Here is a 72,089-nt window from a genome sequence, read left to right as displayed (position 1 = left end):
TTTTTTAAATGATTTTCATTTCTTAGTTTTTTTTCTTCTACATGATAGTTATAACCACCCACTCACTATAGGGCCTAACTTCGTTTTCATTAACAAAAATTATTACAAATTAGTATAATTTATAATTTACACTAATTGAACCCACACATCTTTTAACTTCAACTTACATTATTTCTACTTTCAAAATGGAATGCTTATCCTTCATAACTGGAAAAAATGGTTACCCTTCATACTTTCTCACTCGATTCATAAAACTATAATATGCAGAAATAGAGAATAACGATGGAGCATGGCAACAACCTTATATGTAAAAAATGAGATTAGTATATGTGGTACATGAGGCAGGGCTGCGATAGCTGCACAGATTCGGTGTTGGAATGTTGGGTTTTCACCTTCAAAGATAGAGAGATGAGAAAAAGGGGAAAGGTAGTGGTGTCCTTTGCCGCCTTTGAAAAGAAGCGGTGTGGTGCATTGGCCATGGAGAAGTCATTGTGAGCACAACGAGTTATCACATAGGTGACGGTGCCACCATGACGACGGTATAGGGATTTCTTCAATTTTTTTTCCTTTCTTCTATTATTCTTATTCACTTTTTTATATGCTCATTTATCCCGTTATTTGTTGATTTTTGTTACAGCCTGTTATTCTTCATCAAAAAGAAATCCTCTCATACCAATTTTGTTTGTCACTTATTTCTTTTAGATAGTTGAAAATTTTAAGAGAATGTGAAAATAATAGGAAAAAAGACTGGCCTATAAGTGATGAGATGAAGATGTAAACGATCAAGTATTATAACACAATTTGGTACGGTGCCAAAAGTATGATTAACATTACTACAACATAAGTGTTATTAATCCAAATATGGGTTTTTCTTTGATTTTTTTTTTTTTTGACGAGCACAATTATTTTTAATGTTGATTGATCATAGCTCGGTAGTGTATTTGTATGGAAAGTGGACATATATCATCTTACCTTCTTTATCAAGATGGATTATTTATATCAAGTACATGTATGATCTTTTTATTAATCTATAACTATTAATAAAGTGGGCATAATTTTTTCTTTCCATTTTCCTTTTCAAAATTATTAAATGATGTCCATTTCTTCTTACTCTAGATTGGACAATCGACTATTTGTACGGATTGTAAAATCATTGGTGAATGTTATATATTTAATCTATTTTTCAATTTTAAATTTGAATGTCCAACTTAAGTTTCAGTTATGGATTGTGGGCTAATACCATCAGGGCAGTGAGACACAATAACTAAAGTACTTCTCTGTTAAGTTTCCTTTCAAACTTTCAGATCATACAAAGAAAACTCTGTATATGTATGAGTATGAACACCGATGGTGGAGAACATTCTTCAATGATACTTTTTTTTGTGTGCTTCTCTTTCCAATGTAAGTAATGATTTATTAATTGTATCATTTAATGATTCGTTTGCCATATCCATTATGATATTCACAACAATAGTCACTGATTTCAAATTAACAAATTATTGGCTAACTTTTTTTTAAGGGTGTTATTGGCTAACCTTTGAAAAAGCGGACAGACGGGCACGTGAGTGCCCGTCTGGACGCTAGTATAATATAATCCTAATATATATATATATATATATATATATATATATATATATATATATATATATATATATATATATATACACACTATTCTATACTATATACATAAAAAAACCTACACCTTTCACCGCACTTTGATATCATCTTAGAAATCATAGTTGAGTCTAACACAACCCCACAAAATGGCTTGTGAGGTGAGGATTTTCCTCACTTATAAACACATTGTCAGACCATCTCCTATCCGATATAGGACTCTTAACATTTTTAATTTCTATCAGAATTTCTCGAGTACTCTATATTAATATAATCCTAAAATATATATATATATATATATATATATATATATATATATATATATATATATATATACACACTATTCTATACTATATACATAAAAAAACCTACACCTTTCACCGCACTTTGATATCATCTTAGAAATCATAGTTGAGTCTAACACAACCCCACAAAATGGCTTGTGAGGTGAGGATTTTCCTCACTTATAAACACATTGTCAGACCATCTCCTATCCGATATAGGACTCTTAACATTTTTAATTTCTATCAGAATTTCTCGAGTACTCTATATTAATATAATCCTAAAATATATATATATATATATATATATATATATATATATATATATATATATATATATACACACTATTCTATACTATATACATAAAAAAACCTACACCTTTCACCGCACTTTGATATCATCTTAGAAATCATAGTTGAGTCTAACACAACCCCACAAAATGGCTTGTGAGGTGAGGATTTTCCTCACTTATAAACACATTGTCAGACCATCTCCTATCCGATATAGGACTCTTAACATTTTTAATTTCTATCAGAATTTCTCGAGTACTCTATATTTTAGGATATTACAATTGAACTAATCAAACTACTTTTAAATGTCATTTTGAGGTTGTTCGTGGTATTGCTTAAGTCTCCATTGTCACCGCTCATAGTATGCTAGTTTCACTTTCACCATTGCACCATCGCATTATTGATTCTAAGCCGCCATGTTTGACAATTTTCATTTTTACAGTATGGTATTTCCTTTTATGTACCAGTGCTACTATTTCAAGTGTAATGTTTGACATAAGGCCGTATCTGAGGCAGGGCGAGAAGGGCGACCGTCCTAGGCTCCAAAATATAAAATTTAAGGGTTCATTAATTAGAAAAATATTAGAGAATGTTAAAACCATATTCATTTTAATTGAAAAATGGCATATTAGGGAATTGTATATCACATTTCCTAACATTAAAATATCATCTTCAAGAAAAAAAATTTCACACTTTAGGAATTCAATTTTTTTTATATACTTATTAGGTTGGGCCTAAATTGTAAGTTCGTCCGTAGGCCACCCAAACCTCAAAAACGGCCTTGATTATCATTCATGTTTGATGTAAAATTGGGTGCATCTCTTTCACATATCAGTGTGAATTCTCTCTAGAGTCTTTGAAGTAAGTTCTTACTTGTTACAGTAAATTCCTAATTCGTAAAGCTGGTAGGGAGCAATCATTTCAGACAATAAGTTTATAGTTGTATATAGTTTTTAACTAATAAAATTATATCATCACGTCTGTTAAGAAGTCGGGTGCACATTCACTTCACTACTTGTCCAACAAACAACTACTTGCAAGTTTAGAAGTCCCTTTGATTTTTTCTTCAACTCAATATATATATGCTTTTGTAGAGTTAATTAAAATTATGCAGGTCAATGGCTGAATTTTGTTGTTGACAAATCGTGTTAATGCCTGATAAATGGTCTAAAGTACCTTTCAAAAAAAAATAAAAATGGTCTAAAGTAATTTATTTTTATTAAGGTTCTTTTCATGTTACTGGATTGCGCGTATTAGTCTAGTTCTTATATTAATTAATGATATTAATATTAATTACACCCTCATAGGCATATCTCTAAGGAGCCTTAGGGTCATCTAATTCTTTAGAATATATTTAGTCAAAGAAAAACCTAGCTATATATAAAGTAATAAAAAAACCTACATATAAATAGAATATTAAGTTTTTATGTAGTTTTTTTTTTGTTGCTATTTTACCCTTCGTTTAAATATTATTATTCACATTTTGATCTTTCTTTACCAAATCAAATTATTGAATTTAATCATAATTTCAAATTTGAATAAAGTCAAATTTGATCTTAGCATAATAATTTAAATTTTAAATAAAATGTAACACAATCATTAAATTAAACTTAACAATCAAATCTAAAGTAATCCTAATTCAAATATAAAATAAAAATATCGTAACCTTATCACAAATAGTGACAAAGGTGAAGAAATTAATTAGCATAAGTTACATTATGGTGTAATTGCAAAGATTAACATCAAGGCTAATTGAAGAATTTAAGAGACCTAAAGCAAAATTTTTAGTGAGATATCCGCAATGCTATAGCACCGTAGCTGCTATTTGACAACACTGCAAGAGAAAAAAAGAAATGATTGTTTGAGAGAGTAATCAACTAAATTGGATTAGACTAGCTTGGAAAATTGAACAGCTAATAATTATTCATCCTTGATAGCTAACCAAACCCGAATTTTGAAAACAATCGATGCAGTTATTCGTATCAGATCACATTTTAATATTATGCTGCGCTTTTATTCATCTTCCAACATGAAATCACAAACACTGCATAACCTCTTCAAAAGTTTTGCAATCTGCCTTTTACATCTATAATACTTTTCAAGGCAGGATGAAGAATAACACAATCGACGGAAATACGAAAGATGAAGGAGAACTTGTGAAGGAGATAAAGAAATCAAGAAATAGAATAAAAATGCTAAGCAATAATCATCCTGTTTTCTAAACTTAAACAAATGATAATATAATACGTCAGCCCCATAACCACTGATCAATCTGAAACCTAATTCTTCCAAAATTCACAGCTAGAGCTAGCCAACCCAAAATCTGTGATATAGCATAAATATGGGAATGGGGAGTAAAAACTTTAGAATCTAGCATCAGGTACTTCAGAAATACTTTAAAAGCCTAAATCCAGAAAAATCTAGTGACATAAGAGATGTCATATTGTTAAAGCTGTCAGGTATTCTGAAGAATCTAAGCTTTTTCAAGATACTTAAACATGAACATATATTTCAAGTAGAAAAAAATGAAATACAAACAATTGAAATAAAAACCACATCAATTTTCAAATAGAAAGACAGTACAAATACTTTCAATATAAAATTGTCAAAGCTGCAACATTCATAATTACAAGATGGTTTATTAATTTATCATATGCTTCGTAATCATAAATATGATAATGGGTGATTGACAAACCACTTTTTATTATTCAAGATAAAATGATCCTAATAATTGAGAACAAAAATTAACTAATGATTTATTCCTCCATTTTTCTTATAGATTATTATTTCGGAATATGCTTTTTCCACACCGCCAAGTTCCTCAATCATCTGTGTTCTTAAATCAAAGACTAGTTTTCCATCTCCTGCTTTGAAGAATATATCACCATTACTCCCTGCTCCAATTGGATACGTAAAAAGGTCGGACAAAGGTCCAATAATAAAGAGTTTAGTCCATGATTCACTCACACCAAGTTCACCTAAAACTGATATGTGAAAGGTGGTCGTGTCTTCATACCAAGAGATCAAAGCAATGGAACCATTTAACATCACCAATTGTTTACTCACATACTCAAAATCAAAATTGGGATCTATGTCTGTCGGTATTTCTAAGGGCGTGAATGTTGTAAAAAACACATGATTGCTCAAGTCAAATGACACCATGTAATGTTGAGCATTATTTCTAGACAACCAATGACATATTCCATCTGTGTACAATAAACTTTGAAAACAATATGGAGGTATATCGACATGAAGTTCTTCCCAAGTGTTACATCTTAGACTATAAATCTCCCATACACGAGCGTAAGATATTTCATCTCGTTGCACATCTTCCTTCGACAGGTTGAGACGAAAAAGATCTTCGTCTTCTAGTGGAAAAAAATGTATACACCTAATAATCTTATAGTCATCTCTAACATGGTCATAACCAAATCCATGAAGAGTAATGTAAGGATCCCGATAAGGTGGCATAGAGACCATAGAACTGGAAGGAACGACATTCAATTCATTGGTACTTGGATTCCACAATACAAGTTCATCGGGTGCTCCGTAGAGACAAAGAGTTCCGTTAGCAGATCCAGACTCTAAAATATAAAGGAGAGGGTCCTCCTCCTGAAATGGATTTGGCACATGGAATTTGAGTCTATTCTCAAACCTCTCACCAGAAAGTGAATGTATATAGCATTTTAGAGGTCTCTCTACCCTCTCTTGTAGGATGAGTGTTGTATCATCATAGTAAGAGTGAGGAATAGATATGAAATTAGTGCGGAACATGGTGATGAAATAAGAGTTATCAAATAAGAGAGACCATGTTTTCTTTACACATCCAAAACGCTTTAAAGATTTTAATGGAAGTTTTGATAGAATGAATAATGCAAGATCTTCCGGTATGTGGTTACTAACCTTTTTTTCACCTGATGGTTTGGCCATCGTGCGCCCAGAAAGCAAAGCAGAAAGTAGAAGGCAGTAAGAGAAAGATATATCGATCTGACTTACCAAAACGTTGCCGTCGATATGAAGAGGATGGATGAATGAGGGTTCAATACGAGGATAGCTAATTCCGAACAGGGAGGAAAGATTACGGAAGGCACCGAAAAGGAGAAGGGAATGGGGGTTCAATATGACTTACGGAATACTGATTGTAGGGGTTCAATTGAACTATTTTTAGCTCTATAGTTTTACTCCTTATTGTTTCATGACCCCCTACGCAAATATAATTGTGTTAAATCTTTTTTTTTTTCTCCTATATCTATACTTCTTATTTTTTTTTTGAAACAAATATATATCTATACTTCTGAACTTCTATACTACATTACTGTATATAATCTATACTATATATATAGTATAAACTACATCTTTCAGCACACTTTTGGGTTTGACTTTTCTTTTCAAAAATACCCTTAATTTTAAATTTTAATTTTATTTTAAATACAAATAACACATGTAACAAATATATAACAATAAATTTAATTTAAGGAGAAAACTTACAAACAGTTCCTTATGAACTGTTCTTACTGTTAGCCAATTATAAAATAACATGTGGATTACTAATCCATGTCAAAGTAATCGTCCCCGTTAACCCTCTTTTATCTTCGCAACCACATATCAAACTCACAAAAAACTAACGCCAAAACAAAAACTCATGTTACTTTTTTATCAGCCGCTTTTATGATGTACATCTGTGTTGTTCCCCTCAATACAACTGACAAAGATTGCTAAGTATTTTCATATCCCTTACACGAAAAACAGCATTTTCATATTATTTTATTTTATTAATCCTTATTTATTAATTTTATTAGGTCTGCAGCATCTTAACCTAATAATTTCCCTCTAAAATGCTGCATTAGGTTAGCAGTAATTTAACCTAACAAATTCCATCTAAAATGCAGCTGTGTTGTTCCCCTCAATACAACTGACAAAGATTGCTAAGTATTTTCATATCCCTTACACGAAAAACAACATTTTCATATTATTTTATTTTATTAATCCTTATTTATTAATTTTATTAGGTCTGCAGCATCTTAACCTAATAATTTCCCTCTAAAAAGCTGCATTAGGTTAACAGTAATTTAACCTAACAAATTCCATCTAAAATGCAGTGCACCAATTTAACCTAACAAATTCCTTCTAAAATGTAACAATCCCTAATATTTCTCCTCACTGATGAGCTTTTCATCCCTATCATGTTGTGTCATCGTTTGTATATATCTATTGTTTCTGTAGACTTTTTTTTGACAAGTTGTTGTACGCTTATTTAATACGTTTACAAACTCGGCTACCCTAATTTTCATGCAACTCGGCTATATATAGCAAACCCTAAACAATGTTTCTCTTAAAAAAAACCTAAACCGTGGTAAATTACACAGACAGCAGAAGAATCATATATTTTGATATTTCGATTCTTGCAAATGGAAGGATGTGACCTTACAACCTTCATCTTTTATAATATTTTCTGATTTTATACATTTTCTGAGCAAAAAATATTGTTAAAGATTGAACTTTAAATCCTCTAAAAAAAAAGATTAGTAACAAATATGAGCAAAAAATAATGTTAAAGATTGGAATTTAAATCCTCTAAAAAAGGATTAGTAACAAACGTGAGCAAAATATCCTACTTACTAAAGCTTAACCCCTAAAGCTAACCCTAACCCTAATATTTTCCCCCCATTTTTCCCTTCACTTTTCTAAGCCATTGGATCTTGCACATTTAGGCGCCATTCAATTTAGCCATTGATCATATTTCATATTTATCTCTTCTATTTACCGAAACAACTATTTCATATTTATCTCTTTTATTTTTCGAAACAACTATTTCATATTTATCTCTTCTATTTTCCGAAACAACTATTTCATATTTATCTCTTCTATTTTCTGAAACAACTATTTCATATTTATCTCTACTTCCGAAACAAATTGGCTCTACAACTATTTCATATTTATCTATCTTACTTACTAAAGCTTAACCCCTAAAGCTAACCCTAACCCTAATATTTTCCCCCCATTTTTCCCTCCACTTTTCTAAGCCATTGGATCTTGCACATATAGGCGCCATTCAATTTTAGCCATTGATCATATTTCATATTTATCTCTTCTATTTACCGAAACAACTATTTCATATTTATCTCTTTTATTTTTCGAAACAACTATTTCATATTTATCTCTTCTATTTTCCGAAACAACTATTTCATATTTATCTCTTCTATTTTCTGAAACAACTATTTCATATTTATCTCTACTTCCGAAACAAATTGGCTCTACAACTATTTCATATTTATCTATAGCCCTATTTTTCCGAAACAACTATTTCATATTTATCTCTTCTGTTTTCCGAAACAACTATTTCATATTTATCTCTTCTATTTTCCGAAACAACTATTTCATATTTATCTCTTCTATATTCCGAAACAACTATTTCATATTTATCTCTACTTCCGAAACAAATTGGCCCTACAACTATTTCATATTTATCAATAGCCCTATTTTTCCGAAACAACTATTTCATATTTATCTCTTCTGTTTTCCGAAACAACTATTTCATATTTATCTCTTCTATTTTTCCCCAAGCTAACCCTAACCCTAATATTTTTCCTCCACTTTTCTAAACCATTGGATGCTCATCATTTAAGCACCATTCATTATGAACCATTGATCATCTATCTTAATGTTATTCTCTTTGCTATCACACAACTCCTCTCCCAATGCATGTTTCTAACGTGACTTTTATGTTCTCAATGCATATTCAAAATTTTATCATTTTCCAATGTTCCCTTGATGGTATCTACACACGGCTGTGTTCATCTCTATCATCTCATCTACTAAACTAAATATAAAAATAGTTGGCTGTTTTTTTTACCATTTTGCCCTTCTGGGGCATTTTGGTAATCCTGTAATTTGAGAGGAGGGCATTTTGGTAATTGTTGTCTTTCCCCTATATATATATGGTCATTTAACAGAATTTTCCCCATTTCATTCTTCATTTCTCTCTCTAAAAAAACGTGTTTTCTCCCCTTCTCCCTAAAACCGTTCTCTCCAAAAACGACCGTCGTGCATGCTTAGCTCTCACGGTTGCGGGATTCTGAGAAATTGAGAAAGGAGAAACTGAGAAACCCACCTTCTTCTTCAGTTTTTCTTCATCATCGATCAAAGGTGGGTTTTTGATTTTTGATCGGCATGCATGTTTCTTTTTTGTGATTTTTAGTTTCTTTGTTTTCCTTTTTCTTTTGTGCGATTGAGATTGTTTGGTGTTAATCGATTGAGGTTTTGATTTGTTGTTGCATGTTTTTGTTTTGGCCTGGTGTTTTGTTTTTGTTTGTGCCTAATGTTACTGGGTTTTTGTTTGTGTTAAACATTATGAAGGGCCATATTAGTTTTTGAGAATGTTCATTCACTGTTTGATGAATTGATTCAGAGAGCTTCTAATTGTGTTTCAAATCCAAGTGGTGGTTCTAATGGTTCAAATTCTAGGAAAATTGGTTATTCTAATGGTTCTTCTTCAACGGTTTCGACGAATTTTTCGAAGAATTTGGCTTCTGGTTTTGGTTCTAAAAGTGGTTTTGATAAGCAGGTTCCTTCAAGTGTTGGTTCTTCTACCTTGGTTCGTGTTGAGAAAGATGTTTCTGCCAAGGGTTCTGAATTGTTTACAAGAGATGATAGTTATGTGAGCAAGTCCAAGTCTACATTCTACCATAATGGGTTTGGATTCATCATTAAAATTCACAACTGCTACAGGTATAATATTTGACTATTGCAATTTTGTTATTTATGTTTTTGTTTGTTTGGATAGCCATATTCAAGGTTTTAAACCATGGTAGTAGTAATGATAACGATCGGTTGTGTCGCTATTCTTGATATCGTTGAGAATTGCGGTCTCTAATGTTGTTGATGTTGCCTAAATTGCTGTCGAATTAGACTTTGATGGAATGTTGTGCTGATGGGATGTTGTTTTGTAGGTCAAGATGGTGATATGTTGAGTTTGATTAAACTTGCTAGCATAATTGAGGTTTCTGCAAAGAAAGGAACTCGTGATCTCAAGCTCCAGGACAAGTTGATGGACCAAGTTGATTGGTTGCCTGATTCTATAGGGAGGTTATCTAGCCTGATTCTTGGTATAATATTTCACTATTGCAATTTTGTTATTTATATTATTTGTTCATTTCATGGTCCTTGAGTGCTAGGAATTATGGTGACAGCCACAGTTGTAAAAATTGGGCTCATGACATATTGGCTACGGCTTAATCGAAACTTGCTATATTTGTTATTTGTGAAATGTTTTCAGAAGATTAAAACATCCAGATTTATTGCACTGACTTTTTTTTTTTTGTTAATTAAGGCTGTGGCCATGGTGAAGAAGACATCTGCTTATAAAAATAAACTAAAGGCGTTGGAGCTTGAGCGCAGTGGTGGGATTACAAATAAGAAGAAGGGTCAAAAGAATAAGGACAGGTATGGTATCATTCTGATTCTATATAGTCCGTGTGTGTAATTTTCCTCCTTGCAAACTTTCATTTCGTCTGTTAAACCCGTTTCTCTTTGATTCATAAGATTTCGATTCATTGCCTGTAATTTCTTTACTTTTGATACACAATGACACAATCTGAATGACCTTTATATACAGAAAAGTGGAGGAAGACCTCAGTAAAGTGGAGGACGAACTTGATCTGCAGATAACATGAACTGAAAGGCCCTCCATATATAAGGTTTGGACTTTGGTTTTGGATAGTTCAAGATGGCAGAAACTGTAAAAGAACCAAGGTCATTGGCCTTGACTCCTACCTGGCCTGTTGTTGTCTCTTTGCTTGTGGAGCGCTCAATTAATCGTTTAAGCAATGTAAGTATTGCTTGAAATCTTATTGTTGAGCTTTGTTAGTCTTTTGTGTTAATCTATGTAGTTGCAGGGAAAATTTTCATGGTAGGAATTGGAAGTTTGTTTCATGATAGAATGCGACAGGATGCTGAAGCCCAGGTATTACGGGGTTTATCTTTCACTTGACTTTTCAAAACCTGTTGCTTCCATTTAAATTTCTCATCTACTCTTTATAATCTTTGTCTTCTCCAGTGTTTCAGTACATGTTTTATCATCAATTGCATTTACCTATATTGACTTGTAATTACTTTGTCTTTTGAACCTAGACAGACTATTGAAGTTTCTAAACGTCAGGCAAAAGTAAGAGAATTGCCAGGCAATTCTGAGATTGCTATGAAATTAGAAGCAGCAGAAGCAAAGCTGCAAGACCTGAAGTCAAACATGAACATATTGGGGAGGGAAGCAACTGCAGCATTGGCTGCTGTTGAAGCACAGCAGCAGAGGTTAACCCTTCAACGTCTTATAGCAATGGTATGCAGTTTTTTCTTATGATTCTGTAGTTCTTCAGTTTAATGAAAATTTGGATCTTAGTTAATAACAAATTGTAACTTTTAATTAATCGCGCATTTTATTTCTTCTAATGAAGGTTGAAGCGGAGCGTTCTTATCACCAAGTAGTCCTACAAATTCTTGATCAGCTTGAGGGGAAGGTAAGCACTCATCCTTTTATCATTTTGTTGTTTTATTTGTTTTTGAGAAGTACAATAAGCTGATTAATATATCTGTAATTTTCTTAAGTTATAAATGTATGATTATGTGCTATATGTATATTTATATAGATGATATCAGAAAGACAACGAATTGAAGCCCCTCCTACTCCCAGTATGGATAACAGCATGCCACCACCCCCACCATATGAAGAAGTGAATGGTGTTTATGCTTCACAGACGACACATAACGGATCGACAGACAGCATGGGTTACTTCTTAGGAGAGGTTATTAAGAGATCTTTTCTTATACACGGGGCCACACACATATTACAAATTGTTAAACAAGTGGCTGTTTTCTCCTTTGTAACTTTTATTTACTCTTTTTGCAGGTTTTATTCCCATACTCTGCTGTGTCTGAAGTGGAGCTAAATCTATCAGTTGGGGATTATATTGTCATTCGAAAGGTCTGTAGTTACATCAAAATTATCTTCTCTTAATGCAATTGCAGCCATATATATAAATCTACCTTTTTTAATTTGATGTATTGAGCTTGATTCTATCTTAATCATTTATAAGTCTTACGGGACCAAACTTTCCCTTTTGTATGGGTTTGTGAATAAACTGTTCCTTTGGTATGAATTCTGATATGTGGTTATATTTTTTTTCTGTGGTTGCGGAAAATTAATAGAAAACCTTTGCTTGAAGCTGTAGAGAAGATGAAAGAAGGTACGCACGCAAATCATTTTGGGCCGAAAATCCTTCCAAATATGAATAAGAGTTCTTTTTGATTCGTTATTTTTAGTCCTTACTGACCTCTGCATTGTATTAATTTCATGTAATGTATATCTTTTCAAGTGAACAATAAGATTAAAGTGATGGTTAGTACTGAAAATTTGTGTAGAAAATTTGTGTAGAAAACTGTCTTTTTTAATTGTATTTTTTACTGCAGGAAAGTGCTGAAAATTGATGTCCCTGTTGTAAAAAATCTGGTTTTTATCACATGCTAATTGATTAGCCTCTGATTGCATGTGTGTTAGTTGGAGCTGTTTTGATTCTATTTTGGTGTTAGATGCAAGAAAAGGAATTATGAACTAAAGTAGAAGCTTGGGGTCTGATAGCAGCTTGGAGCTTTTGAAGGGAATCAACTCAAAACATGTGAGTTCCTGTTAGTGTAATACTTCCCTTGGATTTAATTTTGTGAAATTGAGTGAGATGACGTAAAAAAATTAGGTTGTTTTGCATGATTAGAAATTCCCCCAAATGAATGCATTGATTTTTTATTGTTATTATTTGATTTTCTATGTTTCTATATGTTTTCTGTTGGACTGAAATGACAAGAATTGCTCAAAGTATAATCTGTGGGAAAGTATAACATCGTGGTTAAGAATTGGTATAAGTAGGTGTGATGGTATCTATGGATTAAATTCTTTTTATGTACAAGTGTAAATGTAATTGGTACTTTTTCTGTAAACCTTTCTCATGGCATGTCCTGTATCTTTGAGTATTTAACTTTAATAAGTGTGACTTCTGTAATTACTTTTGTTTAAACATTACGAGACTTATAGGCTAATATGAATCATTTGTACGGGATTCTCCTATGCTACATCCTGCACAGCAGTACTTGAAATTGAGATCTCTTGGTGATCCTGCGGTTCTTCTTTCATTAGCAATGCAGGGAGTTTTTCGAGGATTTAAAGACACTAAAACTCCTTTATATGCCACTGGTATGTATGCCTTGACAAACTTCAATTGTTATTTGCTATATTTTTTAGAACTAATATTTTTTATTACAGTAATTAATATTTTTTAGAACTATTAAGTTAAAAAGTTATGAATGAAAAGCTTAAATTATACATTAACCGTAATAACTAAATACCTAACTCTTTAAAAAAAAAAAAACTAAAGTACTTAACTGAACCATATAATGTGTAAAAAGCTCAATGTACCTATTATTATTTATCTTTTTTTTTTTTTTGTAAAAAGCACAATTTGATTAGCCAGAGACTTAAATAAATGTTTAGTGGTCCTGGCCTGACTCTAGATGAATGTGCTCTTTGTAGGACCTTTTAACTCCAACCTTAAAATAGTTATTTGTACAAATTCCGTTACACTATAACCGCTAATGTTCAATGATATGCGATTTAATCAAAAAGTTGTCATACCGCAGGTTAACCAGTTGCAGGTTAACCACACCAGAATGGTGGAAGTAAAGTATATACTGAAATGTTCCTTTCTCTTTTAATCTGATTCTGTAGGTAAAACAAGGCTCAAGTATGAAATGAGGTAAGCTCATCTTTACTGTAAGTAATATATCAACATTTTCCTCTCTTTTTTATCTTATATAGCTGAATCAAATATCTATTCATATTGCACTTTGATTCAGCTATATTGTGATGCATATTTTGTTCATTGATATATTCTTAATGTTTTTCTTCTTGGAGTGGGGCTAAAACTGATCATTATTCTATTATAATTTGGTAAATGCAGTTCTCCGATGGTTATCTTATCTGGACTTGATCATTACGAAGAATTGCCCGAAGTTACATTTGTTGTCAATGATGTCAGAGCTGAATAAGGGAGGACACGTGAAATCTGCGTATGTCACATACCTAAAGGTGTGATTTTCTGATATACTGTGTAATACTTTTGTAGCAGTTACATTGAGCTTTGAAAGAGTCTTGGCATTTTAAAACGAGTTTCTGTTAAGATTGTAAAATCATGGAGATCTGATTTAGTGCTAAGTTTGATAAAATCATACGCGACACTGTGATTTTGACACAATTTAGAGCTTCAGTGAAATGATAGTGTCACAGTGATTTTACTAAACTCGATTTCAATTCAAACATGCATTAAAATTGGAATTATGTGAGATTATAATTAGAGTACCTTTGCAAAGGAGGTTACTTTCCGCAAAAATGAAAATGTGAGTTTCTTCATTGTTTTATGTCAATTTGGATCATTGTTTTGTATGCAAGTAGTCTAGCTTTATTTCTTAATGTAGGATTTTATTTTTGAAGATTTCTGAGTGTTTTGTTACGTGGATGATTCTTATAGATCATTTGGGGTCAAATTCAGCACTGAACAGACAGGAGAATGTGATGAAAGATTCTTGTGGATATATTTATATGTTGGGAATTATATTATCACAAAGACTGTAAAATTTGTGAGTGTTGGTGCAAGATGAATGATATGTTGGGAACTATTTATATTCCGGTTTCAATTATATATATATATTCAGTTTATATATTTATATGTGTAAAACTATTTATATATAAAACTTTCCGTAATTGACAGGATAAGATGAATGTTGACAAGGATAGTTCCGACTCTAATGAGAGTGAGAAGGAGAGTGAGGATGAACCATCAAAAAGACCTCAGAAAAAGGTCAGCATATACTTTGTTCTGTTTGCGTAACTTTGATTTTGATTTTAGTTTGGTGTTTATTTTTAACAAAAAATTTGCTTTGGTTTTCTCTAAAACAATTTCTAATAATAGCTGTGTGTTTGGAGTAAAAAGGAATGATTACTTTACACTTTTGTCTTAACAAATTCACTGCTATTATCTTTAGGTGTGGTCATTGCAAGGACCTTGCTTATGTAAGGATGTTCTCATGTCTAAGACTACTTTTATCATAGTTTGATGAGTTTCCCCTGATTATGAATATATCAAGGTTGATCATGATACTGTTTTTACAAATTTCTTCAGATATGATGTTCATTCCTATCCCACATTTAATTTTTCCCCAAAGAACAATAAAACCGGTGAAGATTATGTTGGTGGTCGCGATTTGGACAATTTTGTAGTTTTAATTAATGCGAGATGTGGCACCAACTGTGATGAACATGGTAAGCTTACTTCTAAAGTTAGTTTAAAATATATGTTTAGCATCAAAAGAGACTAGAATAATATACTTGATAGCTGAGTGAACTAATTATTCATGCTTTAGGTCTCTAGATGGCTTGGTGAAGGAGTTTGTGAATGTTGACGACGATGAGAAGAAGGTTGTCTTTTCACGACTTGGAGAGGAAGTTAATACGCTTAAGGGTTCTGCTGCAAGGCTTGACTGATATCCCCATCTTTTCTGTCCTATCACATTGGAATTTATTTGTACTTTCTATCTCTATCTTACCTGTGTTGACCAGCAAGGATCCTTTAGCAGACAATCTTAGCCCACTCGAGAGAGCTGTAAGTTAACATCCCCGGGATAGTGCTACTTGTGCATCAATTGATGCATATGGCTCCTAACATTATTAACTTTGTGATTTTAGGCTGGAAGAGAGCTTATGGTGCTGGACACTAAGGTTAAGCTGCAGGTAGCTTCTTTGATGTTTTAAATTAAATATGTTCCCTCTGTGTGTTTGTGTTTGCGAGCTCAATTGCAAAAATGTATCTCTTTTTTTTTTCCATTTTATTTGTTCCTCTCTTTTAATATTATGGTTTTCTTGTCACACAGGATTTATGGCTGCAGCTTCTTAAATTGGGATCGACGAATGATCCTCGATTGGAACCAATGAAGATTAAACTAATTACGATGAAAGTATTGCACTTGCACAACCAAAGTAGCCTGGTTTCTTTTCAAAAGAGAGAGTTTCATGAGTATAGAGTGAGAAGGACACCTTTAGCAACAATACTATGACTAATACCTTATTGGAAGCACGAGATTAGGTTCCATTGAATTTGTACCTTTTTAGCAACAATACTATGTACAAATTCAAGTCTATTGAAGTTCTAAAAATGCAAATTACACAATTTGGACTGTTATTTAAGGTAAAGAAAAAATGACGTTGACTGCCGGGACATATAGAAAAACCTTGGTCATCATATATCTTAGTTTGTAACAGTATTTATTAGCGGATACTCGAACTATAATGTTTGCTTGAACCATAAAAAAAAAAATTTGCGTGAGAACCATAAATAGTGTTACAAAGAAACTTCTCTCCATTCCCCTTTATTTCAAGATTCAAATAAATTTAGATGTTCAAAAGTGGCTATAGTAATTATCATCCATTCTTTGACAATTTTCTTTTATTCTTGGTTTTTTCCATCTTTTATATCATTATATCATTTTTGAAAAAAAATCAAATAACCATGCGTTTAAAGACCCTTTTTTTTATTGTTATATTAGATTAAATTTTTTTTCCCTTAGATTTTGTTTTTGATCTTTTTTTTTTTTTTATGAATATGAAGTTTGCATTTTCACTCATGTTCTGCTCTTTCCATTAATTTGCTAGAATGTGAAAAATGCAGCTACTTCTTTGAAAAATACAACTATGTGCTTACCGGTCAAGAATATGATTGCCGCCTCATTACCGCTGAGCGTAACAAGGCCGAAAAATCCTTGGGAGGAGGTTGGTTCCAGTTTGTTAGGGACAATCACCTACAAGAAGACGACAAGCTGCTATTCGATTTGGAAGTTGTATGCTGGCATGTGTATTATGTATAATATTTCAATGACAATATGTTTTAAATAAGGTTTGGATTTAGTAATACAACCCTTTTTTTGTAATCAACCTTAAATTGGTTGTACACTACATACATGGCAACAACTATATTTCTGCTGCAGTACACTATGTATGTAATGGCAATGGTTGTTATGTTATCTTTTATGTTATGCCTTAGACCATGCATCACAAATATTCGGATTATGCGACTTTTGTTCTCAAATTTACAAAGAATAGCAATGTTCCGTAATTTGAACATCTTGCTCAAGCTTGAATAAGGCAATTTGTATCTTAATGTATAGGATAGGCTCTTCTATGCACTGATCTCTAATGGCAGCATCTTTCTCAGAATACAGTCGAGAAACCATCACAGCAAAGTGTGGAAGCTTGGGATGGTTGATTTTGGTCTCAAAGTCTGATGAAATTGTTATATAAATGTATCAGAGCATCACCAGCCTGAAAATTCGAAGTAAGAATAATCCGTTAAACAAGTTAGGATTGACCATATGGATAATAAGGTTAGATCATGTGAAAGGATTTATATACGTGGTACTAAATTGCAGTTAATATCTGCCTTTGCTTTGGGTGGCAAAAATACCCATACCCACGGGTACCCGTGGGTAAAATCCGTCACGGGCCTGGAGCGGGTAGCTAAACGGGTATTTGACTACCCATTATTATATGGACACAGACACGGATTTGATTGTATCCATACCTACGGGTACACATACCCAATACAAAATTAAGTAAATTACTAAAATATCTTTATATATCATATCTTATTACTTAAAGTTGTTACCTTATTGAAGAAAATTTTACCGCCCACCTAAAAATCCTCAATAATAACCTATTTTTATTTTAAATTTTTTAATTCATCTTATTAAATTCACCGTTTCCACTTTATTCACATCATAAAACATATAGATTATATAAGAATCATGAATTTTCTATGGATTATGTATGATTTATGAAATTTTGAATGGATTATGTATGGATGTTTAAAAGTTGAAGTTTTTTGGTAATTAAAAAAAGTTATTATTTGTACCAAAAATAAATAAATTCAAAACTCAATGGGTACCCATGGATACCCATGGATACATCAATACCCATGGGTACCCGTATAGTGGGCACCCACGAGGATACGGGCTGGGCACGGGTATCATATTTATCCAACGGGGCGAGGACGAGTATCATATTATCCGTACCCATGGGTATCCATTGACATCCCTAGCCTTTCCTGTAGATCATGTGAAAAGATTTATATACGTTGAAGCTAAAACACAAAATGATATAAATCATGTAGAGAGGCTTTCAGCTATCTGTTTGATGCAGAAGTTTGTTCACCTAAAAGAACTGGATACTAAATTGCAGTTAATATCTGCCTTTGTTGTAGATCATGTGAAAGGATTTATATACGTTGAAGCTGAAAGTCAAAATGATATAAATCAGGTAGCTTTGGTAATAGGGTTTTCATTGGTTTATAGATAGATATCAATTATTAATAGAAAAGTGATTCTACCGCTAACTAAATATGTTTTCATTTGTTACTCGTGATCAAGCCGTTTTGAACATTTCATTTTCTAATCCGTGATGCAGGAGTACTCTAAATATTGTGTTATAGTTTATAATTATCTGTCATTTCGCAATCTATCCTTCCGATATAATATTTTGTCAAAAAAGTAGCTAACCCCCGTGCGAAGCACGGGTTTGTAACTAGTTTTTTCTGAAAATGATATCTTTCTTCTTCTCTCATCATTCCAAATCCTCTCTCTTTCTCATGGATCCTCTCCACCCTTCCCATTCAATTGATTTTTGTCCATCACTTTTTCCTTAACCACGATATGCTTGTGAGTTCTCGCATGATCTTTTCCGAACTTCTCTCTCTTGCCATGCCAACCATCGTCGCCGTCACCGGTCACGCCTCCGCCGCAGGTTACATGAGCGAACTTGACATCGATCATGTGATTCCGGCGTGGTTTATTGCGATTGTTGATGCGAAGGTTTGTGATGCAGCGAAGAGGAGGAAGATTGTGATGCAGGCTGCGAAGGTGACGGCGAAGGAGGCGGTGAGATTGGGGATTGTTGATTCAGTGCATGATAGTGTGGAGGAGACAGTGAGATTGGGAATCCTTCATAGATGAAATTTGAGGTAACAAAGCATCATATTTTACTTTTGTGTATTATTTGTTTTGCTTATCCTATTTTCTATTTCTTTATGGCTATTGTTTCCTTCCCACAACACACAGAAGGATCATGTATATTGGGAGGGTTGGTGATTATACAACCAATTTCTTAATGAAATCAATTAGGAAACGGCAAGATCTACATGTTTGTGCTAACTTTTTCTAGGTTATTGATACCTTTGTCAGACTGAGTCCCTTTAATCTGCTCTTATTATGATATATTAATTTGTTTGGATCAGCAATTGAAAGAAAGTAATTTTAGGTTATGAATTCGTTTTCAGGTTGTTCTCGCAGCCTTTGTCGCGTTTCTATTTTGCTTTGGAGTGATCTGGGCTGGTTTGCCTCAGTTGTAGCAGCTTCATGCAATTTTGCTTCTATTGTGTGGTTTTTTTGTCGTCTGCTGCATCGGTTTGTATTATTCAAGTTTATGGTGTTCTGCTGCATTTATTTTGTGTTGTGATGCCTTGGTTTAGTGTTTTGATCGCAACGAATCTATCTGGACCGTGGTGCCAATTTTGTTTCTGAGCATGGGTGCGTGTGATTGATGATTTGGCTTTAGGCGGTGGTCTTCGGTCTGCAGATTTTGTACTATATAATTATTTTTTTGTTCTCAATGCAATTCCCTCTAAGGCTGATTGTAACATCCCAGACTGCTTACAGGATTGCCGACTAATCCCACAAACCAACACGAGTCTTTTCAGCATGCTTTGTCCTCACTCACATGCTTACCGGGAAACTTCCCGGTAGGTCACCCATCCTAGTACTACTCCAAGCCAAGCACGCTTAACCGTGGAGTTCCTATGGATTGAGCTCCCGAAAAGAAGATGCATCTTGTTGATATGGGTAGTACCTAACAATTCTTATAAGCCTTCCTTCAACCATGTAATCCCATACCTACACGGCCTCCGGATCCCTCTCATTCCGATGTGATTCGGTTCTTCCTATCAACGTGGGGTCACCCTGTAATAGCCCGGTGGTCCGACTCATCCCGCTTAAGTCCGGGGCCGGCCTGGCTCCGCCACTGTTACTGTGCCACGTTGCGGGTGTTACACTGATGGTGTTGATATTTAGTGTTATGGATATGTAGCTTATGCGGAGATTTGTTTTGTTAGTATTTAACTGTTATGTTGTCATAGCAGGTAAACAAAATGGCACATTTGAGTGAAAGATGAACATGTTCTAAAGTGGTGTTGGGCTTGCTTATTGCTCTGCGATTTTTATTGTGGTTGTTGCAGTGTGATCAATATGTTTTGGTTCAGCTATGGTGTTACCAGGGATTATATTTTTGTATTCTATTTTGGTTACAATTGGATGCATGGGCATAGCTTTTGAGGGTATTATGTGCAGCTATTTTTGGGGTCCCTTAGTGGTTGTTTTAGGGTAGTTTTTATCTGGTTTTTGAGTGCATTATCACACAATTTTTTGATTTGCTTTGGCTGTTCTTTGTTCGCATATAGTATACCCTTTGTGTGTTGTTTTTGTGCATTATCAATGAAGTTTGGCTGTTTAAAAAAACATATAGATGTTGTTATATTTTTTTCAAGTTTCTATGTAAAATAAGGTCTCCACAAAAATGTCTTTTATATTACATTGTTTGATTTAATCAATATTAAAATGAAACATACTTATTCTAAATGTTGATTTACATGAAGTCCACAAACATGATAAAGAGAATAATCATCTCTATTGTTTAAATGTACTATTGTTTTGTTTCTTTTGTACTTTTGCATCCACCATGTGTTAGATTTAATGCTTATGTGAACTTTCACCCATAACTTTGTATTTCAGCTAATGTCTTAAAAAATTGATTTTGAATATGAACTACTCATTATATCATAGCTCAATACATTGAATCATTAAGTATGGTTTTTTAAGTGACGAGTTTTGGTTTTTTGCTAAAATAGGTTTTTAACATACATATTTTGTCAAGTGCAATCTAATAGACATTCTTTTGACTGAGTAGGCTGTAGAAATATCGAAATGTTAGCATGGTTGTGGTTTCTTGGAAGAGTTGCTTCAAGTTTGTGTATGAATTATGATGGACATGGGATCCTTTCAACTGCGTGACAAGGTAATTTTGTGCGTAATTCATAGCTGTTATTTTGGAAATTTGTTGTGTTTTCTGAGGTGTTTTTGGCCTATAAACTGCTATTGAACAACAGAGTTTTCTGGTGTTACATTACTGTAGCGACATCATAGCTGTGTTTATTCTTGGGTTTTGATCCGTCTCCTCTTGATCCAGATGCAGCTGAGCAACTTTTATTCTACTATTTCCTTCTGTCTGACCTGTGTTTTAGGACAAAATACAGTTTTTTAATTTATGTTTATATATGCTGGCTGTTTGCATTGAATTCTCTTTCCGTTTGGTTCTTCTTGCATTTTGGATCTCTTGAGAAGATCTTTTGAGTAGGAGGTTTATTTCAATGGTGGTTGTAGGTATTGCAGTGACAATATAGCTTCCCATGGTTCTCACACTTCCGTTTTCAATTTTTCTTTCACAGATAAATGTAATTGTTGTATAAATAATTCATGGAGTTTGGTTTGTTTGCCAATCTAAGGTTTTTTGTATTGAGATTTTACAAATCAAAGTAATTTTTCTTTTTTTCCTGTGAAGGTTTAGTGGCTGCAAAGTAACTTTAACGCATATATGCAACTTTATGGATGTATGAGGTGCAAGCATTGAAACTGGCATGTTTCAGTTTTCATCCTTTTTAGTTGAAGGTACTTTTCTTCTTCATTATCTTTTTCTTAGATAAGAACTTCTTCAAAGAATAACTTCTTTAATATGCTACTCATAGATGCACATGTTTAGATTTGTATATCTTCATTCGTTTTTTTCAACCTCTTCTTGAAGTTTTTGATTGAGTTTATGCCTTTCAAAATTGTTTTGGAATCCACTGTTTAAAAAGAACAAACTTATGGAACTTCTATCGGAATATTTGAAGTATGATGTCTTCAATATTTAATTTTATAACCCTGTTAGTTGTTCTAATTCTGATTTATTTTGTTACGGAGGCAATAAAATACACCGCATTCTAAGGGACCATCATGCATTAAAAATGGATGCATTCTTTTCCAAACACGTCTATTTGGATCCTGTTGTTACTTTATTGGAAAAGTATCTTCGTTTGCTTCTATAACTCTGTCAAGTGCATTAGTACATTTGTAATATATTTTGTTGACTTATGTTTCCTTATGTTTTTTTGAATAATATTAATGCTTCTAAAATTCTTATTAATCATTTCAATTTAAGACTTTCAACAACTTATCATCATATGCAACAGAATTAGGTCTATAAATTTCATGTTAAAGGTAGTATACCAGTGGTCTATGCAATTTCACAGAAGTGTAGCATGCAGACCAGATTTTAATGTAGTTTTAATTTTAGTTATATTTTTTTATCTTATTTTTAATTTTTGTTTGGTCATAATATAGTTTTATTTTTATATTCAGTTTGGTCCTAATGATCCTTTATTTTTTGTGCTTGAAAGGCAAGCGATATCCGGAAGTAATATAGGTGACAAAGTGTTTATTCCAAGTTTATCTTTAACCCCGTCTGATATCAGAATTCCTTTCAAGTTTCAAAGAATGCAATTTCCGATAGTTGTTTCTTTTGCAATGACTATCAACAAAAGTCAAGGCCAATCTCTAAAGCATGTGGGAGTATATTTACCATCACCTGTCTTTTCTCATGGTCAATTGTACGTGGCATTGTCAAGGGTGACTTCAAGAGATGGTTTGAAGATATTAGTATCCAACGATGATGGTGAAGAGACAGATGTAACGTCTAATGTGGTCTATAGAGAAGTTTTTCGTAATATATCCTAAATTTTGTCCTTTGTTTGAATTAACCATGTTATAGTCCATCTCTTGGTATGACTTATGCAATACTGTATCTTTAATTCTAAACTTTTTCCTTAGTGTTGAGTGGTCTATTACAAGTTTACATATTTTTGTTAATTTTTACAATCGATATGACTTGTGCGGAGCACGGGTCTGAGTTCTAGTAATGTTAAAGATTGGACTTTAAACCATCTAAAAAAAAGATTAGTAACAAACGTGAGCAAAAAATATTGTTAAAGATTGAACTTTAAATCATCTAAAAAAAAATATTAGGACTCAAAATATTTTAGAAAAAGATTTATTAGCACTATATTAAACATTAAATATTAATAAGTAGGGTTCTCACAGTTCATAATTCGTTTCCGAAATGTTTAGTTTTTCTCAAACCCTCTCTGCCCTCTGCATCAGAATTCAGAATTAACCCAAAAGTTTTTTTTTCTTTTTCTTTCATGTTACAACTAATCAAAGTCGATTTATTTTCTGGATTATTTGACTTTGCTGGTTTATAAGTGATTATGATTCAAATTGTTTATGATTAATTTCAAGGATTATTTGACTTTGCTGCTTTATAATTTCTTATACAAACTATGATAGCGTGACTTTTTTTTATATAAAGAGAACCGTGATTTTTTTTTAAATATTAAAAATTCATGTCTACTTTTGTAAAATAATTAAATATATGCATGGTACTTTTACTAACTCTTTCATTATTACCCCTTTAAAACAAAAAACTAAAATCTCTTTCATTATTAATTATTAATCTTTTAATTTTGACGGTTCTTATTACAAAAACGGGAAATAGATAAAGTCAACTATTGAAGGAGGATCACCAGAAAGTAAGGACATAATATGAAAGGAAAAGAAAACAGAGAATGGACAATGAGCAAACACAACAACGAATACTTCAAAGACGAGAAAATTATAAACGACGGAAAGAAAATGAAAAAGGAAATGAAGTTGAAATATCATGCACTAATCATATCGTTGAGCCAAATGTGCCCAATCAAATTTTCACAGCTATGAATTTTTCAAATACACACTTTCAAGGAACCCATGACAACGAAGCAGAATCAAGTACCATACATATTAATGACCAACACTTCGTTAGTGATGAAAACAAAATTATATACTTTGTACACCTATTTAACAATTACTATTATTTATTATTATATTGTGATACTTTTTTTTGTGTCATAAATATTCTAATATATTTATTTTAACTACCAGATCTTAATAATGCATCAACTTTTCAAAGAACTCATGATAATGAAACAGAATATGATGAACCAGAGTATTATGAACCGGAATATGGTAACTCCAATGCTTTTGTAGAATATATCAAATATTAACATTTGATATATCGTGGTTTATTTAAGAATATGTTGGATGTGGAAATCCTAACAGTAAGCAATGCTGAAAAAGAGCATTCTTGACCATAATTAAATTGAAAACAAATGTGAGTTCAGGACTTCCCTTTGTGCTTAGTAAAAAATAATTTTCCGTTAGACTAAATTTTGCTATTACCATAAATAAGTCACAAGGGTAGACCATTTCCAATGTCAGAATCTATCTTCCACGGCATGTTTTCAGCCATGGTCAATTATATGTAGCTTTATCATGAGGAGTTTCTCAAAATTCAACAAAAGTTCTCATTAAAGAAGGGAAAATAGAAGGAGAATATGGAGACTTTTCGAAAAATGTAGTTTTTAAAGATATTCTTTTATCGCAATAATGGTAATATTTCTTTTACATAACATGTCATTTATACATTTATGTTATGATGTTACAAATTACTATTAAAATAAACAATAAAATATCATTATTTTGTCTTTATTTTATATGCAGACAAACTAAAATATATTGAGTTCATAAATAATTTTGTTATATGTCTTGGCAATATTTTGTTTATATATCAATATATCAATAATTTTCATTAATATTTTAAAATTCAATCAAAATTATACAAAGAAACATAATAAAACAATCACATGTGTTAGCACAGTAGAAAGAGCGGACAGACGGGCACGATAATGCCCGTCTTTCCGCCAGTATATATAAAGAAAACTACCCCTTTCAGCACTTTAGGGTTGGATTTTTTCTTACCAAAAATGCCCTCAATTTTCAATGCAAATATCACATCTAACAAATAGATAAGAATAAATTTAAATTTAAATATTAAAGTAAAAACGTAACAAACACAAATGTTCTGTTTTTTCCTTTATCATTTCAAAAGTGTAAAAAACTAGACGATTGTATCTATAATTACTTTTCCATTATTCCAATTATACCCTTAAGCAACAACTTTTTTTTATAATAAAATATTGTTGTTGGTATCATTAAAAAAAAAAAATAAGAATTTAGATTTTTTTTGTTATATTGTTAGTTTCATTTAAACACATAATCATGATTAGTTTGATTTGTTATAATTTGAAAGCAACAAACTTTTATATTTTTCCTTTTAATCAAAATTAAAATTTCATAAAAAACACCATTCATAATTTTCAATTTTTAATGCAATAAAAAGAGTGGAAAGACGGGCACGTAATTGCCACGTGCCCGTTGTTTTATCTTGGTTTTCGGGTGTCAAACATTGATTACGTTTGAACCTTTTAACCTTTGATATCTCATTTTTTCTTGGGAAGGGAAAAAAATAAGCAAAACCCTTGAGAATCGAGGTCCGGGAGTTGTTTTCGCTACGGGAAGGTGTTAGGCACCCATAACGACTATAGTATCCTATAGGAACCGTCTTTATTTTCTACGCGCGCGCTTCATTTTTAAATGCTATTTGAAAAGTGATATTTACACCTAAGAGTTTACTAAGTCAAGAATTGGAGGGAGAAGAATGTGTTTGAATTTTTTATTTTATTTGAATTGAAGGAATTTTGATTCCTTGCCTACGTATCCGTTTAAGGGATCAAATCCACCGTAGTTCTCTTCCAAAAAATGTTTTTGTTTTTGTTGGTTGATTTTAAGTTTGAAAATTGGAATTTTGAAGAATGAAGATTGAGAGGCCTTAAAGGCATGAGATTTTAAGAAAAAGTGAGGTTTGATTAGTTATTTTGAAAAAAAAAGTCAAGTATGATTAATTTTCATTGAAATTTGATTAAGAAAAATAAAGAGAAAATGCAAAGGAGTTTTGACTCCTATATTTTTTGGAAAAGGTTTTCAAGTGATGTTGTTCAAGTTTTTTTTTGGAAAATTGATTTTTCTAAGTGTAAAACCTAAGCATTCATGTAAGCATTCAATCCTAAGCATACATCTAAACATGCATATCCTAAGCATATATCTAAAGTAACCATGTGAGGTGTGTGCTAGTGTCGGTGTTCGTGTCGGTGTACATCATTAGAGTCCATTGTCCTTTACATCATGCCCTAGTTTACATTCTATGGTCTTGCAAGAAATTAAAATATAAAGGAAATTACAAAACTCCTAAGTCTTTACATACTAAGTCTTTGCATGAAAATTAAAGTGCAAGAAATTAAAGTGCAAGAAATAAGGGATTAAAAATGTAGGATGGAGGATGGAATGCTTATGAATGAGGCATGAGACAAAGTGGTTAGTAGCATATGATAATATCAAGAAGGATAAAGCAAGTAAGATATCATAACGAAAGCATAGAAATTAATCACAAAACAAAGCCAAAGTGATGCAAAACATAACTAAAATTCAACCACAAAAATGCAAGAATCATATGACCTATAATCCTCACAATTCAACACATTTTTCTAAAGGCATAAACTCAGGTTTTAGAATGAGAATCAAGACAACATGATGAACTTGACATTTTTAGATTGAATTTAGACATATTTGCATTATCTATTTACAAACATAACTTGCAAACCAAGCAATTAAGCAAAATTCACACACATGCAGCAAAAGCTCATACAAACAGTAGTCAAAGCTTCACAAAATCCTATGGTATAGATCACAAACATTCATCAAGGAATTGGAACTAGAATCAAGCGAATTTTCACAAGTTTTTTAATACAAAACATCACAAAATAGCAAGAAAATCATCACATTATTTTTTATCAATTTTAAATATGCAAAAATCATCACAAAAAACACCACAAAATTATCAAGAAATATACATGAAAATTTTAGAATTTTTAAAGGATTTTTCGACTCAAGAACATGCAAAACTTCACAAATTTTTAACAAAAATAGTAAAGAATTAGCAAAAAACACCACACATACTTTTTATCAATTTTCCAACACAGCAAACATCACAAAAGGATCACAAAAAGTAAAGAAACATGTATGAATTTTCATAGAATTTTTCAAGAAGTTATAGGCAAGGCAGGGGGCGCAGTGAGCAGGGAATTGCCAAGAACACGCAGGAAAGGGGGGGTGTGCATAGCAGGCTAGTATGCAGGCAGTGGAACACACATATGGGCTCAGTGGACAGATCTATGGGTGGGTCGACCCGGTTCATGGCCATACATATAGGCCTGAACCGGTTTGAGCTTCATATGCTCTCACTCCTTCTCTCTCTACAACCCAACCTAGAGAGAGAGGCTCCCTCCTCTCTCTAGAACCAGTCACCGGAAAATGAACGGAGAAGACGACTGAGTACGCTCCGATGCGGTGGTCGGCCGTAGCGCCGCCGCACCGGAGCATTTTTTTTATCCTTTTTCTAAAAAAATTTACACAGGAAGCTTCGTCTTCGCCTTCTCCATTCGAATCCGAAACTAGTTTTTTCAAAATCAACGTTGTGTGCCCTAGATCTACACTTATGGTTTCGAAAATTTTTAGCAAAAAACGATGAACAAATTGTGAAATGAAACCGTTACCTTGAGTTTAGATCGGAGACAACGAGAACACGACGGAAAGCTTCCAATCCCGTTCGATCTTGCTTCTGTATCTTCTGATTGATTCTGTTTCAACTTGTTTCGAATGATTTCGTGTGGAACTCGCTTGAGTTGTTCTTACAATACTTGTTGATGTGCGAACCGTTTCGCAGATTTCATCACTGTGATTCGGTCTTGTGTTTGTGTTTGATGAATCTTCTGAAATTTTTTTGAGTAGGAATGAGGTTACGGTGGTGATTTGAATCGATTATAGTGGCGAATTTCTGGAATTTTGTTGAATTAGGGTTCAGTGATGATGAGTGTTGATGATGATGATTCTGGTGTGAGAATCTAGAGAGTTCTTGGATTGGTTAGTTGGAAAGTTTGTTATGAATGTTCTTGATATTCTTGATGAATATTCATCAAGTTCATCAAGAACTTTGGGTTTTTGATCGAAAAAAGTAGAGAGAGAAAACTGGAATGTGTTTTTGATGATGTGTAATTGGGTTATTGGAATCTGAAAATCTTGACCTTGACCTTGACCATGAGTTGGCTTTTATAGCTGATGACTGTGATGACTGGACCAATGAGACACTGCCATGTGGACTGGACTTGTAACTAACTTTTGGACAAATCTTGAAAAGACTAAAAACAAAGGACTAATCTGCAATTTTTAGAAATTTTAGGACTAAAATGAAAATTAAAATAAAATTGAATTAAAATTTGGTAAATGAAAAATAACGTAAAGTGAAACGATTAAAAATAACAAAACGGACTAAAATGAACCAATTACTTAAATGAGGTACTTCAAAGTAACCTCTCTCTGCCAAAATTTCGTGTGAAATGACCAAAATGCCCTTGGGTATTAAAACGACTCAGAATGACTCAGATGCAATTTTAAAATGATTTTTGACAGGGGATTAAAGCAAGAGTTTACACAAGCAAATTAAAAGACTCAGAGACAAGTTTTCAGAGATTAAACATGGTTTTAACACATGAAAGGACTAAAATGCCCCTAGGGGCTAAACTTACTCAAAATGACTTCAAATGCAATTTTTGAAATGGATTTTGACATGGAATTGAAATAAAGACTTATTCAAACCAATTGAAAAGACTCAAACAATTTTTTTAAGGACTAAAATGAGTTTGGATACAGGAAATGACTAAAATGCCCTTTTTCATGAATTTTGCAAACAATACTGAAATAAGATGCAGAGAAAGATGTAATTGATCAGAGACAAATTCAAATGACTTGAAATGCGAGAAAAGAAGAATTGAGCTAGTATTTTTAGGTCCAAAATTAGGGTATAACACCCATCTTTTCGCTAGTTTATATATAAAGAAAATAACCCCTTTTGGATCTGAATTTTGCTCTTTCTAAAATTACTCTCAACTTTAAATGCAAATAACACATATAACAAATAGATAAGAGTGATCTATTCTCTAATTATAAAATATAATGTCTAACAAAAATACAATGTTACCCTTTCTTAATTTTTTGACACGTCATCAAAATTATATCCTTTTGTGTCTTTTGCTTCAACCTCCCTATATTTTTCTCTTTTAGAAACAAATTAAAATAAACTCACTCAATAAAATACTTAATCTTTTTTTTATAAAAAAACAAACAAATTTAATCATAATCCCAATTAAAACAAATTTTCCTATAATTCAACTTCTAAATATCTAAAGAGTTAAAGAGTTGACAAGTCATCAAAATTATATCATTTTGTGTCTTCTGTTTCAACCTCCCTATACTTTTCTCTCTTAAAAACAAATTAAAACAAACTCACTCAATAACATACACTAACTTAATATTTTTTTAATGAACAAACAAACTTAATCTTAATCTCAATCAAAACAAATTTTCATATAATACAACTTCTAAATATCTAAAGAGTTAAAAACAATTTACAATCTATTATCTTTCTCTAATTATGAAAGTTAATGATCGGTAAAAACACAATTTTTGTCCCTATTAACATTTTGACACCTGAACATATATTTACCTTTTTGTGTCTTTTGTAACAAAAGATCCTATTTGACTTAGAGGAGGAAATAACTTTTAAAAGATTGATGTGATTTTATAACAAAAAATTCCTTTTATATTGATGTATCTAAACATACTTGTTCGGTATTTGTGTTTGCTGCATTATTGCTAAAACAAATATCATTGTCCTGTAAGTTGGAACCAATGTTCCAACATGTGGTTAGGCAACTTTGTAAGATGTTGGATACAATGTTCCAACATCCTGGCAAGGTTCAGTGTGCCTGGGTTCTTGCCTAAATATATGTGCCCACTTTATTGTTTAAGGAAACGATATTTCCTTTACTTATTGATCAAGCAACGCGCATATCATCTAAGAATCAGCTGTGGAACATTTCTAAAGTAGATATTTTATTTTAGGAAATATTTGTTATTATTTGGAACGCTCCTATAAATGTTTCGACATTTTACGACTTTCCAGATTAGTTTATGATTCTTGTTTTGCAGGTTAGCTGAACCGATCTGCAAGTTACTGAAGCCCAATGATTTATTTAGCCCAAGCTGCTTCAGTATAAAAGGAAGACTTGAAGACCTAATTGCTCATTCAAGCCGTCATTCTAAAAGTTTAGATTTTTAGGGTTTGAGTCTTCATGTATTCTGTTCTTGTATCGTTTGTGATGCAAGTCTAGAATCTCATACTGTGTACCTTTCTTGTGTCGTATGTGATACTTGTTTAGGACTGACTGTGTGAGTTTGATACTCTTGTGCACTAGACCAAAGTTGTGAAACAAGGTTCTAGTTGATTGTGTTGGAAGGTAACTTCTACTCTTGTTTTGGTTGAGGTCTGATAGGTCACTGGGGCAGTGACTGACCATTAGGATAGTGAGATGGGATCTCAGATCTAGGAGTTCCTAGGTTGAAGTCTAGACGGGTAGGTCCTAGGTCATATAGTGTAAACGAGGAGTTTGCTGAGAGCTATTGAATAAGGACTACACTAGTGGATTTCCTCCCTGTCTTGGTAGCCCCAAGACGTAGGCGTGTTGTGCCGAACTGGGTCAACAAACTCACTGTGTTCTTTACTTTCTTGTCATTTATTTTTCTTGTTTATACTTCTGTTTTATCGCGCGATGTTGGAACATTAAACGGAACCCTACAAACGTTAAAACATCTGACAGAACTTTTAAAACAAGTACGCTAGAATTTCAATACTAAATTATTTTTTATAAAAATGATTTTACATTCAATTATATCTGATTGATAATCACACTGAAAAAAAAAAAGCATAACTTCATTCTTAAAAAAAAAAATTACACATTTTCAAGATTGCTTCTTTTGTAAAAATAATTTTCCTTTTTTTCTTTATCATTTTTTTCAGTTAAAAGAAAAATTATATTAATTAAAAGAAATAGATAAAGAGACAATATGCATTAGACCTGACTCATGTACAACCCAAAATGGGGACACAACCTAATCCTAAAAAAAAATTCACTAATCACGGCCGCAACCCAGTGAACCCATGTATGGGTCCAAAATTAGGTTTAAAAAAAATATATGAAATATGAAATATGAAATATGGAAACAACAAAGAATCAAAGAAGTCAGACCATCATGTCATATTATAAAATAATATTTTTTATTGTTGTAGATTATTAATTATTATATATTTTAGAAATATGACTATAAAAAACACTACAAAAATGATAAATGAGTCACCAAATGATATAGTTCTACAATTTATACATGGGACCCGTAATGACATCTTTATTTGTAATAAAATCTTTATTATTATTAGTTTACCACTTCATAATATCTAATAACAACTATTTCAATGATTTTATCATGGGCAAATTACTCTTTCAAATAAATCACGAGCAAGTTACACCAACCTCCCCTAAGGTCTTCTTAAATAACTTAAACAACCGCTCTATTTTTTAACTAAACGCTAATTAACAAGCACTTCTCTTATAATATAACATAGTTTAAACTTTGTTAAATCCATTTCTTTGAGCAATTAACTTTTTCATACGGGTATGAACTCAATTTTTGATCATTTTTCCTTTCCATTTTTCACTTAGGTGATTTTCCAACTTATTGTTCCTCATTCAAGGCGGTTTAATTTTTAAACTCTAATGTAATAAAACAGACATATCGAAGATTATTTCCTTTTCATTGATCAACCACAATGTCCATCCACCAAAATTCTTCTCATTTCTATATTCTCTTTTGATCTCTTATGTAATAGCCGATGTTTGATTTTATTTGGTGGTAAAAATAAATGTTGTCATTGTTTCTCCATTGTAAGAAAAAACCTCATTTAACTTAATTGTAAAAAGAGAAAACATATACAAATAAACCAAAATGATTGAAATTAAATTGTATATTTGCACAGTTATTGAAATAGATAAAATGAAGGGAGATTGATGTGTTTGGAAAAGTAGAAGGGGTACTTATGTTATTTAAGAAAATCTCAAGGGAAATCAATGTAACGCCAATAAACCAAAATGATTGAAATTAAATTGTATATTTACACAATTAATGAAATAGATAAAATGAAGGGAGATTGATGTGTTTGGAAAAGTAGAAGGGGTACTTATGTTATTTAAGAAAATAACATAAGTCGTCGGGACGATCTGAGCCGACAAAAGTCGTCGGATAAATTCGAGTCGACAAAAGTCGCCGACCTAAGAAGATCCTGAGCCGACAAAAGTCGCTGGGACGATCTGAGCAGAAAAAATTAGCCGGATAAATTCGAGCTGACAAAAGTCGCCGAACTAAGAAGACCATGAGCCGACAAAAGTCGCCGGGATGATTTGAGCTGACAAAAAATCGCCGGATAAATTCCAGCCGACAAAAGTCGCCGAACTAAGAAGACCCTGAGCCGACAAAAGTCGTCGGAACCATCTGAGCCGACAAAAGTCACCAAATAAATTCTAGCCAACAAAATTCGGTCGTCTCAATGGGCGAAAAGAATAAAAATTCTCTCACACAGAGGTCGTCTAAATAAACAATGAGCAGGAAAAATAAAAATCCCAAGTGTTAAACAAAATTCTCCATGAGAAAATCTCCAAATGATAGACAAAATCTCTGAAGGGAAAATTCGGGCGACATTAAAATAAATCTCCATAGGACGCTAAAATAAAATTCGACACAAGAAAAATCTACTCCAGAAGGAAAAATATAAGCAAATCTACATATTCCTGAATAAGAAAATGTTTGGAAGCCATAAGCCTTAACAAAATACTTAATAGAAAAGGTTTTACGTCAGATGATAGAGTCAAAATTCAAACAACAGAAGAAGAAGTGTTAAAAAGAACAAAGTTTTGACATCATCATCAATTTGCCTTGTCCCAAGACTCGTGTTTCGGGGGCTGTGGATCATGTACATTCCTGAAAGGCACAAATTCCCTCCAAAAAACCTCTTGAAGCTTGGGAATGCCTTTCTGGAAGGCACCGCTCTGTAATAAACGTTTGGAAGCACAAAAATAGCAGATAGGAGCAGTCAAACCTGTATATTCATCACCCCGCCTATTGGAAATTACAATAAAAAAGATGTCAAGATTCGAACACGTCATTGATACTGGAAGGTCACGAAATCTGAACCATTAAGATCTCCCAAACAACGAAATAAGCTCGCCCATCGAATGTTAAAGAAGGTCGCCCATAACTCACAGTAAAAGGTGTCGCCACATTAAAATATGTTATCCACGCCAGCATTAACCACTTCGCCTTATCCCAAGACTCGTGCTTGGGGGCTGTGAACCGCCAATCTATAAAACCAGAATATATACTCCCTAGGGAGCTCTAAGGAAAATATAACACTTCCCTAGGAAGATTCTCCAAAATCAAACAACAGATTCATATAGAAGATGTACATATTGTAAGCAACATACAGACCAAAATTTTTAAATAGATTAATCACTTCGCCTTGTCCCAAGACTCGTGCTTGGGGGCTGTGAACCGTCATTATATTCCTAAAGTCCTAAAAGACTTTCAAAGGGCTTTTAGACCCTCTCAGAGGCCTCAGCGCCCTCCAAAAGGGCCCTCAGACTTAAAGGCGCGTCCTTCCCAGGAAGCCACCTTTATTCGCTTCTAGAAGCCTCTAGAACGCGCCCAAATGACCAAAACACCCTTGTTACTTGCTGCCCAAGTAAACACAAATCAGGCTCATAGAAGGCTATAAATACAACCCTTGAGAGTGCTCTCAACCCATCTAATCATCAGTATAAACCCTAATATACGATTATTAACCCTATGATCCCTTACCGTACTTTTTGCAATTACAATTGTATATGTTAAGAAATAAACTAAAACATAAGATCAAAGAAAGAAGAGGAAGAAGAAGATGAAAGCACTTTGTATTATTCTCTTCTCAAGTGTGTCTTTACAATACAATATGAGCCATATTTATAGTACATAAGATGAGTAAGTGAGTGATCAAGGCAATTAAGGTCCACAGAGTTATAGGAAGGTGGAAAATGGGAGTTATAGGAAGGTGGAAGACTTAAGGATGGACATACACTAAGTCTTTATTTCATAACACTCCCCTTGGATGTCCATCAGGATATGCCTCATTAAAACCTTACTAGAGAAAAACCCAATGGGAAAAAAATCTAGTGAAGGAAAAAGAGTACAACATCCTTTTGTGTCATAATCTGCCTCGTTAAAAACTTTACCAGGAAAACTCAATGGGATAAAACCATGGTTGAGGGAAAAAGAGTGCAGAACACATATTTGTCTCCCCCTCATAAAGACAACGAAGAAGTTTAAATAACCTTTTATACTAGTTGCTCAAAATCTTTACTTGGCGGTGACTCTGTAGAAAGAAATTATCTATCTCCATACTCTTCTCCAAATTAGCGGCTCTTGATATATCTTCATATTGATTTGTTTGAAAGAACCTCCTTTTAAAATTAGAATACCGCAAGTTTCTTGTATGTATAAAATCATAATCTTTAATAAAGAGCATTCTCCACTTGCTCATATTTTCAAATGATCAGATGATACTCTTGTTTCTTTAAGATACAAATTATATGCTTGACTTTGCTGCAATATATGTATTTACTAACATTGACAAAAATAAAATACCATGATATATATAATAAGCAAAATACATTATTGTCCTTACCTGACAAATTCAAATTGTTCATAATTTTCTTGAAGACGTGATCTTTACTCACAGCAAGTGACATCACAATCATTCTATTACATAATCAACTAGATTTGTTCATATCAACCTTTATATAACAAATTTTAGAATATTTATACAATTATCACAAAATTGAATATAAGAAATTCATTTCCATATCCATGAAATGGACAAATGATGTCATCTTTTCAATAACTTTGATAGTATGTCTTTCTCAAATGAAACCCTTCAGGGAGTTTAATATAATCATCACTATCAAGTGAGCCATACAAATATATTGCAGCATATATTTTATATAATTTGAGCCTTTCATGTGCTACTGAACTTAATCAAGTATGAAAAAGTTCTTGAATTCACTTCAGGTTAATATGTGTCTAAAGAATATGTCTCTTAAAAAAAATGATAGACATTTTTACCAATTCACTTCAGGTGAACATATCAAACTCTATATATATGTATTACCATTCTAATTCTCTTTTCACGCGAAAAATCATACATATCTGATTAACTTCACATCTTTGAGTGTGTGGACTACAGGTCCAAAAATTTCAGCTTTACAAAGTGAGTTTGATTTCATTGGAATTGTCTCTTTCCATCTGCATATATTTTCTTTTTCTATAATCTTTAATAGTCTTGAATTCATGATCCTCATTATTACTTATCATATATAGCGCTATATTATATCCAAAAACACGTCGATGTTGACTTTATTTCGGTTCCATCTCATTCCATTGAGATCTTTAATTCATGACATAATTTATTAATATTTCATAAGTTTCAGGTACCTGATTAGTTCTTCTAAAACTGAAAAATCGATTATGTCAGAAAACTCTTTTAGAGTTTCTATATCCTCGTTTGGGTTATCATTCCTTTAAGGTCCTTTTCTTATCGAGGTTTTATATTTGGAACCGATTGATCTACCATGCTTCAGGCACGGTTGAGACTCATTTGCAATATTAGATTATCAGACATGGAAATCTATTTCATTTGGAGCATTCGCATCTGATATTTGATTTATTTACCTTTGCAAATGAGTTATATCTTGAGGATCAAGACAAGACAATGGTATTTTCTTTCAAATAATTTATTTGAACTTCAAGTTCACATTCTCATCTGCTTATTATCTCTTCCCCTAATATTAGGAAAATTAGTCCATCAATTGATAATCAACCTAATGAGTTGTCAATAAGTTGGCTCAGCATAATTAATGATAGATGGAGATTCATATCAAATTCAATGTTTATCTTAATGCATTATGTTGGAGTAATTGTGATATACACAACACATCCAAAATCCACTTGGTTGAGAAATATTAGGTTGTTAACCTAAAATCAACGATAGATTAAGGGGAGGACTTATATATAGTAATTTGTTGGCGTGATGCAGATCAATATCTCAACAAGATTATTGATTTTCAAAATAGAGTTTATAAGATATGATCTCATAACCAAACTAGAGAAGGTATGATATGATAAGTATCAATTATACAATTAACTTTAGACGTCTAAAGAATGGATCTTCAAGTCCATTTTTATGAGCATATGCTACTAGTTGTTCAATATCAATTGACAAATGATACTTATCAAATGCTTTCTGAAAAGTTCAGAAAATAAACTCTAGTCAAATTTGTTGACATAATAATCTCCATTTTTTTTCATCTAGTTTTTGCATCATAATAGATTCGGGATAACCCAACCGGTCTTGCCAACAATTTGTAAACTTCTAGTTTACAATAATACGTGCTTCCATTGCACTAATAATATAATATGTAAACTTCAGGTTTACAATAATATGTCCTTCCATTGCACTAATATAAGTGCAGTCAAATCAAAGACAAAAATAACTTTTCCATTATACTTATTTTCTCCAGATTTAGAGATATTTAATATCTCCATTTTTTCTCAATATGATATCCATTTAGATGGCTATCTTAAAACTTAATGGATTTTTATGAGACTTAGGGCTCGTTTGATGGTCAAGATAGGATAGAAACAAGATATGATATAGAGCTGGATAAAGATAGGATATGATATGGACATGATAAGCATTAATCCTATCATGTGTTTGTTGTGCACATGATAACAAACATGATATCATTATAATTAAATGAAAAAATTGCTCTCATAATTAATTAAATATTGTAAAAATGGTATGTTATTAATTATAATAGAAAATACATATTTTAAAAATGAAAATATTTTCAAAATAGCAGAATATCAAGATAATAAATAAGGAATGATCTTCTAATCCCATCAGGATAATTTCTAACCCAGCCTATACTCAGGATATAAATTACAAAGGAAAGTCAGGATAGGATAGGGAAATGATTTATTTTATCCTATCCTTTTGGTGCATCAAACATGAGATTTAAGCAGGATATGCTTAATGTATCATATCCTGCCTCCCTATCCTGACCATCAAACGGACCCTTAGATTAATATAATTCAATATCAATGTGTAATTTTGTTCCTTCATGAAACAATATTACAGTTCTTCAAGAGCCTTCATTGATCTTGTAGTTCTTTGGGAAATATACCACAAATGATCAAAATGAATCATTATTTAAGAAATCCTTTAGGGATTGTTTAATACACTTAGAGTTGACATTTTGAAACTTGATTTGTAAACATATGGTTTACAATAATATATGATTAATTTGTTTTAATCCATTTGAAACAATAACGAACAACAAAATAATTATGTTTAAATGAAATTATATAATAAATATAAAAAAAAAACTTTGAATCATCTTTTGTGTTATCATAGATATATCAAATATAAAAAGAACTAAACACAATTTTTCCAACAAATAAAAATTTATAAATCATACGCATTTATCAGGTGAGTAATTTAGACATCACATATTGTCAGTAAGAGTTTGTGCTTGCTTACCTTGTAATTCAGGCCTTCTAGAAGTCTTATGCAATAAGAAAGAAGAAAATCATAACCAAACTTTGATCTTAGAATACGGAAACAATATTGCACGTTTCAATCCATTTAATAGAAATATGATCGTATCAATAAAATCTTTGATTAAACATTAATTTCCCAAACAATCAAAGTCCATACTAATGGAATTTTATGATCTTGACATGAATTGTATCAATAGTAAGCTCTACTAAATCAATTATCATAACTACAACATTGGTTATATGAAACAAATTGTATGAACCATTCACTTCTGGGAATGACGTTCAATGTGACCTTTCACCATTTTGATCAAGATCCACTCTTTGTTCAATTACAAATGTGACTAATCTTTCAAAAATATTCTTGAAGATACTCACTTATTTTGCTATTACAGGACCATTTCAAATGACAGAGAAATAGCTATATTGTCTCATATTTTCTCTTTAAATGTGTTGTTCTTCGGGAATTCTTTTAATTCATCACAATATTGTTCTTAAATCTTAATCTTTAAAAAATAAAAATATTGGCAAATTCACAACTATAATATTTACTATTTCATTAGAAAAGAAATTATGTGAAGCACAAATTATAAGTGTTGAATGTGCAAAGAGATGACATAGATGACAATACCTCTAATTTATATGCATTTTGAGAACTCATTAGTAGCAAAAATCATAATCATCAAAAGTCATAATAAACTTTTACCATCTTCGAATGTATCATATAAATGATAATCTCTACTATATCAATTCTTGATATACTTTCTCGATTTTGCTACTTCAAATTTTATTTTGTTCAACTTATACTAAGATCAAATAGATCTTATATATTTAAATTATGAACAAATATCTAGTTCTTCAAGAACTCAACCACAAACCTCTATTGACAATGACATAGGAAAATCACAATATTTTTATTTTGGAATCTTTCACAAATGCTTGATGTTAACTTATAGTTCTTCTAGAACCATATCTCAAATCTTCATAAACAATGATAAAAAAAAATAAATCATTCTTTGAGCAATCCTTCCAAGATGCTTTAATATTACGAGAAAACATAGTTCTTCAAGAACTATATTATAAGATCTTCATTGTTTGTACAATCCTTCAGTGATGTTTCAACGTTAAATTCTTCCGGAATTTAAAATGAATAAAAAATAAATAATTCTTTTCTTCATACCTATGGCATTTTGAAGAATTCTTTTTGAAATTTCAGAAAAATAAATCTATTGATTTTTAGTCACAAGACGCAAGTAGAAAAATACTTTATAAATATAGTGTGAAACCTATAAACAAGTTAAATAAAATTCATAGTAAAATCTAAAAAATGTGATGCAATAACAGATGATACTAATAAATAAATATGAAGAAGTTGATGCGAGCACAAATATTAACAAGAATTCCAAACAAATCAATAAAAAGTTCTCTTTTATGGGGGAACTCATGTTTAAATGTGCACATGGTTAGGAGAGAAATCTAATATATGATTTTCGAATACCATTGCTCACATAATCATAAAAATTACATTTAGCAAATAGAAGTTTGAAGGAGATCAGTCAAACTATTTAGCATGAATATATTATGAATGAAGAATGAAAATTTTCTTACGTTGAACTAATATGGATCAAGAAAAATATCATCCACTAAAACCAAATATCATTTGATGAGCAATCTCAACAAAACATCATAAAAAGAAGCAACGAGAATCAATATTACCTCAAGTACTTTTCGAGCCTCATGTTGATAACGTGATCCTTCAGGGATGCAAAATTATTCTAATTAGAACAAAAGGAACATCTTATATAATCTAAAAGAAACCAAACGTGTACTGTGCAACAGAAAAAGAATAATGTATTATGAGCATAAAAGTCATGAAAGGAATATAATAATTTTTCTAAAATAAATACTGTTAACTCTTGCTTTGATACAAAAATCACACAAGATCCAAAATGAAGGATATAGAAACAAAAAATCACACTTACTAGTGGTTAGCAAGATATTATATGATTATATATGCGAAAAAATATTTGAACTTCACAAGATATTATATGATTTGAATTATGAGGCATAACTAAAAGACAATTATAGCAAATTGTATATGAGAGCCATAAGTTATATGATATAGGTTGGATTCAATTTTATATAATATCTGAAGGTGAGAAAAACGCAAGAAGGGGGGGGGGGGGGGGGGGGTGAATTGTGTTTTGAAAAATTCTTCGTTTATCCTAAAAACTGAACACACTGATCAGAAGCTAAGTGAAACAGCTTCTGAAGTGATAATCAGAATCTGAACGCAGCGGAATATAACAGAGAGAGAGAAGAAGAACGACACAAAGCAATTATACTGGTTCCTTCCACAATCCGGAAGTAGTCCAGTCCCCCTTGCACTTCCAAGGAGATTTCACTAAGAGTAATATCTGATTACAATTGCTCAAGCACACAAGCAAGAAACTTCCTTTGCTCAAGCACACAAGCAAGAGACTTCCTTTGCTCAAGAACACAATCAAGAGACTTCCTGCTCAAGCACAACTGCAAGAGACTTCTAACTAAACAAAATTACACAGAAAATTGTTTAAGATTGAACACTTGATATACAATCAGAGGTGCTCACAATACAAATCAGATACAGACTCAATGACTTAAGAATTTCTAAGATATGACTTTGAGACACAGAAATCCTAAGTGAATGCAGAACAATTTCAGCAGAGGTTTGGCACTTGTAAAAATGTTGAGAGTCTTTAGTTCAGCATTAACTTTCTTGCATTACCAAATCTCTAGGTCTTCACTCCTTTATATAGAGGTGTGAAAGAGACGTTGTGAAATTGCCAGCACATCAAAGAGTCGTTGTTGAAGCTTGATCTTTCACCAATGATCTTTTGCCTGATTTGGTTGTTGTCCTATGAAGAAACCAATTTGAAATCCATTCCTTATTCAAAGGAACATCTTTGCAGCGAACCTGTATTCTGGAGCTGTTTTCTTGTCTTGTAGCGTGGACACAAAACAGAGTAGTGGAGAAGGTGGTTGTACAGTTCGTACAATAGTACAATGTCAACGCTTTCGTCCAAATTGCAAGCACATGCCTTCAAACACATTTGAAATGACCGTTGCAAAGTTCCACTAATCTTTTGTTGTCCTTTGATGAATTTCGATCCTTGAAACAACTCTTGAATCCTTGGATTTTGCAAATCCAGTTGATCTTCAGCTTTTGGTGAAATGTCTTCTGATGAGGCAGCTTCTGATAACGCAGCTTCTGATACACAGCTTCTGATAACTCAGCTTCTGATGATGAGGCGCTTCTGGACCTCTTGTCCTCAGGAGCACTATTCTTCAGGAGCACTTTACTAACTTCAGAAGCGGCTTTACTTCAGGAGTGCTTTTTCTCTTCAGGAGCGAGTTGCCTTCAGGAGCACTAAGCTTCAATTTTGTTGATTCCTTTGCTCTTTATTTGCTCATTCAGAACCAATAAATGATGTAACTTTTTAATTATGGTCCTGTACACGTGAACAAATATTAGCTTGTCCAATTTACAATTTTTAATACCTTGTTATCATCAAAACTCTTTAAGGTTCATTGTTAAACACATTTTGTTCCAACAATCTCCCCCTTTTTGATGATGACAAACAATAGTATATAAAATTGATCAATTGTTGTTAATCTAATCAACAAGTTGTCTTTGGGGTTCTGAGGTTTGTAAGCTCAGAATCTGAGGTTTGTAAGCTCAAACTCCCCCTGAGTCTGATAGTCTTTAAGGTGAGGTTTGTAAACTCCCCCTAAGTTCTATCCAGGTTAATTAAATTCATTTTACGCACAATAAAAATATCAGAGCTTAAAATTGAAAGAATTAACTTATAGATAAGAAGAATGGTTCAATTAATTTTATTTTAAATTTGATACTCCTTCTTTCGTTCATAGATTATACCTTTAAGGTAAAAATGATAGAAGTTTTTCAAAATAATTTGCAAATATCATTAATGGGGCTCAGAGCCTTTAAATACTATCACATATACTCTCCCTTTTGTCATTAGCAAAAAGAAACAAACAAAGAGAGAGATGAGAAAAACATAAGATAAAGGTTCAGAGCATTAAGCCATATAATCTAAAGCATATAAACCATCTTCAAACATTATAATCAGAGCAGATACTTAACACATATATGATATAAACAGTTAATGTTATTTAGAAGCGAAAAGGTTCAGAAGCAGTTAACATCAGAAGCGAAAACTGAAATAGAAGCAGAAATAGAACATAATATATCAGAAGCCAATAACAAATAAGCTTAAGGTGTGCAACTAAGGTTTTGGCTTAATTGGGCTTTTCTAAGATCTTCTTCAGAAGGTCTTGGACTTCAGCATACTTCTGATCCATGTCTGACTTGTATTTTTCATCCCTGATTCTGGCTTCTTTCATGTCAGCTTCTAAATTTGATATCTTCAACTTCTGCTCTAGAAGCTCTGTTTCTAGTATCTCATTCTTCTCCTTCAACACTTTGTTTTCCTGAACTAGAGCCAGGTTGGGTGCACCATTTTCCAAGAGAATCTCAGGAGGAATTATCACGTCTAAATCCTTAGGCAATAATTCCTCAGGATTTTTACCTTTGATACACAGTGGATTCTTCACCCAAGTACCTAGAATATCTACTTCTCCAGTGTTTTCCTCCACTCCATTCAACCAATCTTCCAATTTCTGCTTGGCTTGCTCTTGAGCCTCAATACACGAATCATGCAGTGCTGAAATCAGGTTGATGACCCTTTCCTTGATTCTTCTCCATTGCTTCTGATAGTCTATTTTATGACCCAAGTCATTTCTTCCTACTATTAGCCTGAGAACTTCAGAAGCTATGTCTTCCCACACATCCTGTAGTACTTGAGAGTCCAAGAAAATGGTGAGAGGTGAAGGATGTCTAGAGGGTTTAGGAGGGACATTGGGTACAATGGTTAAGTTTGATGATGAGTGGTCATTTGTAGTTAAGGGTTGGCTAGTTGAGGGTTGGTCAGGAGAGGGGTCAACTACCATATCAGAGGCATGATCAGCTTGATCATCCTCAGAGTCTGTATCCATATCACATACACCAGTGTAGTGAGTGATTTTGACAGCTTGTACTGGTGAAGGAGTTATGGATGCAGGGGTTAGCTCAGGAATATTGTGTTCAGGAGCAGTAGTTTCAGAGACAGGTTCTGGTGTAGGTTCAGGTTCAGGTATGGGTTGAGTAACTGGTTGTTCAGGAACAATATGTTCAGGAATAGTCTTTTGAGGAAAAGTTTGTTCAGGAACAGAAGGTTCAGGAACAGAAGATTGTTGTTGTGGGGGTGAGGTGGCCTTTTCTGGTGAAGGCTTTTGTGGTTCAGGTTTATGGTGATGGGGATTTTCTGAAGTGACTTTTTCAGAAGCAGATGCTTCTGGAGTCATTTCAGAGGCTTTCTCTGAGGTAGACTCAACATTTTTAGGTACAATCATGTTGAGGGGTTGAATGTTAAGAGGTTGAGGGTGATGACGAAGGATAGTGCCAATGACTTTATCTCTCTGCTCAGTCATTTCTCCTAATTTCTGATTGATTATGTGGCCAACCGGCTCATAAGAGCTTGTCTGAGAGGGCTTTTTGTTGGTCTTGGTCGATGTTGAATGGCTTTTTACTGGCTTACGAAAAAGAAGTCCTATGGGTTTATCATCATCAGAATCAGAAGATGATGATGAGGATTTTGAAGAGGATGAAGGAGAATCACTGGATATCTCATGTACTACAGGTTCTGAGTGTGTAAGGTCATTACCTGTTGTAAAAGGTTCTGAACAATCAGCTGACTTCTTTTGATCATCTTCAGCAATGCCAGGAATTTTAAGAAGTTGTGATGCTTCTGTCATTACCTTCTCTTGAAGTTCAGAAGCAATCTCCACAGCTTTTTCAATAGCTTCTGACACAGTAGTAGCAACTTCAACTCTCTTGGTAATAAGACGAAAATCCTTGGTCCTCCTTACAGCTTGCTTCCTTTTCTTCTTTGGTATTGCAGGTTGATCAAGAGCAATACCAATATCCAGTATCAACTTTGAGTCCATATCTTCAGCAGCTTTTTCAATTGATGTCATTCCAGACCCACCAATTTTAAGCTTATCAGAAATGACTTTAGCCTTCTTCGCAGATTTTTCAACCTCCAGATATTCTTCTTTAGTCATCTTCCTCTTTGACTTTCTGCCTCTGGCTCGTGGCAGAACACCACCATACATTTCCTCAGGTACATCATCCAATCTGATGACTTAATTCGTTGGTTGCCTCAAAGTGCTCCTTGATGTAGTACATCTGCACATCAAGAGGATCCTGCTTGCATATAGGTGGAAAATCTCTCATAAGATCAGACACGACATGGGATTCACTTAGGTCAGTGTCACGCTTGATGACCTTGCTGATCAGCTTCATATTCTTGAGAGTTTGAGCATTTATGAATGCTCCAGTCTTAGCATCAAGTAGCTCATCTGTGAAGGCTTGAGAGCTGCTTAGACTGTCCAGAACACCTCCTTGATAGAATATCTCTGATAAAAGTCTTCCATAAGGAACCCAGGGTTTATTCAGCAGCTGACTTTGTTTCAAACATTCTATCATATACTTGAACATGTATTTAGGTACGTTCACCTTTTCCTTCTTGATGAAGTGCTGGAGAAAGACTTTCTGTGCCAAATTTGGTTTTTCACATCCACCGCATGGTAGTAAGTTCTCATTCTGAATCTTCAGAAGCAACTTAGTTTCCATGCCCAATTCAGCATACTTCCCTTCCTTCTTGGAATTGTATATCACCATGTTTGCTCTTTCTTTCCAGATGTGTTCTTCAGCAGCACTTGAAAGATCAATTCCAGAGTAATTTCCGGAAGCTTTTAGACCAAGTACAGCTTCTATATGCCACTGTGTAATTCTCACTGGAATACCATAGATACTTGACCTGATTTCATCTCCAATAAATGGCTCATGTCCCATTTCTTCTCTAGATTTCCCTTCCAGTTCTAGATAGAGCATAACCATATGACTTTCTTCAGCTATGGATGCTGATCTGTTATAAACTTTTGCTCTAACCCAGAAGTGCCTGACCATTGCTTCGTATGTTGGTCCATTCAACATTTTGAAGTATTGCATGAGTCATTGCTCTTCATAGTAGCTTTTAACCAAACATTTATGAAAAGCTAGTGATTCAAAATCAACCGGATTTTCTATCTGAACCTGTAGTTCCCATTCTTCCAATTTCATGCTTCTTCCTCTGTAGTCATATTCAGCGACCTTATGTGCAGTAGATTCCGAAGGATTTTGATGTGAGCTTGAGGTTGCCATTGATGAAGATTGAAGAAGATTGAGGGTTCTAGGGTTTTTGCGCTTACTTCGCAAGAGGTTTGAGAGCAAATGTGTTTGTTGTGAGTGAGTAGTGTGTCAATTGACAAAGTGTTAAAAGTAAAATGATTGCAATTCAAAAGAGACAAACAAACATACATTAATGACAAAATTGGGGGCGCGTGAAAAGTACTTTCAAAGCTATTGAATCATCATTGCCCTTTTACGTTATACATCAATACAGACAGGCCACGTCAGAAACTCTCAGAGTAACTACCAAGTTAGTGGGCCAGAGGTTACCATAAAAAGTAACTCCCAACGTTTCCACTAACTCAACTATTCAGAAGCATAAAATACAGCTTCTGGACTTCAGATGCTGACGTCATCATCAGAAGCGAGTTTTCCTCAGAACCTCAATACAGAGCTTCTGATGGACTACTGCTTCTGAACTAACTTCAGAACCTAAATTCCTATTCAGGAGCAAGCAAGCTTTAATCAGACACGTAATGCATGTTCAAATTTTTCTTTATAAAATCAAATCTTTCAACAGTTAAAGGCTTAGTAAATATATCAGCCCATTGATTCTCAGTATCAATGAATTGTATATCTAAAACTCCTTTTTGAACATAATCTATGATAAAGTGGTGTTTGATTTCAATATGCTTAGCTCTTGAATGCAAAATTGGATTTTTTGACAAACAAATAGCAGCAGTATTATCACAATAAATGGGAATACTGTTAGCAATTATCTGATAGTCTTCCAACTGATGTTTCATCCAAAGTAGTTGTGTACAACAACTTGCAGCTGAAATGTATTCTGCTTCTGCTGTAGACATAGCAATAGTTGTTTGTCTTTTGCTAGCCCAGGATATAAGATTATCACCCAGAAATTGACAATTGCCACTGGTTGACTTTCTTTCAATCCTATCACCAGCATAATCAGCATCACAGAATCCAATTAGCTTATAATCTAAGGATTTCCTATAAAGGAGTCCAAGATTAGTTGTTCCTTTCAAATACCTGAAGATTCTCTTGACAGCAGTCATATGAGATTCTCTAGGATCTGATTGGAACCTTTCACACAAGCATACACTGAATAAAATATCTGGCCTAGATGCAGTGAGGTATAACAAAGATCCAATCATACCTCTGTACAACTTCTGATCTACTTTAGCTCCTTCATCTTCTTTGCTTAAGGTGCACGTAGGGTGCATTGGAGTGTTCATCACTTTGCAATCTTCAAGCTTGAACTTCTTCAGAAGATCCTTTGTATACTTTGATTGATGAACATAAACTCCATCTTTGCATTGGTTGATTTGAATGCCCAGGAAGAACTTCAGCTCTCCCATCATGCTCATTTCAAATTCATCCTGCATCAACTTAGAGAATTCCTTGCAAAGAGATGCATTAGTAGAACCAAATATTATATCATCAACATATATTTGCACAACAAGAATGTCTTTCCCAAGGGTCCTTCTGAAGAGTGTTGTATCAACCTGTCCTCTTTTAAAATCATTTTTGATTAAGAAATTACTTAGCCTATCATACCAAGCTCTGGGAGCTTGTTTCAAGCCATATAGTGATTTCTTCAGTTTAAAAACATGGTCAGGATATTTAATATCCTCAAATCCAGGAGGTTGCTTAACATACACTTCTTCTTCAATGACACCATTAAGAAAAGCACTCTTGACATCCATCTGATATAATATTATGCCATTATTAACTGCATAAGACAGAAGTAACCTGATTGCTTCCAGTCTTGCAACTGGAGCAAAAGTTTCAGTGTAATCAATGCCTTCTTGTTGACTATACCCTTGTGCAACAAGTCTGGCTTTGTTTCTCGTTACCTTTCCTTGCTCGTTCAACTTGTTTCTGAATACCCATTTTGTTCCAATAATGTTCTTGTGTTGAGGTTTGGGTACCAGGTCCCACACATCATTTCTTTGAAATTGATTCAATTCTTCTTGCATAGCTAAGATCCATCCATCATCTGAAAGTGCTTCATCAACTGTTGTAGGTTCAATCATTGAGATCAGTCCAATCATTGATTCTTCTTGTCTGAAGTATGATCTTGTTCTTCTTGGACTATCTTTGTTTCCAATGATCAACTCCTCAGAATGTGAAGACTTGTGCTTGAATGTGTTTCTGGGAGGATCTGCCTGATGTGAGCTATCTTGGGCTTTATCAGAAGCAGCTTCATCATGTGCTTCTGACGTGGGTTCAGCTTTCGGACTTTCTTCAGATTCAGCTATCTGATCAGGTTCTGGACTAACTTCAGGAACCTGTATCTCTGCAAAACTTTCACCTTGCTTTGAAGATTTATCTTCAAGCTCTTTGTCATCAAATTTAACGTGCATAGATTCTTCAACACAGAGTGTCTCTGATCTATACACTCTGTATGCCTTTGACCTTTCAGAGTAACCTAAAAAGATTCCTCTTTGGGCCTTGGCATCGAATTTCTTTAGGTAGAGCTTGTTGTTCAGAATGTAACATGTACATCCAAATTGATGAAAGTAAGAGATATTGGGTTTTCTTCCTCTAAAGAGTTCATATGCTGTTTTCTCCAAAATAGCTCTAATATAGACCCTGTTTTGAACATAACATGATGTATTCACTGCTTCTGCCCAAAAATGTTTTGGTAAATTGTTTTCATGAATCATGGTTCTGGCCATTTCTTGTAGAGTTCTATTCTTTCTCTCTACAACCCCATTTTGTTGTGGAGTTCTAGGAGAAGAGAATTCATGGACAATTCCATGTTTTTCACAAAAAGCTTCAAATGGCTCATTTTCAAATTCTCCACCATGATCACTTCTGACTTTCAAAATCTTTGATTCTTTTTCAGATTGAATTTGAGTGCAGAAACTACTGAATACATCACAAGCAACATCTTTACTCTTTATGAATTTTACCCAAGTCCATCTGCTATAATCATCAACAATGACTAATCCATATCTACTTCCATATAAGGATGCAGTACTAACTGGTCCAAATAAATCAATATGAAGTAGTTCTAATGGTCTGGAGGTTGAAACAATGTCTTTGGTTTTAAAAGATGATTTCATAATTTTCCCTCTCTGACATGCACCACAGAGTGCATCTGAATGATAGTCAATGTCTGGTAGCCCTTTGACAAGTTGTAACTTACTAAGCTTAGAGATTAACCTCCAGTTAGCATGTCCCAACCTTCTGTGCCACATCCATTTCTTATCATTCACTGATAGAAGGCAAATCACCTTCTGATCAGCCAGTTCAGAAAAATTGATTTTGTAGACATTGTCAACTCTCTTTCCCTTGAATACAATGGATTTGTCTTCCTTGTTGATTACAGTACAGTTGGTTTTCTCAAAAATTACATCATAACCATTATCACAAAATTGACTAATGCTCAAAAGGTTATGTTCAAGACCATCTACCAACCATACATTATTAATTGAGGTAGAGGAATTACCAATCGTTCCTGTACCTATGATCTTGCCTAACTGGTTGCCTCCAAACTTCACATTTCCTCCCTATTTCATTGTTAGGCTGAGGAACATGGACTTTTCTCCTGTCATGTGTCTTGAGCAACCGCTGTCTAGGTACCATGATCTTTGCTTTGGCACTGCTCTTAGACATACCTGCATTATTAACATTTTTAGATTTAGGTACCCATTGTCCTATGGGTCCTGGAAGGTTAGTACTTAAGGCTTTACTCTTCACTTCTTGTACCTTGTGCTGTGAGTTGGGTTGCTTCTGATTAACCATCACCTTAGGTTTTGGTACCTCAGAAGCAGTAACTGTCTTCTTCTGAAACTTAGACTTCAGAACCTCAGATTTTGGTTTCACCAGACTCTGAGGAATAGGTTCTGATCTTTTCAGGATCCTAACCTTTGAAGTCTTGGAATCAGATTTGATCATAGCCTTTGACTTAGAGTTCTTTGGCTTTGAAGTAATCTTAGCCTTAGAACAAGAAGCTTCAGGTTCTGATTGAACAACAGTTTCCAACTCAGCACCTTTAGGTACAAAGAAGGTTTTCCGTCCTTCCTTGATGCATTCACAACAAGATTTTAGATTGGTTTTCTCAAGTTTCACTTCTAGAAAACCAATTCCTCTGCCATTGTTCTTGTAAATGCTCATTTTCATCTTCTGAGTCTGAATCTGAACCTGCTTCTGAAGTTGCTGTAGCTACTAACCCAACAGCTACCTTAGCATCTTCATCAGCTTCCTCTTTATCAGATCCAGATTCACTTGCTAAATCATCCCAGGTTGCCATTAAACTCTGCTTAATCTGCTTCTTGTATTTGCTTGGTTTGAAAGTTGATTTCTTTGACTTGTCCTTTGATTTCTCCTTCTGAAGATCAGGGCATTCAACAATGAAGTGTCCAGGCTTCTTACAGTTGAAGCATCCCTTCTGATCTTCTTTCCTTGAGCTTCAGGAGTTACCCCTTCTGGCTTGAAACTTTCTGTTCTTCTTTGCCAGATACTGAAGTCTGTTGGAGAGCATAGCCATCTCAGCAGGATATGGTTCAGAATCTGAACTTGATTGTTCTTCTTCTTCTTCTTCAGATTCAACCACTTTGAGAGCTTTTGATGACTTGCCTTTGGATGAAAGAGCTATTGATTTACTCTTCTTAGTAGACTCATGTTAATTAAGACTTAACTCATGAACTTTGAGAGAACTAACAAGATCTTCGACACTTAAAGTGTTTAAATCTTTAGCTTCCTCAATGGCAGTCACTTTTGGTCTCCATCTGGCAGGCAAGCTTCTGAGTATCTTGCTCACATGGTCAGAAGCAACATAACTCTTCTTCAGGATTTGTAGCCCAGAGACTAAGGTTTGAAACCTTGAGTACGTCTCCTCAATAGTTTCATCATCCTTCATCTTGAATAACTCATACTGATGTACAAGCATGAGAGCTTTTGCTTCTTTGACCTTCTTGCTGCCTTCGTAATTTGAACAGAGAGAAGCAAACATAGCTTTAGCAGTGGATTTGTCACTCATCTTCATGTACTCTGCTTTAGGAATAGCAGTGACAAGAGCTCCTCTGATAATATGATGCTTCTTGTAGAGTTTCTTCATCTCAGGAGTATGTTTCTTTCTATCCACCGCAGCTCCTTCTTCATCAAGAACCAAGTCACCAACACCATCTTCTAGTATATCCCATAGTTCTTCATCTAAGCTCATGATATAACTATAGAAGTTGGTTTTCCACCAAGAAAATTCTTCAGCATCTCCATTGAACTTTGGAACTTTTCCAACACTGGATCTTTTACTATCACTATAATCATGTGAGACATTATTATAGCTAGTTTCACCATATCCAGTAGGAGGAGGAGTAGACATGTTTTGCTCAGATCTTTGACTGTTGCACGGTTAAGTGTTACACAACAGACCAAGGCTCTAGATACCAATTGAAGGTGAGAAAAACGCAAGAAGGGGGGTTGAATTGTGTTTTGAAAAATTCTTCGTTTCTCCTAAAAACTGAACACACTGATCAGAAGCTAAGTGAAACAGCTTCTGAAGTGATAATCAGAATCTGAACGCAGCGGAATATAACAGAGAGAGAAGAAGAACGACACAAAGCAATTATACTGGTTCCTTCCACAATCTGGAAGTAGTCTAGTCCCCCTTACACTTCCAAGGAGATTTCACTAAGAGTAATATCTGATTACAATTGCTTAAGCACACAAGCAAGAGACTTCCTTTGCTCAAGCACACAAGCAAGAGACTTCCTTTGCTCAAGAACACAATCAAGAGACTTCCTGCTCAAGCACAACTGCAAGAGACTTCTAACTAAACAAAATTACACAGAAAATTGTTTAAGATTGAACACTTGATATACAATCAGAGGTGCTCACAATACAAATCAGATACAGACTCAATGACTTAAGAATTTCTAAGATATGACTTTGAGACATAGAAATCCTAAGTGAATGCAGAACAATTTCAGCAGAGGTTTGACACTTGTAAAAATGTTGAGAGTCTTTAGTTCAGCATTAACTTTCTTGCATTACCAAATCTCTAGGTCTTCACTCCTTTATATAGAGGTGTGAAAGAGATGTTGTGAAATTGTCAGCACATCAAAGAGTCGTTGTTGAAGCTTGATCTTTCACCAATGATCTTTTGCCTGATTTGGTTGTTGTTCTATGAAGAACCAATTTGAAATCCATTCCTTATCCAAAGGAACATCTTTGCAGGCGAACCCGTATTCTGGAGCTGTTTTCTTGTCTTGTAGCGTGGACACAAAACAGAGTAGTGGAGAAGGTGGTTGTACAGTTCGTACAATAGTACAGTGTCAACGCTTTCGTCCAAATTGCAAGCACATGCCTTCAAACACATTTGAAATGACCGTTGCAAAGTTCCACTAATCTTTTGATGTCCTTTGATGAATTTCGATCCTTGAAACAACTCTTGAATCCTTGGATTTTGCAAATCCAGTTGATCTTCAGCTTTTGGTGAAATGTCTTCTGATGAGGCAGCTTCTGATAACGCAGCTTCTGATACACAGCTTCTGATAACTCAGCTTCTGATGATGAGGCGCTTCTGGACCTCTTGTCCTCAGGAGCACTATTCTTCAGGAGCACTTTACTAACTTCAGAAGCGGCTTTACTTCAGGAGTGCTTTTTCTCTTCAGGAGCGAGTTGTCTTCAGGAGCACTAAGCTTCAATTTTGTTGATTCCTTTGCTCTTTATTTGCTCATTCAGAACCAATAAATGATGTAACTTTTTAACTATGGTACTGTACACTTGAACAAATATTAGCTAGTCCAATTTACAATTTTTAATACATTGTTATCATCAAAACTCTTTAAGGTTCATTGTTAAACACATTTTGTTCCAACAATATCTTCTATGCTATAATACCAGCTGCTATATATTGTTCACGTCTTTTGATAATAATAATCTTACTGTTCTGAATATGGAATAAACATACTTATATATAACTTATATACATCATGTTGCTATCAGAATTTCTACACATTTTCTACACGTACAAGCATACAACACATTAAGCTATATCATGAAAAACAAGAATTAGAATCACCTCAAATTGGTAGAGCTTCGTGCTGATAACGTGTTAAGAAATAAACTAAAACATAAGATCAAAGAAGAAGAGGAGGAAGAAGATGAAAGCACTTTGTATTATTCTCTTCTCAAGTGTGTCTTTACAATACAATATGAGCCCTATTTATAGTACATAAGACGAGTAAGTGAGTGATCAAAGCAATTAAGGTCCACTAACTATTCACTTACTAATTGGAGTTATAGGAAGGTGGAAGATTTAAGGATGGACATCCACTAAATCATTATTTCATAACAGTATACTAAATTTACTTTAAACTTATGCTGACTTATATGTCAAATAACTTAAATATAAACTAATTTTGTGTGACACATATTTTTTTTTTTTTAACTTAATTTTCAGTTTAATTCAAAATAATATATTTTTATTAAAATTTTCCGAATGTTAATTTTCCGTGCTTGACACGAGTATCATACTAGTTTCTACTAGATGGAGAGTGAGACGCCATGACGATTAATTGGCGAAACCCATATGACAAAAATTATCTTTTTCTTTTTCTTCAGGGAGACAAAAATTATCTTAGTTTTCATAAACTCTCAGATTTTTCTTTTTTGGAATTTTAAACAAGCTCATTAATAGAAAAAACATTCACATAGGCATAACGTGCGGTTTTGGCTTGGAGTCTCAGGTCCAGACCCACTTAATCTCTCAGATCACTTCTTTCAGTTTACTCATTCAGCGGGTGGTTTGCGAGCAAGGCTCTCTTTTATGCAGCTTGTTTGGTTGCTTTCTGCGTGGATCATATGGAATGACCGTAATCAAAGGTTGTTTAACAATACAGGTAGTTCCAAAGATCAGTTGTTGAATAAAGTAAAGCGGTACTCTCTTTGGTGGCTAAAAGTTAATAATGTCGTTTTTGTTACGGTTTTAATTTTTGGTGGTCAAGTCCCATGGCATGTTTAAGAATTGGCTAATAACTTTGGCTAACATTGTGTCTATGTAATTATTTGGGGTCTTCATGGTACACCTTGTACTTTGGAGATTCCTAGCTTTTTTAATATATATGTCTCATTTTTTATTGTTCAAAAAAAGAAAAAACATTCACATAGGCATACTTAAATATATTTTACAAACCATAGTGTTTTTTGGTGGTGGTGTTTTATAGTGTTTTGCTATACATGAAAAACACCGTGTCATAGTAGTATTTTTTTGTTTTGTTTTGTGTGGTAGTAGTATATATAAATGTCATAATCGTTATAAATGGAGTAGTTGAATTAAAGGGGCATACAATGGAATAATTCAACTACAAAACATTTCTTAATTACAAATAGTTCGTTAGGGAAGTTGGTGTTTAGTAACTAATAAGTTTGTTCGTATTAGTTAGTTTACTTGTGATTCAAGTAATTAGAAGTAATAGCCTTGGGGTTTTTTCTAACCCCAAGGTTCAGCCACAACAACAATCATTTGCGCAAGTGTTATCACATGCGGCTACTACTACTGCACCGTTTCCTTGTCCAACAATTCGAGGGGACAACCTCTCTATTAAGATTACTGAGGATATGTACTTCAGAGGGTTAGAAAAATGCAAGTACCACATGCATGGTCGGTTGTTCTTGAACATGGGCGACAAGCCGTACACTCCAAAGAAATATTTGCGAAACTCTTGAAGCTATGGAGAACGAAGGGTCCTTGGAATTTGATCTCCCTTGGTCGTGGGTTCTATGAATTCTCATACTTTTCTGATGAAGATGTGCGCACATCCCTCGCAATGGGGACTGTCAATTTGAAATCGGGCATGTTGCGGCTTTCCCGTTGGTCCAAAGACTTTAACAACTATTCTCAGCGTCTCACACTTGCTCAGGTTTGGATTTGGCTTCTTGAATTGCCACAAGAATACTAGTTAGAAAGAACATTAATGGAAATTGCTAGCGCAATAGGCACCCCTCTCGTTATAGACGCCCAACTCAGAAACGCACCTTCGGGCACTACGCACAGGTGTTGGTGGATATAAAACTCTCTCGTCGTCTGTTCTATGAGATCATGGTGGAAAGGGAGGGCTTTGCGTTCCCGGTTGAGGTGGAATATGAATGGCTACCAGAATTTTGCTCACATTGTCAAATCCTTGGCCACTCGGTGGTGAATTCTCGTTGGTTGCATCTGAAAAAAGATTGAACAAAGACAGCGACAATACTAAAACGGTACACAACAAAGGAAAAAAGATCATCATGCAGTAGAAACCGCAAACCAAAGTATGGCAGCCACGTGACAATCCCCAAGGCATTGGTCTTCTTTAGCTTTTGCGAAACCGGCCTTTGATTCAAGCAGCCATGCACATAGTGACAAGTTTGCCTTCAACTATCAGCTGGCTCTTGAGAATGTTACTGATGTTGTTATTCGTTCCAATGATGTAGAGAGTACCTCAGTTTTAGACCCGGTGCTGCAACTCCAACACGTTCTTGTCCCCCTTAGGGTCGACGTTCAACAACTTGAGGAGGGGAATGAACACGTGGATTCAGGTGCCTTGGTAGTTGCGGCTGCAGGTAACTCTCATGCCATTAAGTCGCACCCTTTTGTTACTGTCATTCAGCATCGATGTCCTATCATTACCAAAGACTTGGAGGTCATTCAACAAGCCCTAGCAGTTTATAAAGATGTTGATGAGGAAGGGTTTACTACTGTTGTTTCCAAGAGCAACCGGAAGAAGCAAAAAGGTTATTAAACCCGCTTCAAGGGTCCATTACCAAACTCATTTCAATGATGATTTTATTTTGGAATATTCGATGTATCGGTAATTCGGATTCTCGTATTACTCATAAGCCTATTCTCATAGTTATTGCGGAACCAATGATCTCTTAGTCACTGTCACATGGTTATGGTTGGACATTATACCCGAGTTTGTTCGGGGGGATTTCTTTAGGGACCGGTCGAGGTTACCTAATTTTCATTTTCTGTAATTTTCGCTTTCTATCGTGGGTTTGGTTTGGCCCTCCTTCTTGTACATATTTTCCCTTTTTTTCTTTATTTATAATATATGGGTGAGCGGCAGAGGATTTAAGTTCCCTGGGGGTGCCATTCTAGCCGGGATGTCCAGCGGCTTTTTGATGTCTTCCTCACTCTTGATTCAGTAAAAAAAAAAAAAGTAATTAGAAAAGTCTATAAATACACCACATGTAATCACTCTCAATTCATTACCAATAGAATTACAATTTGTTGTAAAAATTAGGAATAAATTATTTCTACAAATAATAATCTATCATATAAATAAAAGCATCAATTAAATATTAAAGAGAATAAACAAGAGGAACAACAATTAAACTTATCTTTCTTGAAATTGCGGTGATTTGACGTCGGCAAAATCGAAGTAAGCAAACACGAAACAATGAAAAGAGATAACCTGCCAAACAGTAATCCATTATATAACATGAGGCGTGACAAAGTCACTGTCCTTAAGGATTTTATCCGCCTCATAAGCGCATATCCTCCCAGGATACAACATGTTCTTCCCTGATATGAATCATATCAGAGGCGACAGAACAGCTTGAATTTGATAATCACTGGAATGATGTAATCAGGAACTCAATCTATTGGAGGAGAGAAAAATGATTTTGAAGAGAGGTGAAACAATTCTTCCTTTTGTACGTGAATATAAGAAGAAGAAAGAATCATAATTAAATAAAAACGACATTCTATATTTCTGAAAGGATAGGTGTGAGAAAATCCTCATTATAGCATGGCCACTAAAACAATATAAATAGGCACAAGCTTAGCTAAGTGACCGTTTTTGTTTTAGAGAAATATAAGGTATGACCAAGCTGTATTAATGCCACGTTCAAGAGATATAATGGAAAGACAGTTACAAATTTTTTTTTTTGAATTAAAACATGGGCATAAGACCAAGTCAAAATAATAAATAATAATAATGTGATAATAATTTTCTATTAACTATATATTATAAAACTTTTGAAATATACAAAAATTACAACAATCCCCCACATATTTCAAAAGTTAAACTAAAAGGTTAAAAAGAGTTTTCCTGGATAAACATCGTAGATGTAATGCATCGGAACGGTGTAGCAAGCTATGGAACCCGTCCTAGACTAATGAGACTTAACACACAGTGAATTGGTTTAGCAAGCTATGGAACCCAAGACACTTGTTGTATGCAAGAGGTCTCACAATCACATTACACCCCCACAATTCTTGCTGTTACGCGGTTGTGCGCTAATAGGCCGTGCGCGTGCCTGGTATTCATGAGTGCTCTAGAGACCCGCCACGGTCTCATGCAAGCGGCCCCACTTGACACTCATATAGGTGATTCCATCTAGTGTATGCTGCAACCATACACCACCCATAAGGGCTTATGGTAATCATTAAAAGCTTTTAAAGCTTACCCATCAATTTTATAATATTTAGCACATCTCATCCATTATCATACACTATAGGAAAGAGACAACGTTATTTTAGTGCTAACAGAACTAACAAGTAACTTGTTTTTACCCATTGAACCTTCTTCATGGGATCTCCAATCACAAAGGTTGGGTTCCCATTACTTGTCGTATTCGAGTGGCAAAGTCTCATTTCCCTAAATTTCTTCCCAAGGGGTTTTATATACGGATCCGCTAAATTCATAAATATTGACTAAGACGTCTCTAAGTCAATTAACCTCATATTTCATCAAGTTTATAAAAATAAACTCGGATTACACAATAAACTAATACAAGTCGTTGGCTACTAAACGACAACATGTTCATCAATAAGATAAATCTACTTATAGATTTATTCTCATTGGATTCATATCTATTTGACGTCTTTGTATTATTTTAATACAAAGGTTTATCCATTTTTGTAAACAATATCTCATATATTATCAAACTAATTTTCATAATATATTTTATCAGGTCTACTTAGATAAACACTAAGCGACAACATCTTCACAATGGGGAAAATTAAATCCAAAGATAGTGTTATCATATGAGTCTACTTAAAATTCTTTCAAGCAACAAACCCCCACATTGGATTAATATAATACAATGTGTAGATTTATTGTACATATTAAATTGAATGATTTTTAAGTGACAACACTCTCACAAAGAGAAAGATAAGTGGATTTCTATTCAGGTCTACTTGAATGATTTTCAAGTGACAACAATATATCTTAAAATTTGCACAACAAATCAATTTGGTTTCACAAAAATCGTATATACACATTTCACTAGATTTTCCCAATCATAAATATATCATATGAGGCCACAATAAATAAATATAATTATGTAAATTTCGCACAAATTGCAGTAGCATATCACACAAGTTTATACTAACAGAATTTTCAGTTTTGAAAAGCATATTCAAGAGATATGTGCTAACATTGGCACAAAAATAAATACACCACAACAATATAGAAATTCTATACAAATCTAGCATGCATATTTTCCATAAAAATATCTCTTAGAAACAATCATACCATGATGTAAGTTCACTTAAACTATGCATATATTAACTCTCTGATAACACAATTTAAATTAGTGAGATGCATATAACCAGAATACAAAGGCATGGGATAATGCAAGTGTTCTCATGCAAAACTAACTTTAACTAGTTCCACACATACATGTGTTGAGCACTGACACTACACAACAAAACATTTAGTATAAGAATGGATACATGGAGATATACTAACATGCTTGGATACATGGAATGATCATATTCATGTTATATCAGGTAAATGACGATGCATGCTTCATACACAGGTATATTGAATCATTCCCAAAACTCATAAAATGAAATTAATCCCTTAGCAAATAAGGAGTATATATCAACCAAAAGAAAGGAAAAAAAAAATACTTATTCTAATTAAATATAGCAGAAACCGTTGATTAAACCATTGGAAATATTATTCAATGACATAAGCTCAAAACTGATGTGCTCAAGTTTTTTCCAATCAGTCGATGTAACAAAAGACTACAACCATTAATTTTAGATATAACCATCGGTAAATAGTAATAATAATTTTAATTAACATTAAGAGTCATAACTCTCTCATCAACACAATTAGAACAAACCAAAACAGTGATACCAAAAGGTACAAGCACAAATTTAACAACATTCAATAAAACATTATCACTATTAATTTATTTTTCTTCAGAATTAAGATATGGAACCTGTTTGGCGTTTATAGATAAAACTCCCACTGTTTGCCATGAGCCTCAGGATCCAAATTGGTGAAGTCCATCGACAACTCTCAATTTCTCTATAATTTCCACACAGATAAATTCTGGAAAGAAAAAAACAATATGAATAAAATCCTTAAGATTGTTGTAAAAATTAGGAATAAATTATTTCTACAAATAATAATCTATCATATAAATAAAAGCATCAATTAAATATTAAAGAGAATAAACAAGAGGAACAACAATTAAACTTATCTTTCTTGAAATTGCGGTGATTTGACGTCGGCAAAATCGAAGTAAGCAAACACGAAACAATGAAAAGAGATAACCTGCCAAACAGTAATCCATTATATAACATGAGGCGTGACAAAGTCACTGTCCTTAAGGATTTTATCCGCCTCATAAGCGCATATCCTCCCAGGATACAACATGTTCTTCCCTGATATGAATCATATCAGAGGCGACAGAACAGCTTGAATTTGATAATCACTGGAATGATGTAATCAGGAACTCAATCTATTGGAGGAGAGAAAAATGATTTTGAAGAGAGGTGAAACAATTCTTCCTTTTGTACGTGAATATAAGAAGAAGAAAGAATCATAATTAAATAAAAACGACATTCTATATTTCTGAAAGGATAGGTGTGAGAAAATCCTCATTATAGCATGGCCACTAAAACAATATAAATAGGCACAAGCTTAGCTAAGTGACCGTTTTTGTTTTAGAGAAATATAAGGTATGACCAAGCTGTATTAATGCCACGTTCAAGAGATATAATGGAAAGACAGGAACCTGTTTGGCGTTTATAGATAAAACTCCCACTGTTTGCCATGAGCCTCAGGATCCAAATTGGTGAAGTCCATCGACAACTCTCAATTTCTCTATAATTCACTCATACTCTCGCCCTCTCAATTTCTCAATTCAATCCCTTCATTTTAGTTCCTTAGAGTACAAGAAACACATCTTGCACTAACAAGATATAGTATCGATGGCACTTCTTTTAATACAAAAACCTACTAATTAGAATCGGAGGATGAGGGATAGATGTTTAATAGATCCATGGTTACCCATGGCTTTCCTCTCACTCAGTAACAAGTGAATCAACATGTGGTAGAACGGCATTTTACAAAAGTAAAGTAATTTAAATTGCATCAACTTTTGTCAAGTGCTTTTCTATGGATCAATAATATCTTTAGTCTTCTCACATAAATAACAATAATTATATAACTGAGGTGACAAAAAGGTATGTGAGAAAAACGCATGAATTTTTTTAAAAAAATGTATCTTTTTTCTGATGTAAAAAGGAAAACAAAACGAAACACTAATAAGAAATGGCAATAGAGGAACAAACTCCCCTTATTCTTTCTCAAAAAGCCAACCATGACAAGAGTTAATCACTCTAAAAATTCCATCAAATATCTGGTTCTGAGTTCAGATTGAACATAAATGGTTGGACTGGTTAGTATGCCTTTGAAAAGATGTGACCTTAAACACTAGTCTGAACTCAGTTCAGTCATGTTCTTATTCAAACTATCAAAGCAGCTTACAAAATAGAACACCAGGCAAACATTGTTTGAAACTACATATGAAATTATTCTCTACAACTCTTCATTAGCAATAACTGGAGGGTAATTCACAAACTCAGGACAATGCACTTTTACCGGGCAGTTAACATGGTTGAAAGGTTCATGTTTCTCAACACAAAGTATGACTTCTTTTAGTTTTCCATCATTGTCACAAATGAGTTGAACCTCCTTTCCTTCTGTGTGAACCTTCAATGCTCTGACCATCTCTGCAGATCTGCTTATGGCACCTGGCCTTATAAAATTTACGTCAAAAATGCGACCAATGTTGTTATCTTTGTACAGATTAAATGCAAGGTTGAAATATCCTCGTTTATCTAAATTGGAACAGGTACCGTGTGCATACCACTCGTGCCCCCAAAAAAACATATTACCCCCACTTTCTATGTTAGGGCAACAAGTTTCCATTTTCGTCAGACTACCGCGAACCTAAAATAAGAATAAGATAAATTTAAATTGGTTAACAACAAACTCACACTATGCCAATTTCAAAAATTTCAACAAAGTAGAAATAAACACTTACATCCTTTTGTTCAAGGAAGTCTTTATGTTTACACTTATAGGGCTGAGGATTTTCATGTCTTTGTGGCCAGAGGCCATGCATTACAAATCTATCCAACCCTTTCTTCTCAACAGTTGGTGGCCACATTAGAACCACCATATAGTAGTCAAATTGAGTGTCTTGAGCGGATGTGGACGCCGCTAAAGCGAGACACAACAAAATCACAGTAGTAACTATCAACCTCAACCGATTAGAGAAATGAAAGGAAGAGGGTGTAGTCACAAAATTTGCTGCACCTACTAGAGAAAAAAGGAAAAAAACATTAAAAAGCGAAAAAATGCTTTGATCAACACTGCAAGTGAAAAGGTGTACCTGTATCAACTACACTTCTCATGTTATCTGAGCTTTCAGCTATAGTGTGAGCATTAAGATCAGTAGGAAAATTGACACCAGTTTGTTCTGGAACTTTGGTTTCATCATCATCCAAGACAACTACCTCATGCCCTTTCTCCCGTATGTGATCAAACACTGTTTTCTCAGTGATGATTTTGAGTTTGTCTTCTTTAACTATTGGCTCACCTTCTACACAGAATGAAAAAATTAGTTGGTGAGGTGAAGAATTTTCAAAAATCCTAGAAGTTAGTAAAACCATATTAGGAGTGCTACCTTTGTCTCCAAGAATGTGAAATCGAAGTCGGCCATCTTTGTCTTCATTGATATCATTTAAGATCTTCTTTTCATTGCATCTGAGCTGCATCCCTTCATTTTCCAGTAAATAATTGTGTCAATGTTTAATGCCGAAACAATTTGTCCTAATACAAAAAATTTCAACAAATATCCGCACATGCAATTTCTTCAGCAAAGCATACAACACGAAGAGCATCTTCTAAATTGCAGCTTTCAGGAGTCCGCATTATTTGTTTCATGGTGTCAAATCTCAAATAGTACTTTGTCATTAACCTTCCAGGATCTAAGATAGGAAAAGTAAAAATATCAGCAACCAGTTTGGATTTTCACAAATATTTAAGGAATATCAATATTCCGGAATAAATCAATACCTAATGATCTCAAGAAGAAACCATCTTCATCAACCCATACCATTTGATACTGTGATAATTCGTTAACTTTCTGAACACAAATCTCTGAGATAAGAATGTTTCAGTACCAGGAAATAGGGGGAAAACTATCTAGGTGAAATATAAAGGGAGACAATAAGAAAATAGAAAGCTATAAAAGACAATCAGATGGTGGAAATTGTACCTTGCACATGCTTCTCTAAACAATCGTCAGAAATTCCCTTTTTAATTGCATAGTTCTCAGGATTCTTCTTAAGCATAAATTTTATGATCAGATGGGATGGTAGAAACTCAGACAAAAGTAAAAGAACTCCGTACTCACTTACCCTTTTCATTATAACATACAAGTAGGAGCATTTCATCCATTCAATTGCTTTTGCAATATCAGATACCATCAGTTGAACTAATTCGGCAAGCAAATGCTCCGTCACACATGAGAGTAATCTAGGATAAACAAAAACCAATTATTTGAACAGGATAATTGCCCCTTGTTTATAGAATATGAGCAACATTAAAGTATGTTACATCAATTAGCAACTTATAAAGAGACTGTCTTACTGTGATTCCACTACTTCACACCCACTTAAGAGATTCTCATACAAATGAACCTGGAGTACAAGAAAATGTAAGAAAGAAGAGCACGTGAGAAATAACGGAATTAGTGATCAAAATTGAAGAACTTTGATAGTGTGGAAGTTGAAAAGCATTCTGCAGAACAGTTCACCGTTTCTCTCCTTGTCATGATTATAATCAAGCCTGTATCATCGAATGGTGGTCGGCCTGCCCTTCCTGACATCTGTACAATAAAAACGTCAGCCCAAAATGATATATTAACAATCAAAGAGTGCAACTAAATAACATGGAAAAATAATCAAGCATTGATTTGTTGGGTGGGTGACTACTCAAGTTAGTCGTACACCAATTAAAAGAAAGATAGAAATCGCTGCTTGTTGTCCCATTTTTGTTACTAAAAAATCTTCAAATTTTCAGAAAAGCAATTTCAAACAACGTAAATTGTTTGAAAGTGTACTTTTAAATAAATAGCGGTGAACTTCTAAACAAAATAGAATGCACTTTTAGACAATTTTTTGTTCAGGTTTCCACAAAAAGGAGAACTAACGCACTCAGAATATTGCGTGTGCACTGTGGTACCAACATGTTGGTCCCGGACACTACCTTTTGAGATATTAATTGTCAGACTGAAAGAATTCAACAAAGTAAACATATCTTGTAATTGTTTGTGTTTTAAGTGCAACTCTTATATGAAAGAGCATTATCAAATGTATGTTCTTACTCTTATAATGGATTTTTATATTTGAATATGTGCCACATGTAAGAATGAACTTTAGCCACCTCATATAGTGTCAAAAAATCAGTCATAGTGTGTGTGTGTGTCAGTCTGACAGGAAAAATAAATGTTTCTTGTGTCTCTTTGGATTGAGGAATATGTGCATAAACATCATAAGTCATTGATTAATTTGAAATCTATGTCCATTTAATATTTCAAAGAAGAAAAATGAAACAGGAAGGTACAATAAAGATTAAAGTGTCTTGTTATACTTATGTTTAGATAACTCTCATTTGAATACTGACCTCTGGGGTGGTTAGAATGATATCTGCTTCATTTATATTTCTTGGAGTGTAAGATTCAACGTCGCCTGTCAGCTCCAGGCAACAAACCCCCCATGGTCCAAATTTCTGATTCCAATCACAGACCTTCTCCTGAACTAAAGCCTTAGATGGGGCAATATAGATCTTGTCACCAAGTAAAAAGATAACCAAACCAATAATTAGTTAATGAGACATGATAATTAAAATAGATTTTAAATTGTAGCCTTCAAATTATTCAGTGATTCACCATACAAAAGCGTAGACTGTTTTTTATGCACCAATACAATATCAGTTTTCACTATGGCAAAAAAGGACTGGGTTTACACCACTGACACTAGAAGAAAGATAACCTGTCTACCGGTTTTACCTTTATTGAACACAAAGTAATACTACTCCTAAGAAATATTACTAATAGAAAAGTTTTCAAAGCCGGAATTTTGTGAGAAATTACTTACTGTTTTAAGAGATCCCTTCACATGTATAAATCTTCCCTCTGTTTTACCACTTCCGGTCGGAGCAGAGATGACCATGTTAACATCAGAGTGGTAACAGGTAGGAAAACATTCACACTGGGGTGAATTAAAATATCTGTATACCACACAACATAGAGTGTTAATCGTTATACAAATGTAAGAATATGTGTGAGATCACTTTAAATGCGTATTCTTTTCTAATCTGTGACTATTAGAGGTTTGAATTTGGACCCAAAAATCATCAATTATTATGTTATGTCGCAAAGATACGTGCTAAATGAGCACCATCTCCTAATATGAAGTACATACACTTCTAAGATTAGGTGTGTCCCCGTGTCCGACACGCGTCATCATATTAATTTATTTTCTCAAATTATTACCGGTGTCGATGTATCTGTGTCATGTGTCAGTGTTGTTGTTGTGTCCGGTGTTTGTGTCTGTGTCAATGCTTCGTAAAATATGATACAGGTTAAAAGCTTCGAGGCAGCTAAGCTTGTCTAGCAGCAGCTTACTATATCTCACACATATTAAAAGAAAAGTGTATAGTACCTGAAACTAAAACATGATTGAAAAGGTTGAGGCAAATCGAACATGGACTTCAAAGAATATGAATCCATAATTGGTACGTCAAACCGAATTAACTGCACAATAATGAGTCGAAAACAGAACATCAGTTCTAAAATAAAAGATCAACCAAATTAAAGAAAACACAATCAAGCAAATAAGATATAACATTGCACGTAATCATCATTAACTGTTTATTGCAAGTAATTTTCATACATTACAAACACAACAAAATTTCAAAATTAAGCATGATAAAATGTTAATTATAATTATAAAAAATAAATAAATAAATAAATAAAAACTAAACCGATTATTCCATCAAATATTGCTGGGAATTATCAGTAACCTAAAAACTTCACAATCATCTCTCTTAATCTAAACAAGTATCGCCGAAATTTCAAGCTGGAAAATACATTTCTAAGACAAAAACCCGCTAAAATGAAAATATATCAATAATTATTCAATACAACTAAATTCATAGCAAGTAGAAGAAAAAAAAATGCAAGATAAATTGCGAATTTGACAAAAACGTTAGAAAAAATAAAATTCATCTACATGCAGAAGAATTGGAACAGAAAATTAAGATTCAATGAAGAAAAAATTGAGGAGTCTTTGCGTGAAGAAGGAGAGAGAAACCTGAGAGCAGAAGTATTCGTTGGTGTTTGGGAGAGAAGAAGGAATGGAACGCGGGAAGTGTGAATGGAGCGCGTGACTAATGAAAATTCAAAGATTAAATAGAGCGGGGAATAGTTTGATGAATGCTCCAGGTGAAACTTTCTCAAATTAGTTGACTCTTTTTTGACAAAATAATTTTAAAAATCGAACCGGTAGTTGACTCGTTCATTTGGTCCCTCTTTTAACAATTGGGTCATTTATTGAATCGAATGATTGAACCGGATAAAATTGGATAACTCAGATGTATAATTTGGTCTTTATAAAAAATATGTACTCGTATTAAACTGAGTTGGATCAGATTAAACTAATTCACTCAATCTCAAAAATTAAAAATAAAAAATCATAAAACCTACCAATTGTCAAAATCATCAAAATTAATCACTATATATGCATATTTCATACCTACACAAATGCATACCATATTTAAATGAATATTAAAAATATATCCTAATTTTAATAAATATAGGCTTAAATATGAAAAAGGTCCTTGTAAGTTGGCGCATTTTTGGTTTTCGTCCCTGTAAATTTTTTTTTTTTGCGAAACAACCCCTGTAATTACCAAACGTTTTGGATCTAGTCCTTGTCGTTCAATTCTGTGACAAAAACGATGACCTGGCTAACGGAGCAATACGTGGCACTTCGTGAGTTGGCACTAGTTGATGACTTGGGTTAGTATAGGGACTAAAACCAAAAACGCAATTTACCATGGGACTAAAACCAAAAACACAATTTCAATTTTTGAATTTTAAAAATCGAACCGGTCGTTGACTCGTTCATATTGCAAAAATTTTGTAGTCAAATTTACTAATACAATTTAAATTGTGGTTGATAAGACATCAAAAACCTTGGAAAATTGTTGTTGACACATATGATAAGGCTGAAAAACACATGTAAAAAAAACGAAAATGTCCCCTCAGCAGTTAACTACTGAAATTAAGAACCGGTTGCAGTTAACTACCGAAGTAAGTTCCTTCGGCAGTTAACTACCGAAGTTCCTTCGACTGTTAACTAGTTGGAAAAAATAGTGTTTTACCTCCTATAATATAGGTCATTTTCAGGTTTACCCCTTGTAAATTTTTTTTTTGATTTACCCCTTGTAATTTTTTTTTTCAGAATACCCCCTTAATAGGCCATACAAAAACGATTTTTTTTTTTACAAAATTTTTGGTTTTTGTATGGCATATTAGGGGGGTATTCTGAAAAAAAAAACTTTTACAGGGGGTAAATCAAAAAAATATTTTACAGGAGGTAAACCTAGAAATGGCTTATATTACAGGGGTAAAGCACCATTAACCCTATATCAATTTAAATCAAGGTGGAAATTGTTGTGTTGTTGAAATTGAAACACTTGGAAAAAGTCCTACATCGTCCAGTATTGTAAATGAATAGGGAGGTCAACGCTACATATATGGGTTATAATTTTTCTATACACGATAGAACAATCATAGATAATGTGGATATTGTAGAGAAGTCTATGTATTATAACACTTTTCACATGCATTATTTTTTGGTTGTCACTATTAATAAGTATCAATTATAGTTTTTTTCCTCAGATTTGGTGTATTTCAAATTATCTTCTTATGTTATGATTGTGTCATTTAAATTTTCTGCGTTGTTTTTACAAAAGGTGGTATCAAAGTCATGGGTTGGCTTGGTGGGAAAATTCTTGTTGGGGAGAACATGGCTTCATTGTGAGCAACTGAATCCATGTCGATGACCTCAAGTGAGGGAAACACAACATCTCTATCCAAAAACATAAATCATTAGGTAAATGAAACAACGCTTAAAACACTTGACCAAAAAGAGAAGGAGATATCATATATCTATCCAAAACCGAGGGTCGTCCCAGCAAGTTTAGGGGCTTAAAACAACTTCTATTTTAAAACTTTCTACAATTAAAGAAAAATTAGATAAAACTTTATGAAAATAAATAAATAAAATATAAGTGTTGTTGGAGTTGATAACAATTTAGCACCAATTGCTGCTACTCCCAAAAGATTTGACAATACATATTATAAGGGATAAGGATTTGTTGTACAAAAAGGGTCTCTTTGATTCTGATCAAGATCTTTCTATAGGTGATGGTTCTGAAAGTGATAATTTGGTGCAACTATAGAGCATAAATTCTTATTCTTTTGCTAATGACTTTGGAGTTTCTATGATCAAGATGGGTCACATAAAAGGCTCTTATTGGAGAAACGGGTGAGATTAGGCAAACCAGTAGAAAAGTAAACTATATATGACTGAACATTACAATGATTGACGGACTGAAGGAATAAAAGGTAGAGAATGATTAATTAATTGTTCAAGGGATTGGATTTAAATATCTAGTGGGAAGGTTGTAAATTATATAGTCGGTGAAACTTTAATTAATAATATTTTTCTCTTTCTCTATATTAAAAAGTGTTAAATATATAAAAAAATTAATGCCAAGTTTTATATTCTCCATAAATTTTCTCTTTTAAAAAAGATATATTCTCCATAAGTTATCTAAATATTTTGATTTTATACAATAACAATTCTATGTTCTAAATTGAACCATAAATCGTTAGTCTATTTAACGTGAGATTAATTGTTTTTATTACAATATATGACTGAACATTACAATGATTGACGGACTGAAGGAATAAAAGGTAGAGAATGATTAATTAATTGTTCAAGGGATTGGATTTAAATATCTAGTGGGAAGGTTGTAAATTATATAGTCGGTGAAACTTTAATTAATAATATTTTTCTCTTTCTCTATATTAAAAAGTGTTAAATATATAAAAAAATTAATGCCAAGTTTTATATTCTCCATAAATTTTCTCTTTTAAAAAAGATATATTCTCCATAAGTTATCTAAATATTTTGATTTTATACAATAACAATTCTATGTTCTAAATTGAACCATAAATCGTTAGTCTATTTAACGTGAGATTAATTGTTTTTATTACAATAGTATTAAGTTTTATTTGTGTGACTATTTGGCGTGTGATTAAATATGGGGCCTTTTTGGTGTAGAAGAATAATATCTAGAGTTTATAAATGTATAATTGTTTTTATAAACTTATTTATAAGAATAAATGGGATTGAAAAAAGGATAAATTTGTAATTAAATATGAGTAATAATCACTTCCAAAGAAAAGCTGAAAAAAGGGTGATTAGTATGCATGAATATTAAAGTGGGTTCAATGATAAAAAAAAAAAAAAAAAAAAAAAAAAAAAAAAGTGGAAGCATTATTCTTCATAGTAGACATCTTAGTGAGTAGAACAAAGATGGGTCAAGTTCAGTTGCTACAAAGATGGGTCACTTCTAGTTTCAAAGATTAATCTTCACCGTGGATGATACCATCAAATCGTATAGTTAGACTACAAAATGAAAGGAAAACTACATTTAAACTCACATATGAATCAAGTTGTTCGACCATTTATAGTCATATGCTTTGATAATATTTTTATCCAAAACAAAGTAAAATTTGAGCACTTAGAGCAACTTTGACAAACTCTTCATTAGTAAAGCCCCAGTGCCAATCTGAAGAAATATTTTTTCTTAACTAGTGAAGTTACTTTTCTTTTTTTGGGAGACACCATCATTATTGAAGGCATTCACGTTGATCCATCAAGGGCGAAACCATTAATAGTTGACCTATTCCAAAATCAATCCATGACGTGAGAAATTTCCATGGTTTAGTTTAGTTTTATAGAAGGTTCATAATAAATTATAGCTAGGTCGTTGCCCCACTCACATATTCCATAAAGGGAGATAAGTTCCAATGGATTGAACAAACATTAAAAAGTTTAGATGAGCTAAAATAATGTTCGACTCAAACACCAATGTTATTCATTTACAACTGTAATCAGTTGTTCGAAGTTAGTCGTCACACTTCAAATACTGGAAATGGTGTTGTTCTAAGTCAAGAAGGTCATCATATATACTTTTTTAATAAAAAAAAAATAAAAAACTCAACAATAGTACTCTTAGAAAGTCGACTTATGATAAGGAGTTATATATGTCATTGTTTGTGTGAAAGTCGACTTATGATAAGGAGTTATATATGTCATTGTTTGTGTGATATGTCCGTAAGTGTGTGGATATATCGTCATAATAAAAAGAGTATTGTATACACATGAACTTGTGAATCTTAAGTTGGGTTTTCTTTTCAAAGTGTTTAGTTTGAAAATGTTTTGGTTTTTGAAAAGGGTTGATAAAAAGTGCGCTTTCAAATCATGGAGTTCATCATTATAGAACAATCCCTAGTTCCTAGTCTTTTCTAATGCCATGATAAAATTCATTGCTTAAGGATGAGGCAACTCTTAATAATAGCATTTGTTGTATTGCAAAAACAAAGGCTTTTCTTACCAACATAGCTTCATATTCTCATGGTTTCTATATTGGTAAGACCCATTGCACCTTATTACACATTATATCCCAAAAACCATTAGGTTAAGACCTTTGTCTAACTTTATATTTTCAGTGAAAAGGTCATCACCATTGGCGCCTCTGCCAACCAAGAATCAGATATATTAACACCAGTGAGCATCCTCTTATTGAAGTTCACTTTCAGGCCAGACATCTCCTCAAACAAAAGTAATACCGCATGCATTGAGCGCACATTCAACCGACTCCTCTCACCTATTATTAATGTATCATCCACAAACTGAAGGTGATTAAGTTGCACCTCCCTCATTCGGACCACACTATAACCCTTAAACAAATGCGCCTCCTTCATAGCCTTCATCACAATGTTAAACCCTTCTGCAGCCAATAAAAATAAAAATGGCGAAAGAGGGTCCCCTTGGCGAAGACCCCTCTCGATAGGAAACTCCTCCTTCAAGTAACCATTGACAAGAACTGAAGCCGTTGCATTTCCAACACATTCAGAAATCCACTTCCGCCATAAAGTTGGAAAATTCATATTAGCCATTACGGAATCAAGGTAATTTAAGTCAACAGAGTCATACGCCTTTTTGAAGTCGACCTTAAACAATAAAAGTTCCTTCTTCATACACTTAGCTTCATCAACTTCTTCATTAGCTATAAGAATTTCGTCTAAAATTTGTTTCCCCTTTACAAAAGCGGATTGGAAGTCAGAAACCACACTACCAATAACTGCTCAAAGCCTGTTAGCCAACACCTTAGCTAGCATCTTGTACATTTACCCCACCAGAGAAATAGGCCTAATATCATTTAACTGTTGCGGGCTAGTAACCTTCGAGATTAACGCAATAAAAGTAGAATTAACCCCCTTCGACAACTTTCCACGGTAAAATTCCACAATAAATCTCATAAAGTCTTCTTTCATCAACTCCCAAAAATGTTTAATAAATCCAAAATTGATACCGTCCGGACCCAGGCTCTAATAACTAAAACTCAGGGCTGTTCCAGCAAGTTTAGAGGCCTAAAACAATTTCTATTTTAAAACTTTCTACAATTAAAGAAAAATTAGATAAAACTTTATGAAAATAAATAAATAAATAAAATATAAGTGTTGTTGGAGTCGAGAGTTCAACCAAAGTCAAAAGAGATATGGGGTTTCACCTTTCCAACTTATTGGTAGCAAGTGTTATTAGGAAGAAGAGATTCAAGATATACAAACAAAGAAGCAGCAAATATGAATATTCCACTTCCATTTTTCAATTTCTCACAACTTATCACAAATTTCAATTCTCATGGATTAAGCCTTAAAGATCTAGTTGTTCTATCTGATGCTCACACAATTGGATTTGCCAAATGAAGTTCATTTAAGGACAGGATCTTCAAAGACAGCAACGTAGACAAAAATTTTGCAGCCAATTTCGCAAGACGTGCCCTCTAATCGGTGGCGATAACAATTTACTACTCCTAAAAGATTTGACAATACATATTATAAGGATTTGTTGTACAAAAAGGGTCTCTTTGATTCTGATCAAGAGCTTTTTAAAGGTGATGGTTCTGAAAGTGATAAATTGGTGCAACTATAGAGCATAAATTCTTATGCTTTTGCTAATGACTTTGGAGTTTCTATGATCAAGATTCAAGATGGGTAACATAAAAGGCTCTTATTGGAGAAATGGGTGAGATTAGGCAAAACTGTAGAAAAGTAAACTCTATATAACTGAACATTACAATGATTGACGGATCTCAACTGAAGGAATAAAAGGTAGAGAATGATTAATTGTTCAAGTGATTGAATTCAAAAATCTTGTGGGAAAGTTGTAAAATATATAGTCGGTGAAACATTAATTAGGCTACAAAATGAAAGGAAAACTACGTTTAAAGTCGGAGTACATTCACTAATCAAGTTGTTCGACCGTTTATTGATAAGTTCCAATGGATTGAACAAAGCATTAAAAAGTTTATATGAGCTAAAATAATGTTCGACTCAAACACCAATGTTATTTATTTACAACTTTGATCAGTTGTTTGAAGTTAGTTGTCACACTTTAAATACTAGAAATGGTGTTTTTCTAAGTCAAGAAGGTCATCTAATAGACTTTTTTAATGAAAAACTCAACAATTGCACACTTAGAAAGTCAACTTATGATAAGGAGTTATACGCCATTGTTTGTGTGATATGCCCGTAGAATGAGTATCGTATTAACATGGACTTGTGAATCTCAAGTTGGGTTTTCTTTTTAAAATGTTTAGTTAGAAAGTGTTTTGGTTTTTGAAAAGGGTTGATTTTTAAAAAAGCACCTTTGAAATCATGTAGTTTATCATTACAATGAACAATATTCCTAGTTCTGAATCTTTACTAATGGCATGAAAATTCATTGCTTAAGGATGATGTAACTCTTAAAACTATAATTTGCTCTCATGCAAGAACAAAGATGTGTCTCACCAACATAGCTTCATATTCTCGTGGCTTCTATATTGGTAAGACCCATTGCACCCTATTACACATTATATCCCAAAGACCATTAGGCTGTTGGTATGTATTTCCTCCTTTTTGCACCATGTGTTCATACTCCTCTTGATTTGTCCCATTTATTCAAGACAAAGAGAAATGTAATAAACCACAAATAAAAGCATTAATAAAAACATCAATTTTTAAAAATAATATTTAACTAAAAGTGTAGCAAAATAACATGTAATCATTGTGCACTACAACATTGAATTCTTACTTGTTGAACAACGAATTTATTCATTATTCTAATCATGAACCTCCGAAGT

General features: G+C 33.4%; 4 protein-coding genes, 1 long non-coding RNA gene and 1 pseudogene across 33 annotated transcripts in view; 4 read left to right on the top strand and 2 right to left on the bottom strand.

Moving 5' to 3' along the window:
* LOC146923470 (uncharacterized) overlaps positions 1-1,003 on the top strand; it is a 1,479-nt gene extending 476 nt beyond the window's left edge. The window contains exon 2 of the long non-coding RNA XR_015010907.1: positions 268-1,003. This is a non-coding gene — a long non-coding RNA (uncharacterized LOC146923470). The remainder of the gene's footprint in view (positions 1-267) is intronic.
* A 3,800-nt stretch (positions 1,004-4,803) lies between these two features.
* Positions 4,804-6,232, bottom strand: LOC146923469 (putative F-box protein At3g16210). Its single transcript, XM_085708634.1, has one exon. The coding sequence runs from the start codon at positions 6,114-6,116 to the stop codon at positions 4,935-4,937; it is 1,182 nt and encodes a 393-aa protein (XP_085564760.1). The 5' UTR covers positions 6,117-6,232; the 3' UTR covers positions 4,804-4,934.
* A 2,917-nt stretch (positions 6,233-9,149) lies between these two features.
* Positions 9,150-12,853, top strand: LOC146923468 (SH3 domain-containing protein 2-like). Its single transcript, XM_085708606.1, has 13 exons — positions 9,150-9,332; positions 9,751-9,914; positions 10,136-10,291; positions 10,516-10,628; positions 10,801-11,013; positions 11,099-11,148; positions 11,316-11,520; positions 11,636-11,698; positions 11,828-11,983; positions 12,088-12,162; positions 12,387-12,424; positions 12,554-12,576; positions 12,648-12,853. Exons 5-11 carry the CDS (start codon positions 10,912-10,914, stop codon positions 12,399-12,401), a joined length of 666 nt encoding a protein of 221 aa, XP_085564732.1. The 5' UTR covers positions 9,150-9,332; positions 9,751-9,914; positions 10,136-10,291; positions 10,516-10,628; positions 10,801-10,911; the 3' UTR covers positions 12,402-12,424; positions 12,554-12,576; positions 12,648-12,853.
* On the top strand, positions 12,713-16,459 carry LOC146923467 (putative protein disulfide-isomerase A6). 29 transcript variants are annotated; one of them, XM_085708630.1, is made up of 11 exons: positions 12,715-12,853; positions 13,264-13,422; positions 13,954-13,981; positions 14,186-14,313; positions 14,753-14,861; positions 14,993-15,082; positions 15,267-15,294; positions 15,404-15,543; positions 15,653-15,883; positions 15,967-16,011; positions 16,152-16,459. In XM_085708630.1, exons 2-4 carry the CDS (start codon positions 13,296-13,298, stop codon positions 14,271-14,273), a joined length of 243 nt encoding a protein of 80 aa, XP_085564756.1. In that variant the 5' UTR covers positions 12,715-12,853; positions 13,264-13,295; the 3' UTR covers positions 14,274-14,313; positions 14,753-14,861; positions 14,993-15,082; positions 15,267-15,294; positions 15,404-15,543; positions 15,653-15,883; positions 15,967-16,011; positions 16,152-16,459. The 29 variants fall into 28 exon arrangements, 27 of the variants coding, with proteins under 27 accessions (XP_085564738.1, XP_085564741.1, XP_085564745.1 ...); XM_085708626.1 differs by having other exon boundaries at positions 15,645-15,883; XM_085708607.1 differs by lacking the exon at positions 15,267-15,294.
* A 43,345-nt stretch (positions 16,460-59,804) lies between these two features.
* On the bottom strand, positions 59,805-64,972 carry LOC146923466 (ATP-dependent DNA helicase homolog MER3-like). The gene is made up of 14 exons (XM_085710890.1): positions 64,916-64,972; positions 64,265-64,356; positions 63,698-63,830; positions 63,225-63,386; positions 62,356-62,427; positions 62,190-62,239; positions 61,958-62,075; positions 61,816-61,879; positions 61,614-61,697; positions 61,400-61,525; positions 61,222-61,314; positions 60,928-61,137; positions 60,577-60,854; positions 59,805-60,482 (listed from the first exon to the last, which is right to left on the bottom strand). The coding sequence occupies exons 2-14, from the start codon at positions 64,330-64,332 to the stop codon at positions 60,069-60,071; spliced, it is 1,872 nt and encodes a 623-aa protein (XP_085567016.1). The 5' UTR covers positions 64,333-64,356; positions 64,916-64,972; the 3' UTR covers positions 59,805-60,068.
* A 5,279-nt stretch (positions 64,973-70,251) lies between these two features.
* LOC146923465 (peroxidase RIP1 pseudogene) lies at positions 70,252-71,031 on the top strand (annotated as a pseudogene).
* Positions 71,032-72,089: the final 1,058 nt, after the last annotated feature.

The sequence above is a fragment of the Medicago sativa genome, chromosome 5 (genome assembly GCF_051527215.1).
Source record: "Medicago sativa cultivar Bolivia chromosome 5, Bolivia_mono, whole genome shotgun sequence".
In the NCBI taxonomy this organism is placed as follows: domain Eukaryota; kingdom Viridiplantae; phylum Streptophyta; class Magnoliopsida; order Fabales; family Fabaceae; genus Medicago; species Medicago sativa.
Note: the sequence above shows the minus strand (reverse complement) of the source record. Positions and strands in the feature narration are given on the sequence as shown.

What these genes read in the sequence shown, in the direction of transcription:
- LOC146923466 (XM_085710890.1), bottom strand. Translation starts at nt 64,332, where the DNA reads ATGGATTCATATTCTTTGAAGTCCATGTTCGATTTGCCTCAACCTTTT. An exon ending in TGTATGTTATAATGAAAAGG is followed by an intron (nt 61,880 to 61,957) that starts GTAAGTGAGTAC and finishes ATGCTTAAGAAG; the next exon opens with AATCCTGAGAACTATGCAAT. An exon ending in ACTTCCTTGAACAAAAGGAT is followed by an intron (nt 60,483 to 60,576) that starts GTAAGTGTTTAT and finishes TTCTTATTTTAG; the next exon opens with GTTCGCGGTAGTCTGACGAA.
- LOC146923468 (XM_085708606.1), top strand. Translation starts at nt 10,912, where the DNA reads ATGGCAGAAACTGTAAAAGAACCAAGGTCATTGGCCTTGACTCCTACC. An exon ending in CAATTAATCGTTTAAGCAAT is followed by an intron (nt 11,014 to 11,098) that starts GTAAGTATTGCT and finishes TTTTCATGGTAG; the next exon opens with GAATTGGAAGTTTGTTTCAT. An exon ending in TTCAACGTCTTATAGCAATG is followed by an intron (nt 11,521 to 11,635) that starts GTATGCAGTTTT and finishes CTTCTAATGAAG; the next exon opens with GTTGAAGCGGAGCGTTCTTA.
- LOC146923469 (XM_085708634.1), bottom strand. Translation starts at nt 6,116, where the DNA reads ATGGCCAAACCATCAGGTGAAAAAAAGGTTAGTAACCACATACCGGAA.
- LOC146923467 (XM_085708612.1), top strand. Translation starts at nt 15,003, where the DNA reads ATGTTGACAAGGATAGTTCCGACTCTAATGAGAGTGAGAAGGAGAGTG. An exon ending in CAAAAAGACCTCAGAAAAAG is followed by an intron (nt 15,083 to 15,403) that starts GTCAGCATATAC and finishes AAATTTCTTCAG; the next exon opens with ATATGATGTTCATTCCTATC. An exon ending in CACCAACTGTGATGAACATG is followed by an intron (nt 15,544 to 15,652) that starts GTAAGCTTACTT and finishes TTAGGTCTCTAG; the next exon opens with ATGGCTTGGTGAAGGAGTTT.